The 62,064-nt window shown below is 31.8% G+C and overlaps 1 protein-coding gene, 1 long non-coding RNA gene and 1 pseudogene across 4 annotated transcripts; 2 read left to right on the forward strand and 1 right to left on the reverse strand.

The window, feature by feature from the left end:
- Positions 1 to 1,867: 1,867 nt before the first annotated feature.
- LOC146909304 (uncharacterized) lies at positions 1,868 to 4,407 on the reverse strand. Of its 2 annotated transcripts, none has more exons than XR_015017831.1 (2): positions 3,866 to 4,407; positions 1,868 to 2,407 (listed from the first exon to the last, which is right to left on the reverse strand). It is a non-coding gene; the product is annotated as an uncharacterized LOC146909304 (long non-coding RNA). The 2 variants fall into 2 exon arrangements; XR_015017832.1 differs by lacking the exon at positions 3,866 to 4,407 and adding an exon at positions 2,668 to 3,858.
- A 7,843-nt stretch (positions 4,408 to 12,250) lies between these two features.
- Positions 12,251 to 30,760, forward strand: LOC146909305 (nucleoside-triphosphatase-like; annotated as a pseudogene). Its single transcript, XR_015020231.1, has 7 exons — positions 12,251 to 12,427; positions 12,556 to 12,624; positions 27,765 to 28,009; positions 28,084 to 28,175; positions 28,281 to 28,495; positions 28,960 to 29,149; positions 30,359 to 30,760. The product of XR_015020231.1 is annotated as a nucleoside-triphosphatase-like (transcript).
- A 21,240-nt stretch (positions 30,761 to 52,000) lies between these two features.
- On the forward strand, positions 52,001 to 53,930 carry NAC047 (NAC domain containing protein 47). Its single transcript, XM_085727204.1, has 3 exons — positions 52,001 to 52,278; positions 52,433 to 52,740; positions 52,923 to 53,930. The coding sequence occupies exons 1-3, from the start codon at positions 52,116 to 52,118 to the stop codon at positions 53,472 to 53,474; spliced, it is 1,023 nt and encodes a 340-aa protein (XP_085583330.1). The 5' UTR covers positions 52,001 to 52,115; the 3' UTR covers positions 53,475 to 53,930.
- Positions 53,931 to 62,064: the final 8,134 nt, after the last annotated feature.

The following is a 62,064-nucleotide window of genomic DNA, read 5'->3' on the forward strand; positions in this document are numbered from 1 at the left end:
ATACATATACTCATATCATATTTATTACACTTTTATTTTAACAATTGAATTTACTCTTATTTATTTGTTATATGATATACCCTCATTTAGGGCTGAAAATGAGTCGAGTCGAACTCATCTGAGCTCGGCTCGACTCGATAAGAATTAGTTCGGCTCAAAACTCGACTCGAGTTCGAAACAAACTTATTTTTTTAGTTCGAGTTCAACTCGTTTAACATTCTCGAACAATTCGATTCGGCTCGTTATATTCATCTCAAATCATATAATTCAAAAAAAATGAAACCCATTAAGCTCAAAATAAATATTTGATACTGCATTGGGAAGTGGTTGTAGCCTCTTGAAAGCAATAAACCTCATGTCCCAATGGTACATACTGTTATGTTGCACGTTGAAAATTAATCAAACATCACCACATATTTATAGGCAACTTTCCTTTACATTTAGCAAACCTCCCCGATGTGGGACTTTGAGAATTAAGAACATCTTTCATTATTCCTTTTGTTTTACTACCTGTTTCATTTTTATGAGTTTTGTCTTTTAGGAACGTTGCTTTTTAAAACTGTTATTAATTGCTTCAAAAAACTTAGTTAGTCTATATTTTTTTTATAAAATACTGTAATTATAAGTTATAACTACATTTGTTTAACGATATAAGAATATTTTATAAATTACTGATAAACAATATAAAAATTTAAATGTTTAACACTCAATTGACACGAACATTGAGATTTTATTCTAACTCATATACGTGTATATATATTATCGAACCAATTCATGACCAAACGAGTCGAACTATATAGTTCAAATTCAACTCATTTAATTAACGAATTTAATTTTCGACTCAAGTGCAGCTCATTTGGTTCATGAACCAAGTTCAACGAGCTAATTGCCGAATCGAGTTCCGGTATATTTTCAAGTTGACTCGGTTCATTGTCATCCCTATCTTCGTTGATGATATTCCAGGGAAATTTGTAGCTATGATTGGTAATGAACTAGACTCTTGACCCGTGCTATCGCACGGATCTGTTATAATGTTTGACACGTAAAGTGAAATAAAAACTTCACGTTAGAATATCAACAAAGCAAGCAAATTACATTTGAAATAAAACTAAATAGTACAAAAAACACAATAATAATGTCACATGAACCAACTAAAATACATTTTAGAATATTTCTTTGTAGACCACATTTTTTATGTTACATTTAAATATATTTTCTACTAAGACATATTTATCTAATGGTAGAAATAAGTTGGTGTAGGTGCAAGACTTACCTCATTTTTCATAAATCAGACCATTTCAGTTTATTTTTCCATAGCTCAATTAAACTGAGTAATCAAACTTGTTTTTATCGTGTATTTTAATACTTGGCTTATATTTCAATGAATAATCCTTGTTTAGGCACATTATATAGTGCAATTTTTCTGCACTATAACAGTCACATGAAATTGAGTAATTCCAACACTGTTTAAATGAATGGCTAAGGTTCAAAAATAGCCGGTTACACGAAGCATACAGGTTGCTAACTATTCTATCTACTGCTTATTATTACGGTGCATTTAATGCTTCTATTCTAATAGTGGTAAATTTTTTTATTTGAGAGATAAAAGTGGTAAATTTGTAAAGTTGTTTGTAATATAAATGCAGCTGTCATCTACCAGAAGGTACTAAGATTGAAACTAATACTTATTGTTATTTGATATACTATTCTATCTAATGTTTTCAGAAGGTGCTAAGATTGAAACATGCAGACCATTGTTTACGTCTAGGCGTCTAGCAGACCGTATATAATGCTTTCAAAAAAAAAAATATATATATATATATATATATATATATATATATATATATATATATAATACGCATTAATATTTAAGCGCATGAAACAAAGTGCCTATGGATCATACTACTTTCAAAACACGTTAGATAATTCAAGTCTTCAGTTAAAGCAAAAAAGCCATTGACGCAAACCAAAAACAACATTACAGAATGTCAAACATAAAAACGAAATATGGCAACAAAATGCAACCGAAGATTTCAACGCGACAATTAAAAACCAAAACAAAACAGAATGAAAGGACAACGGACTTGGACATCAGCAACACTACTGGTAGTTGAAAATTTTGCAAAAGGCTTCACTTCTCAGCTTCGATCTTCACACGGACCAGTTTTGGCTCTCGGTGTGGATCCATCAAATTAAGCGACATCGACATCAACAACTGGAACCACACTCTCAGCTGCTCTCTTTCCCAAGGAGTTTGGAGTGTTCGGAGTCACAACAGGAGCAACTGCAGCTACCTTTGAAGCAGACACCAATTTTGGTTCTTTTGTGCTCGATGCTTCACATCCACCCACATCAATGTCATCCAAAGACTTGCTAATCGGTGTTACATCTGAATCGGCTGCACCAACTTTATTGGAATCAACTCCTTCAATAGTTAGAACAAACTTTGAACGATATAAATGGTTAGAACAAACTGATTTGAATAAACTATAGTTAACACAAATAAATAGCATGATACTACCTCCGGTCCTTATTATAAGAAACAATTGACTTTTTTGGTTCATTGTATAAGTAATGTATCTAGTCTATACTTACAATAAGATACATTAATTATTCTATGAACCTAAAAAGTCAACTTTTTCTTATAAAAGGGACCGGAGGGAGTACCTCTCAAGTAATGCCATGCCAACAAATAACATCAAGTCCAGCCATCAGTTCAAAATTTGAACGAATGGATGATTGCTGCAGTGATAAAAACGCATGGGCAGACCACTATTTATACATGTAGTTGATGCAGAAGGAATTTGAACCATTTTGACAATTGTCCACAATGAGATTAGGGAGTTGAAGAGTCTTTTGGGGGAATGGAAATTCAACTGCCCATGCGTGATAGATCTTATATGCATACATGTAACCAATCTCATGTATAAAATGGTTCAAATTCCCCCAAAAAGAATACAATCAAACAAAGAATTCAAATTAGTAGTTGCAATTCTGATGTGCTATGGAACCATCAGTTAATGCTTACATCAGTTGGTTTATGCTCATTCATGGTGGCTTTATGTATTTTTTGGCTAAGTGCATTGAGCAGTACAAATGTGCTTAGAGTCTGATAATGAAATTAATTACACGTATCATTGTAACAACTGCCAAAAAAATGATGTCCCAAAAAATAGATCTTATATGCATACAAATGGAACAAAATGGGCATATATTTATGTTAATATAAAAATGGCAGTTCAGAAAACAACAACCCCATATTTTTTAAGTTGAATACAAACAAAACTTATTTAATTTTTTAAATAGAAACAAACGTCATTAAGGTACATATAGAGGCATGAGTTGCAATATTTTTTTCTGAAACTGATTTGAATGTCAATAAAACTAATTCTATACTCGAATATGAATTAAATACTAACTCAAACAACAATAATCAATTTAGTTTTACAACTATTATCCTCTAGCAAAAATCCCATCATTTCAATTGATAATCTTGTTGCTTTTACAAACCTTGCACAACATCACATGTAACATGTTCGACATAAAATCTGAATCAACAGAAAACACATCTTGCGTCAAACAAAACACAAAAAGATAGGTACACCAGTTAAGCCTTAAGAGCTACATATAAGCAGGATCTGTTATGACATGTTCCCATATGCAACATATGTGAAAGCGTGATTCAAACGAAATACATTATAAACAAATAGCAAACCCATGTGTGATAGATACACGAACCAGCAAAAAGAATAAATGATTAGATTCGGATCCAATGGAACCGTGCAAAAAGAATTAACAAAATCCATTACAACAAAATTTGTATAAACAAGAATTGAATATAATAGAAACAGACCCAAAAATGTACCTTTCAAGCAATTCAACACAAATAGAGCTTCAACGTCACATTCCACTATTAGATGATAATTTATGAGTGAGCCAAAATTTAAAAATTTGCATCAGAATTGCAAACATATGGAAAACCTCACGAACTTATCCAAATCAGTGATTGGATAAGTATTGTTGTTCTCTTTCACAACTTCTGCCGTTCATTCTGTTTGAGGACTTCTGATGTTCTCAACAGTTTATTCTTTGATCTGCTCCATCACTCGGTTACCAATAAAAAGGGCACGTTTTTAGCAGTAAGTTAATTGGTCATTGTACATTTATTGGGCTGTGAGGAAGAAGTGGGAAAGAAAAGGATTTGATTGGTTGAAAGATGTACATGAAAGGTCACGATAAATGAGCCCAAGAGGAAGTGGGTGGTTGGGAGATAAGCCTTGCAATTAATGACGGTTTAGGAGGGAAAAACTTGATTGATTAGGGCTAATGTGCCAGCACATCAAGTTAGGCTTTTATAATAAAGGATAGTATGAAACTTGTTGATGAAGAACAAATCATGGTGGAAGTCAATAAGTGGGCATAGGGTCGTTTGTCTGCCGGATGGGATAATTTTCTATATGGATGGTACTAATCAATCTGACTTATCACGGGATTTGACGGCAATTTCCCAATAATTATTTTATCATTGAGTAATGATATTTTGACATCCATTTAATGACAACTTTGTTGATAACCTTGGTTTTCTCACTTCTTATTGGTCAAAAACAATGGAGAGAGAAAAAGGAAGAGAGCGGATAACAACATCATGTGAGTATGAGAGAGAAAGTTGTCCAAAAGTTATCAAAAAGTGGTTGTCAAAATATCATTTCTCTTTATCATTACTTGCCTCTTCTTCGTTTGAAATTTATTATATTGATTGTTATTCTGGTTTCCCTTTTGAGGGATTAGCCATTCTATTGTTGCTTAATACTCCCTCCGTTTTAAAATGAGTGTCGTTTTAATCAATCGCACACAGATTAAGGAATGTAATGAAATAATCATTAGACACAACACTTTTACTAAATTGCCCTTACTTTATAAGAAAAAGACAAACTTAAATTTGCAATGAAAATTGTGTGAGAGAGAAAAGTTTGAGTATTTATTTCGGGTAAAGTTGGAAGAAGTTGTATTGAAAATGTAAAGTGACATTCATTTTGAAACAAATTTTTCTGGCTAAAGTGGCACTCATTTTGAAACGGGGTGAGTAGTATAAACTATAGAAACATGACAAAAACAATCTCAAATTTAGTCCCAATGAGCATGCTAATATGTTGAGAACAAATTTTATCACTCCAATAAATGAATTCGAAGATCAATCTAAAATTCTACTTAGATTATTAAGGGGTTTTAAGTTGTCGTGTTTATTGGTACAAGTTCAAGTTCCAAGAGCACGAACGTATAAACATTATTGAACGTATGAACAAAAACTAAATGCAAAATTACGTAAAAATAAAACAAAAAACAAAACGTGTAAATGGTTCCAACCAAACAATAAAACGTATAGAGCACGAAATGTATAAACATTACTCCCTCCGTCCCGGAATAACTGACCCATTTTCTAAAAAAAAGTGTCCCAAAAAAACTGACCCATTTCAATTTTCAATACAACTTTCATCATTTCCAATACAATATTGTTATACCCTAATTTTGGACCTAAAAATACTTGTTCAAAATTTTCTTTGATATATGTCTATTATTCTTGAAGAATTGTCAATTTGCTATTGCTTACACTGACATTTTACTCTCCTTTATCTCTCAACTTGACTTTGCAAATCTTTTCAATTGTGTATTTGTCCATGTTTTCTTGCATTTCAAGTCATCCAAAACTTTTTCTTGCATTTCAAGTCATTTGAATTTGTCTCTGATCAATTGCATAATTCTCTGCATTTTATTTCAATGTTATTTGCAAAAATTCATGAAAAAGGGTATTTTGGTCATTTCCTGCATTCAAACTCATTTAGTCTTTGAAAATTGTTTAAGTCCTTTCAATTGGTTTGTATAAGTACTTGCTTCAATCTCATGTCAAAATCCACTTCAAAAAATTTGCATTTGAAGTCATTTTGAGTCAGTTTAGCCCCTAGGGGTATTTTAGTCTTTTCATGTGTTAAAACTCTGTTTAATTTCTAAAAATTGTCTCTGAGTCTTTTAATCTTGCTTGTATAAACTCTTGCTTTAATTCCCTGTTAAAAAAACCATTTTAAAATTGCATCTGAGTCATTTTAGTCCCTAGGGGCATTTTGGTCATTTCACATAATATTTTGGCATAAAAGTCTTTTAAAATACTTCATTTTGTAATTGTTTCATTTTAGTCCTTTGGTTGATTTTATTTTAGTTTCATTCTATGGCATTTTCAATTTACACTTTTTTACTCAATTTTAGTTTAATTACGTTTTAGTCCTTTTATTTTAGTTCTTTAGTCATTTTGGTCCATTTTTTAGTCCAACTAACTTTTCAGGTGCCACATGTCCTACTCCCATTGGTTCAAAGCCATTGAGCTAGCCTATAAATAGGTCCCATTGGTCAAGGTCAATGGAACTAATCATTTTTTCCCTCACTAATCATTTTACACAAAAATCATAAAAAAAAAAAAATCAATTTCTTTTTTTCCCTCTTCTCTCTAACCGTATCACTCTCTTCTCCTTCCACCCCAACAAACTTTCTCCACCACTTCCTCCACCATAACAAACTCCCTCTCTTCTTCCACCACCCTAACAAACTTCTCCAACCACCTCCATCACCACCCTAACAAACTCTAACCACCTCCATCTTCATCTTCAACCACCACAACGACCTTCAACCACCATCAAACTTCATCTTCAACCTCCATAAACTAACCTTCACCTTCAACAATCATCATCACCAATCTTCAATCAATTCACAACCGTTTCATCTACCTTCGATTCTCAAGTGTGGAAAGACTCCTTCTAAGCATTTTCTTCATCTTCTCATACACCAAACTCGACGAACAAGTCGAATGCTACAAAGGAGTGGTTGATGCGATGCAGAATTTTGCGAAGCTCACTATGGGATTAACGAATGAAGAAGAGGAATCTGCCATCAGCTGCTTACCAGAACATTGTTGGAACATGTATGGCTCCTTGGAAGACTCCTTCATCAATTGAGTAGTGAGAAGAAGCAAACAAGAAGCATTCTCCAATTTGTGTAAGAGGTAACCATGCTAATCTTTTCTTTGGTGTGATTTTCGTTCAAGAATTTGTCTTCAAAAACGTTGAATTTGAATGTTTGGATCTATGTATTGTGGGAATTTTAAGCATGAATACGTTTTGGGAAAAAGGGAATGAATGAAAGAAGAAAGAAAGAGCAGCTGCGCTGCTGGTGTTATGCTACCCTTGTTGGACCGGTTCGGTTGAACCGACCCGTTCCTGAACCGGTCCAACTTTCCTTGGTCCCATCCTGCAGCCCAAATGCTTTCTTTTTTTCAGTATGCTGTTTACACCCCCCTTTTCTGTACGTTTTATTTAATTTCTTGCTCACTGCACCCCTGCTTGATTGAAAACCTTTGATAAAAATTCTGAAAAAATTCCTATAATTTTCTTTGTACTTTTTGATCAATTTTGACATATTGCATGTCAAGATTGATCAAGAAATACTGGAAAATTATTTTTGCCTTGGTTTAATGTTTTTCTTCTAATTTTTGTTGAAAATCTTGATAAAAACTTGTAAAAATTTGGTGAGTTCTTGTTGCAATTGTGTTGATGGATTTAGGATTTTTGCATGTGAATTTTGTATGCCGAAAATTGTTAGAGAAAATACTTGTAGAATTTGGTTGTGATTTTGCGTTGTTTTGTCCAATTTATGAAGTTTTTTTTTGCATATTTCGATTCCAATCTTTTGGCTCATGATAATTGTGGTGTGTTGAATCATTTTGGAGTTTTGTTTGAAGCTTGATTTGGTGTTTTGGTGCTGTTTTAGATATGTGATAATTGGTTGCTTAGTTAGCAAGTTACTTGTTATTTTTAACATGTGAATTAGTGCAAAATTGGTTTAGTAGTATACTACGATTCCTTGGCTCATGATTTCCTTGTAACACTCACATTGGGGCTGAACCTAAAAATACTTGAAAAGTGTCAAAATGTGAGAGTTATAGGTCTTGCATTTGCCTTGGAATTTTGGTGTTTTATTAAGTGCATTTTTGCCACTTTTTGTTGCTTTTTTACCATGTTGATATGCTTTATTTTCTTGCCAATTTGTTCTACTATTCAATGCCTATTATTATTAACCCTTTGTTCATTGTTTCATAAGCATTATCCATCACTTTCATCTTCATCTCCTCCTTCACTTTATTTCTTGCACTTTAATTTTACACAAAGGCTTAGAATGTAATGATCTAGGGATTTTTGTAATTTTTCTTTTATGCAATTTTAATTCCTTGCAAGATCATAGAATGTATCTAGGCCAATGATGTAAAGGACAATGGACTCTAATGATGTACACCGACACAAGCACCGACACATGCACACACATCACATAGATATTTCTTAGATGTATGGCTAGGATATGCATGTTTAGATGTATGTTTAGGATTGCATGTTTAGATGAATGCTTAGGATTTACACTTAGAAAAAAATCATTTTCCAAATAAATATGAACAATATCATTCAAACCATTTTCTAAATAAACCTTGGGATCAAAATCCCATTGTATTTTCCTTTTTATTTTCTTAATCAAATTTCAATGAAAATTAATCATACTTGACTTCTTTCCAAAAATCACTAATCAAACCCCACTTTTCCACAATCTTATGCCCTTGAGGCCTCTCAATCTCATTCTTCAAACTCCAATTTTCAAACTTAAAATCAACTAACAAAAAACAAAAACATTTTTTGGAAGAGAACTACGGTGGATTTGATCCCTTAATCGGGTATGTAGGCAAGGAATCAAAATTCCTTCAATTCAAAAATAAAATAAAAATTCAAACGCTTTCTTCTCCCTCCAATTCTTCACTTAGAAAACTCTTAGGTTTAAATAAACACTTTCAAAATAGCATTTAAAAATAAAGCGCGCGCGTTGAAAGTAAAGACGGTTCCTATAGGATACTATAGTCGTTATGGGTGCCTAACACCTTCCCGTAGCGAAAACAACTCCCGGACCTCGATTCTCAAGGGTTTTGCTTATTTTTTCCCTTCCCAAGAAAAAATGAGATATCAAAGGTTAAAAAGGTTCAAACGTAATCAAAGTTTGACACCTGAAAACCAAGATAAAACAAATATAACACTAAATAATACTACTTTTATCATTCCCAATACAATATATTCCACTTTCCCCTTTATTTATACACTTTTCTTAATCTGTGTGAAAAACCAAAGTAGGTCAATTATACCGGGACGGAGGTAGTATTGAACTTGAACAAAAACTAAATGCAAAATTACGTAAAAAAAAACAAACAAACAAACAACAAAACGTGTAAAATGGTTCCAACCAAACAACGAAATGTATGAACATTACATGCATAATTTGAATTGCTAGTAAGATTAAAAGTGGCACTCATTTTGAAACGGAGTGAGTAGTATAAACTATAGAAACATGACAAAAACAATCTCAAATTTAGTCCCAATGAGCATGCTAATATGTTGAGAACAAATTTTATCACTCCAATAAATGAATTCGAAGATCAATCTAAAATTCTACTTAGATTATTAAGGGATGTGTACTAGGGATGGGAATAGGTCAGGCCGGCCTACAGGGGCCTACGGCCTAGCCTACGACAGGCCAGACCAGGCCAGACTTTTTTCTTAAACAGAGAAGGCCTTAGGCTTTTTTAGAAGCCTATTTAGCTTAAAAGGTCAGGCCACAAGCCTTTCAAAAAGCCTCTTAGACCTATTAGGCCGGCCTATTTAAGTAAATATGAATAATATTATTTATTATTATATTATATTTTGTACTTTGAATTAAAATAAAAAAATTGTTAACTTTTTCAGTAATTTAAGCTTATTAATATACATTAATTTTTTGCATATTTAAATGTATTATTATAAACTAGAATTGAAATATGATACAATATATAGTCAAATTCTCTAAAAACTGATATTGATTATCAATAAAGAGTTTAATTTAATTGATATATTAGTTCGTTAGACTATTTAAATTTAGATCACATTGCTTATTAAAAGATGTTCGTATGAAATAGGCTTTTAAACATGCTAGCATGCCGTATCAGGCTTTTAGAAGGTCAGTCTCAAGCCTAAAAAGTAAGCCTATGACAGGCCGCAGGCCAGGCTTAGGCCTTCACAAAATTTGGCAGGCCAGGCTCAGGCCTTGCAAAGTCTAGCTCGGCCTAGCCTATTCCCACCCCTAATGTGTACATCTATTTAGGCACTTAAAGAAATGAGGGAACTCCTTAATTTCAAGATGAAACACAAGAACTATTGCATGTATGACAAGTAAATCACAAAATTGGTCATTCACTTTATAAGATACTTTTAAAGTAGTCCCTGACTTTGTTAATATTTAAAATTAGTCCGTGCCTTTGTTAAATGTTTTTCAATTAGGTCTCTCGTCATGTGACAAAAATATAAAGTCATATACTAGTTTGAAATATTAACAAAATTAGAGACTAATTTGAGAGTGGCTTACAAAGACACAAATTTAATAGTTTACTCCATGTATGACACATGTCTTGTCAAACTTATAAATTGCCTTAACAAACTTCAATCTTCCCTTATACTACCTCCGTCCCGGTATAATTGACCTACTTTGGTTTTTCACACAGATTAAGAAAAGTGTATAAATAAAGGGGAAAGTGGAATATATTGTATTGGGAATGATAAAAGTAGTATTATTTAGTGTTATATTGTATTGGGAATGATGAAAGTTGTATTGAAAATTGAAATGGGTCAGTTATTTTGGGACACTTTTTTTTAGAAAATGGGTCAGTTATTCCGGGACGGAGGGAGTACGCTTCTTAAGTAGTGATTTGAATGCAACTTTGCCTATTCTTTGAATTCCAACCCATGATGACCTTTTCGATCGTGACAGGTCTGACCTTTGAAGATTTAATCTTCGAAGGTGTATCGAAAGTTGAATTGTAGCTTTTAATCGAATAAGCCATCTCAAGAATATTTCAAACCATTTCTTTCTGCCGACTTAAATTTATTGCTCAACTCACTTTTAGATAAACATATATTAACATAAATCATTTACATTTAACTTACTTTTAAATAGAAATAATTTTCCAGAATCAATTTGTTAGAAAAAAATGTGTTTAACATTGCCACCTTAAGTTTTGATGATAACAAAGTATTAAAAGTTCAATTGAATATGTTAATATTTGTTTAAGTGTGCAGGACCATAGACTAAAATTTCTAAGTCTTAAAACAAGGTATTGGTTCTGGAAGAACAAATGAGAGCAATGGAATTTACAAAGGAAGCTTATGTTGCAAGTCTGACTCTGAAGACCATCAGAGTCTGAAGATTCATCAGAAGCTGACTGCTAGAGTCTGACATCATCAGAGTCTGAAGTTCATCAGAGTCTGAATTCAAAAAGCTGGAGTTAGTTAAAATTGGTTATTTGAAGACACAAGTTTGCAGAAGGAATAGAAGCCTGAAGCAACGACTATTTCAGAGGAATTAGAAGACATTGGATGCTTATCTAATGAAGAACGCAGGAAAAGGACAATACTACAATTGTACAACCACTACTCCACTACTTCACTCTCATGTCTGCACATAGTACTGCTACAGTTGTGTCTACGCTGGTTAATACTCTATACATGGAATGAATTTCAAATTATTTTGTCCTAGGACATTAACCAAATCAAGCAACAAATCATTGGTGATTGATCAAGCTTCAATAACAACTCTTTAATGTGCTGGCAACCTCTCAACGTCTCTTTCGCACCTCTATTTAAAGGAGTGAAGACTTAAAGATTTAGAGAGACTACAACGTTTTGATATTACCAAAACTCTATTGAAATTGTTGCACATCAAACACTTAGAATTTCTTATAAGCTTTCATATCTTAGAAATTCTAAAGTCTTAAGAGTCTGATTTTGATTTGTATTGTGAACACCATTGATATTATATCAAGTGTTCAAACCAAACATATTTCTGTGTAATTTTGTTTGTTTAGATGTTGATAGACTTTTAGCAAGTGTACTAAAACTATCGAAGTAATAAATTAAAAGTTCGTTTCCACAGGGACCGTGATAATCTCAATAAAACAATAGCGTTATTCTAAAGGATATTTTTTAAGAATTCTATTTGTCTCATTTATTTGCGTTCTCTCCCCTACCGTCGTACACTCCCGTTTCTGCGTTTCCAACCACCACGCCTCCATCAACCCAAACAGTTCAGATGTAGCCTTTTCATGCGGTGGTGCGATGAGATCATTTCTCTGCACCACCGATTCACCATGTCTGGATCGTTTTCTCCATTTTTCCTCCGGCGTTTTCGTCGCTGTTTTTTTCTGGAGCTTTTGGTTGGTGTCGGAGACTCTCTGGGTTTCGATCTAGTCCTGGGTTTGACAGCCGCCGCCTCCTTCACGGCGGTGGTTGCGGGTTGCGCTGCTGGTGGTATCCACGGCAGCGATGTAATATGATTGTTGTGGTCGTTAATACGTGGATGTGTTGTGCGATCTGATGCGAACTCGGTACATGTCGTGGCAAGTTTGGTCTGGATTCTCGTAGATCTGGGTCAACCTATTTTAATTATGTCCAGTATGTCGTTCGGCGGCTTATGTTGGAGAATTCATATGGATTTGAGCTCGAAAGGGCTGGTAAAGCTGCTGTATTTTTATTGACAGGGGCTATTGGTTCGTGAATCTTTCTGTGTTGACAGATGATTCATACACCGTTTCTTAAAAAGTTTTCTCAAAAAGTTGGGTTTGATTATAATTAGGCTTGTTTTGGTTACTTTGGTTCCTCGAAAGGGGCAATTCTAGCTTGTTGTTTTGCAGGGAGTTGATGGATCTTGAATTGTTTCTGTGTTGGCAGATGATTCATACGCCAGCTTAAGATTCACCATTCATTTTGTTTGGATTGGATTGTAATGCTCGAAAGGGTTGTGTAGCTTGCTGCCATTATTGCATGGAGTTAATGGTACATGAATTGCCTCTGTGTTGACTGAGGGTTCAATCACCGCATAGAAGACCTTTAATTAGTTTTAGGATTAATCAGAGGCTGATACACTTGTGTGTTGTTTTAATTTATGTATTACCTGTTTGGGGTCGACTGACACACTTGTGTGGTTTTATTGGGTTAGGTTTATGTCCCCCTAATTTTATTTTATTTGTAATTTTCCCCCTTTTTTTAATAATATATATGAGTAATTGATACAAGATTAGAGTAGCGTACCAACTTAGTTGGTGTTACCCTTTTCTTTTTGATGTCAATTTGCTCTTGGCTTATTAAAAAAAATTCTAAAGGATGTGTAAATGTTATTTTGTTTTGCCCTAGGCAGTAGATTTAATTTGATTGCATGAAATTTAATGACAGAAAATAAAGATTTGGTAAGAAAATATGGAGAGAGATGAGACTAGGTCTTTCGAATCCTCTGAGTTCCCCTAATTGGTACACTGCACCTATTTCTTATGAATATTTCTCTAGTTTTACGATGATTAACCTAAATAGCCATAATCAATCCCTTGACTTATGACCCTCTTCTCATATTATGGTCCCTAATTCCTTAGGTGATCTAATATTCTTTGAAGGTTTTAAGAACATTAACCTATTATCACAAATAAACACGATTATCCATTCCTAGACTAACCCTGTTTATTTGAACAATTCAATTAGGTCTAAGTTGAAAGATATGGTCAGTAGTCATTCATTCTCACGAAATCATGTTTATATTTGACCAGGATATAAAAATCATTAAGAACAATTAAAATGAATAAAACTAGATTGATATTCACAATAGATAGAGTTTCACAGCAACATGTTTCAATTAGGGTTACACAGAATCATCTCAGACCTAATCTCTAAGAGATTTAGCTACTCATGATCGAGTTTACAGATACCATAATCAATATAGGAATCAAAACGTACATGAACTGGTAAAAGGATGAATAAATCGCCCTCCTTGCAGTCTTTAAGTCTCAAAATCGCACTTTGCTCTCTCCAAATCGTCACCCTTGTTTTCTGCATTGAAATCAGCTTAAATAGGCACAACACGCACTAAATCGTAACACGATTCAAGTAAATTGTGTCCCGATTTCTTCCTTCAAAGCCCATGGGTGACATATATATGGCCTAAATCGTGACACGAAAATCCTGTCGTGTCCTGATTCCACCAATGTCGAATGTAGGTTTCTTTGAGCTCCAAATCGTGACACGTTTTTAAGCAACCGTGTCACGATTTCACTTTCTTCGGGTTTTCCTTCTTTTCTTGCTGCTTAAGCTTGCTTGTGAACTCAAAATATCATGAATTTACATTAAAAATTACGTAATGACAAGATGTCATCAGAAGTCTTTTGCTTTTGTGCTTGAGCATAGGAAATCTTTTGCTTGTGTGCTTGAACATTTGTAATCAGATTCTGATTTTAGTGAACTCTCCTTGGAAGTGCAAAAGGGACAAGACTACTTTCGGATTGTGGAAGGAACATGTATAATTGCTTCTCTCTCTCTCTCTCTCTCTATATATATATATATATATCTCCATCTTTACTTTATCCGCTGCATTAGACTCTAAACATTGTTCTAGAATCTGAACTCTATCAGACTCTAGACTTTGAACTTAGTTTAAAAAGAATAAAAAGAAAATATAATTCAACCCCACCCCCCCCCCCCCCCCCCCCCACACACACACACACACACACACACACACACACACACTTGTATTTTTCCCACCTTCGCAATTCTTATCATCTTAAAACCAAACATACATTAAGTCGTCACCACATTTTTTTTACAAAAAGTTTTTACCACATAACAAACACTTTGTTATATGCAAAATTCAAAGAGATTTGTTGTTGACACATTTGATTTGGCTGAGAAACACATGTAAATTACCCAAATACCCCCTAGGCAGTTAACTGTCGAAGTTTACTGGATCCGGCTGCAGTTAACTACCGAGGAAAACCTCGGTAGTTAACTGCCGAGGAAATCATACCCTTCTCTTTTCTTCTTCTTCTTCCACTTCAATCCCTTTTTTTTGTTTTTTTTTCTTTCACAACTGGTGAATCTCTACAGTTTGTTGAGGGGTCTTGGCAAGCTCATAAACAATGGTGAATGGGATTTACTTTCTGCAAGAATTCACACAGTATCATTAAAGTGGTTGTTTCAACAAGAGAATATAATCAACTCTTTTTATTCCTTCAATTATCATTATTCTTTTAAATCAACGCCACACCCTTTTATTTCCTTCATTTTTCTGATGGTTCTCCCATCAGCAATTAACTTGTGTCAATTTTCTGAACAGTTTTCTTCAATTCATTTTCCAATTTATTTGTTTCAATGAATCTAATAGAATTTACAATCTTTAATTTGTGTTTGGAGGTGGATTTTGTTGCTCTTCTTCTGTTACCTGTAGCACAATGTTTGATTTGGAAGAAGAAGAAAAGTGAAGTTTGTGGTTGTGAAAAAAAGAAAACAAAAGAAGCAATTGAAGTGGAAGAAGAAGAAGAACACGTTTTTTTTCCCTTTTTTTTTTATTCCTTCGGCAGTTAACTGCCGAGGTTTTCCTCGGTAGTTAACTGCAGCCGGTTCCACACAAATTCGACAATTAACTGCCGAGGGGGTATTTAGGTAATTTACATATGTTTCTCAGCTAAATCATGTAACACCCACGTCGTGGCTTTCGATATCCCGCTAGGTGGATACGAAAGGTTCCCGAACTAAGGGGAACGGTTTAAGCCGCAAGGGACCCCCACGACAATAGTAGGAACCGAAACACATCGGAATGAGAGGGATCCGGAGGCCGTGTAGGTATGGGACTACATGGTTGAAGGAAGGCTTATAAGAATTGTTAGGTACTACCCATATCAACAAGATGCATCTTCTTTTCGGGAGCTCAATCCATAGGAACTCCACAGTTAAGCGTGCTTGGCTTGGAGTAGTACTAGGATGGGTGACCTACCGGGAAGTTTCCCGGTAAGCATGTGAGTGAGGACAAAGCATGCTGAAAAGACTCGTGTTGGTTTGTGGGGTTAGTCGGCAATCCTGTAAGCAGTCTGGGATGTTACACTTGGTATCAGAGCAGACCTCTCCAAGTACGGTGTGGTTCGGGGACGAACCAGGCGGAAGCTGGTGGGCATGTAACACCCACGTCGTGGCTTTCGATATCCCGCTAGGTGGATACGAAAGGTTCCCGGCCTAAGGGGAACGGTTTAAGCCGCAAGGGACCCCCACGACAATAGTAGGAACCGAAACACATCGGAATGAGAGGGATCCGGAGGCCGTGTAGGTATGGGACTACATGGTTGAAGGAAGGCTTATAAGAATTGTTAGGTACTACCCATATCAACAAGATGCATCTTCTTTTCGGGAGCTCAATCCATAGGAACTCCACAGTTAAGCGTGCTTGGCTTGGAGTAGTACTAGGATGGGTGACCTACCGGGAAGTTTCCCGGTAAGCATGTGAGTGAGGACAAAGCATGCTGAAAAGACTCGTGTTGGTTTGTGGGGTTAGTCGGCAATCCTGTAAGCAGTCTGGGATGTTACAAATCAAATGTGTCAACAGCAAAACTTAAATTCAAATTTTAGTTTTGAAACCAATGATGTAAAACGCATGAATAAGACGGAAATGTCACTTACACGATGTCAATATCAAGCCCCCATATATAACATATGCACCAATTAACAAGGACAATATACTGCTTTTTCTTTTAGGGAAGGACAAAATACTTCTTATCAACTTACGCTAGAAGCAAAACCTATGGTCAATATGCAACTTTGAAAAAATACCACAAATATATAAAACTCCAAAGAGCTTTGTAAAAAAAATAAAAAAATTCATCATTCGGTCATTATTATAAGCAAAACATTCATATTTTAGGTCCATTCGATAAATGATAAATATATATTTTTGCTTACAATAATAACCGAAGGAAGTATACTATATCCAAAGAGCCGATACGTCACATGAATCACACCTACAAAAACAGTAGTGTTCCAAACATAGGTGCATTTCCTCATGTATTTTTTTTGTGATTATTTAATTTTTTTTATAAAGGTGTATGATTATTAGCTTAAATACTCGTAATTTCTTCAAATTTATAATTTTTTCAAAAAATTGTTATAACCATTAAAAATACCTTTTAAAATAAGAATCATATGAATATGTGCATAACTTTTTTTTAAACAATGAATATGTGCATAACTATTGTGCTTCTTTTTGTACAAACAAGACAATAGTTAATATCAATGACATGTTAGTTTGTCAGTTTATTTAAAAATATGTTAGATTCATCTCTGGTTGTTCTTGCATCCAAATCTGCTTCCCTTATTCCTTGGATTCTAAAAAATAGATGGAACAATTGTAAATTGTTGTTAGCTGGTATGTAACTACTTAGTCACTCACATCTATAGAGAAGGGAATCTTTGTGTTGATTTGTTAGCAAATGTTGGTCTTTCCTTAGACCACTTACAATGGCTTGTTTAATGTAGCTTTCAACATAAAATGTCATTCCAATGGTTTGTTTAATGCCTGTTGAAAACTGACATGGATGATAGAGAAGATGAATCGGTTCAACACAATTGAAAGCAGAAGAAATGCCACGCGTCGCGTTTTAATTGGCCCGTTTTTGGAGCGTGTAGCACACTCTCCGACAGGGCGCGTGAAAAGCAGAGGACGGAGAGAGAAGAAGAATTCTGGAATGATGGAGGGACACGTGGTGCTACTTTATTGGTTGCCCGGTTTTTAATAATTTTAATAAAAAAACCTCAATTATTTCGTTTTAAAATATTAAAAAAAACAAAAAAAATATACCAAAATTCATGAATTTTTTTCACTATAAATAGAGACTTGGTTCATTTGATTTGGATACAGAAAAAAAACCAAATTTTTCACTATCTTCTTCTTATGATTATCTTTCTATTAGCAAACTAAGTGAAGTTTTAATCTTCCTTCCAGTGAAATGGATCCCAATCTTCCTTCTCGTACTAAATAAATTACTTGTGTGTTGTGTGCTTGTTTGTTGTCTTGCATTTTGAGCTATTTGTGTGTCGCGTGCTTAGTTTGTTGTATTGCATTTTAAGTTAAGAAAATAAAAATAAATTATTTAAATAAATTTTGTTTTTGCAAAAATAAAAAAAAAATTGTTAAGTGTTTCTTTATTTTAATTTAATTATAATCGATAATTGTAATTTTATGTAATTATAAAAACAAAAATATAAAATTAATTAAGAATAAGAAAGAAAAGGTGATGGGGTAGAGTGTTGAATGAAAAAAATTATTGGAGGGGTAAAAATTGAATGGGTGTTGAATTAAGAGAGAGAAAATGATGTGGAGTGTTGGGAATTGAAAAAGTGGGTGTTGAAGGTTGTTGAATGTTATTTTCCATTGTACATGGTCTTAGATGGTCTTACAATTTGGTGTGACATTTCCCTTTTTATCAGGGAACATTATGTTAAAAATAGATTAGGAATGCCTAACTATAGATTTCCCTACCCTTAAAAAGGTTTTGGTTTTCTGTCCCAATCCTTTTTTTTTATCTCTCTTTTTATGGACTATATTTTGAGGTAGTAGAACCTTAGTTGCTCCTCCTTTTTTGGTTAAAAAAACTGTTAGATTCATTTTTTCAAAAATTTGATTAAATTTTAAGTTGACCAACATATAGGATCCTACAAATTGGATGACATGTCACTTTATTAAATGACGCGGACCTTTCTGTCATGATGATGTGACAACCATGTTATATTGTTTTCTTTTCTATTTTTCAAATCTGATTTTTTATTTTCTCAAATTCAAACTAAATTGCTTCAAAAAAAAAAATCAAACTAAATTAGTTAAAGATGAAAGATAGGGAAACTGAATAAAAGACCATTCATTTGTCTTCTCCATCGTTTTGTGTTATCTCTTCATAAGATCATCGTTGTTTATAAAATTAATCATAGTTCTATTCTACAACGACGCGTACATATTATAAAATTAATCATAGTTCTATTCTACAACGACACGTATATAAGATGAATATTAAAATTACATTCCACTCATAAAAAATAACGGGACCGAATTTACAGATTTAGTAAAATAAGAAAACCAAAATTGTATTTAAGTCTCTTTCAACAAAAAAAAAACAGTATTTAAGTCTATATAATATGACATGCCCAAATTGTACAATCGGTAATTAAAAAAAAATATTTGGTGACATATACCTTTGTGATGGTATTATATCATTTATAATGATATAATATTTCAACAAAAAGTACAAAAGTATTTTAAATTAATATATTTCAACTAATCATATATATATATATATATATATATATATATATATATATATATATTTATATCCTCGTGAGTTTAGCTCAGTTGACATGGACAATGCATAAAATATGCAAGGTCTAGGGTTCAAACCCCGGCCACCACCAACTAATTTTAAATTAATATATTTCAACTAATCATATATATATATATATGTCCTCGTGAGTTTAGCTCAGTTGGTATGGACAATGCATAAAATATGCAAGGTCTGGGGTTCTCTAGGGTTCAAACCCCGGCCACCACCAACTAATTTTAAATTAATATATTTCAACTAATCATATATATATATATATATATATATATATATATATATATATATATAGACCACACACACACACACACACACACACACACACACATATATATATATATATGTCCTCGTGAGCTTAGCTCAGTTGGTATGGACAATGCATAAAATATGCAAGGTCTGGGGTTCAAACCCCAGCCACCACCAAATATATATATATATATATATATATATATATATTTATTTAAGCAAGATATATCTATCTATCCATAGATAGATAGATAGATAGATAGATATATCTTGCTTAATTTTAAATATAATATCAATATTTGTAAAATGAAAATAAAGTACTAAGTTAATGAGATAGTAAATAAAATTTGATATATATATATATATATATATATATATATAATTTAATATATATAATTTAAGCAAGATATATCTATCTATCTATAGATAGATAGATAGATATATCTTGCTTAATTTTAAATATAATATCAATATTTGTAAAATGAAAATAAAGTACTAAGTTAATTAGATAGTAAATAAAATTTGACTTATAAGTGTATTAATCTTTGTGGTAGTTTCTTGTAAATACTCCCTCCGTCCCTATATATATATATATATATATATATATATATATATATATATATATATATATATATATATATATATAGTAAAATTAAGCAAGATATATCTATCTATCTATAGATAGATAGATAGATATATCGTAAATACTCCCTCCGTCCCTATATATATATAGTAAAATTAAGCAAGATATATCTATCTATCTATAGATAGATAGATAGATATATCTTGCTTAATTTTAAATATAATATCATCAATATTTGTAAAATGAAAATAAAGTACTAAGTTAATAAGATAGTAAATAAAATTTGACTTATGAGTGTATTAATCTTTGTGGTAGTTTCTTGTAAATACTCCATCCGTCCCTATATGTAAGCATCATTTGTCTCTAATAAAAGGGTGCTTAGATATAGGGACGGAGGGAGTATTATTTTGTAAAAGTGAGGAAGCATCGAAAGAAGAAAATGAAACACCGACAAATTATGTAGAAGTGAGTAGGATCACTTTCTAACCAAACTTTAGTTTGTTTTTTTAGGAAATATTTTAATTAGAAAGTGATCTTACTAACTAAAAATTCACAACCAACACCCAATGTTTTTTTCTTAAGGAAAATTTCTAAAATAAAATAAAATATGGGAGCCATATCTAAATATAGGTATCAAACTTAGAAATAGAAAAACAAAAAATACATGATATTGAGATAAAAGATTGCAAACATATAATTTTCAATTGCAATGGCATGCGGAATTGTGTGTAAATGATCCCTATTTATAATAAGAGAATGAAGATTGAAATTTGCAATATATATATATATATATATATATATATATATATATATATATATATATATATATATGGGGTTTGCTAGGATACACCCAGTAGTTTTTATTAAGATGTGTTTTAGCAAATATATAACTAAAAAGTTGTTAAATACACCTTAAGGTGAATGTTGCTAAAACACACCTTCTTAAAAAATAAGTGGGTGTACAAACGTGAAACTTAAAGGACCTATCTGAAACCTTAGAAACTTAAAGGACCTATATGTAACCTTTGAAACTTAAAGGACCTATCTGTTACAAACGTGAAACTTAAAGGACTCAGGGAGGTATTTGGCCTAAAATAATTCAGGTGCAGTTTTTGCGGTGGACACATTCTGTTGTTTTTTGGATTTCCAAACTATTGTATTTGGATTTCCAAATTCTATTATCTACCGAAGTTGTTACTAGGTTGAGTCACGATTAGGTCGCTCTCTTTAAGACGTTTCGTGGAACTACCCAAAGTTGTGCAAGGTAGACTATCAACCACGCCGCCTCCGGGATAAAACAAGCCTAGCTACAACTGTTCGATTAACTACTGCACTGTAGAAAATCGTTCGAGAATTACACCCTCAAATATGGTACTAAGACCACTCTTTAATACTGAAACCACTTTAATATGGTATTATTACCATTCTATATGGTGCTAAGACCACTCAAATATGGTGTTTCCACCATTCTAACTTTTAAGTTCTCCAAACTTTCAATATGGTACTACGACCACTCAAATATGGTGATACCACCATTTCTCCTCAAATAGAAAAATATTTAAATAATTTATATACTGTTAAGATCATTCATAATTCCGACGGGACATTATTATTACGAAAGGGACTATGATCTTAATAGTACTCTTTATTCCGAAGGGACATATATTATCGAAAGGGACTATGAACTTAAGACCATTATTAATTCCGAAGGGACATTAAATCGAAAAGGGACTATGGTCTTAAGAACACTCTTAAAAATATGGTTCAATCGATTGATCGTAGCCACTCGATACGGTACGTAACCGCTCTATTTGAAACCGAAAGGGACAGAAAGGAGTAGAAGCAGAAGAAACTTGTTAACACAAGTCGGAGGGAGAAGAGAAGAAAAGAATTCCCGACAACTCAATGAAATTCTTTTCGGTGTGTGGAATGCACTATGTGAGTTCTCTATTTATAGGGAAAACTCACAACTAATAAGTGAGAAACTTTGGGAACAAGTAATATGAGAAACTTTGGGAACAAGTAACATATTACTTTGTGATTAAGTAATTCACATATTAGATCTAGTACAAAATTATCTTAATTGAGTACTAAAATATATTAAATTTAGTACAAAAATATATTATATTATGTACCAAAATATTTTAGTAAAACTTGGGGACTAAGAAAGCACTTTCTAATAATGATTAAATTAATTATTTAATTTATCATTTCCAAATAATAAAAATATATATCAATATATATTTTTCCTCTAGTGCTTATGTACCCCCATTAATTAGAGGTACACCCCCACTATATAAACACTACTAATGTGTGTGTTCCATCCGATGTGGGACTTTCACTTTTTTCAATTCACACAACACTAGTTCTACCCAACATGGGAATTTGTGTTTAGTCTTTTTTTACTCAATTTCGACACACGTTCCAACAATCCCCCACTTGAATTTAAAAAATGGTTTCATAAATAACGTCAAAAACGTCTCCATAAGATTTGCTAGTAAACAAAGGTGTCGCCTACAACTTGAACCTTTGCATAGCTAGTAAAATTCTGATTAACAAGAGTTGCTTACAGCATTGAACTCTATCTCAGACATAGAACCCACACACAAACCTTTTCATAAGGTGTATTCTAAAAGCCCGTGCGTTTATGGCCTTGCACGTGTATCCCAGTTTTAACGAACGCTCTAGGTATTCTGCCCCGAATCCCATAGGAACCGGCCCTTAGTTCCACATTCATATAGGTGAGTCTATCAAGAGTACTCCTGTAGCTATGTACTCCACTCCAAATAGAGTATAGATCTCATTAAGAGTTTCTATTATCTCATCCTTCTCTCGCTGCAGGAATCATGCTTTCTTACTTTTATCATAGCATGTTCTATCACTTGTGACTTGTTATTACCCATTGAACCTATTTCTTGGGATCTCCAGTCATGTAGGTCGGGTTACCATCACTTGTGACCTTTGGGCATTAGTCCCATCCTATTGGATGTGTTTAGGACTTTCTTTCTAGTAATTCCTTTCGTCAAAGGATTAACTAATTCTTTATCAGTAGGTACATGATCTACTTTAACCATTCCTTTTGAGAGTAGCTAGCTCTCTAATCCTTTATGTGTTCATGCCTTAATTATCGTCTCTAACGATTCTCAATTTTTGTAATAGCTGCAGACTATCACAATAAATTAACACTTCTGGAAACAGTTTTACCCACTAAGGGTTCTCAGCTAGCAAGTATCTTATCAACTTGCTTCTTCACTAGTTTTCTCTAGTGTTCTCATCCCAGATTAATTCCATAGTGGACTGAGTCAATATCATTTGTTTTAACAAACAACTCCTCTAGTGATGCTCAATGTGCAAACACTAGTCGCTAAATATTCATCTGAAAGATGTTCTATTTTATATCTTGTACCATTTAATATGATACTTATCATTTGTATCTTGTACTATTCAAGTACAATAGGATACTTCTCATAATGTAATCCTCGAGTCATAGTCTTCTTAAGGCACCTCATGACTCTTTCTATAGCATGGCAATGCTTCTCATCCGTCTACTAGTAAACTTGCACAAGAGTTTTACGACATCGGCAATGTCAGGTCTAATACATTCAGTGGCTTACCTAAGGACTGCCAATGATGCTCGCATATTTTATTTGTTTAACTCCATCTCAAGTGTTCTTACACTTGGATCATAATATATGATTGCAAGTTTACGGTGAAATAATAATATTTCCTTAAGAACTTCTCAACTTTGTGAGATTTATCAAAAAAGTTCTCTTTTCTGATCTAGTAATCTTGAAACCAAGAATTACTTCAACTTTGTCTAGGTCTTTCTTATCAATGTTGTTGATAAACAATGATTTCACATAATTCATAACATGAATCTTTAAACCAAATATGAGCAGGTTGTCTTCATAGAGACATATGATCGTGCAAATATTATTTGTCACTTTCATTCACTTTATACTCATTCGATAGCATTAGAATGTCAAAAATTTTATGTCATTCCTTTTTAGACCTCACAAAGAATTATCTAACTTACAGACCTTGTTTTCTTGTGTATGAATCGCAAAACTTTCAGGTTGTTTCATATAGATTTCTTCTTCTAGTTCACCATAAAAAGAGGCAACTTTCACATCCATTTGGAGTACTATCGAGTTATGAACGGCGGCTAAAGGGACTAGTACTCTTATGGATATGATTTTCGTGACTGGTGAATGAATGTTGAAGAAGTCTATATTTTTCTCTGTCTAAAACCTTTGACTACAAGGAGAGCCTTGTATTCATCAACCGTACCATCAGGTTTTAGTTCCTTTTTCCAAAATCCAAATACAACCGATTGATTTTGCAACTATGAGACAAGTCAACCAAGTGTCATGTTTTGTTAGACTCTAGAAGATTCATTTCATCGTTTATTGCTTTTTGCCATAATTCAGCATCCAATGATGATATAACTTCTTTAAGGCTTAATGAATCTTCTTCCAATGTATAAACCAAGTTCATACTCTTTAGCATTTTTAGCTTTCTTACCTCCTTGAGGTTCTATAACATCTCGTATGATGTTTTCATAACTATTTCTAATTACATGAATGTGATTAGATATAGTGCCCCCACTAGTTCTTAATTTTTAGAAGGGAATTTAGTTTACCCCCACTAGTGCCCCCACTATTCTTTAATTTACAGGGGTACTTACTTCATAGAAATCAACATCTTTTAATTCTATGATCACTTTAACATTTAGGTCCTAAAACCTATATGCTTCGTTATTTATAACATACCTAATGAATACACATTCTCTTGGGGTCCTGAAGCCAAATATAGTCCGAACAATCCCAAGTTCAAAAATAAGACAAGTTGGATTGTCTTTTCTTCAAAAATTTCTTAATTAGAATTTTTGTCCTTAGACTTGGGTACTCTATAACTTTCAATTTTCGTTATAAAAATTGAACATTCAAGCATGTCAATTTTATTTTCCAAAATTCACAGTCATCAATAAATATGATAAAAACATCATTTTATCATTTCTAATTTATGTGTCATCAAATTCACACATATCATAATTTATTATGTTTAGAGATTCATATTCTCTAAATTCTGATTTATATGAACTTTTGGTTCATATGTCTTGACTGCAATAAATAAAATTGTCTAATTATAACGTTGGAATTAAATCCAAGTTACTCAAATTTAAAATTAAAAGCTTGTTCGTGATCAATTTGACATGTCAAATATTAAAATCACACAAAGGAGACAGTCTTTTCCCACAAGAATGCATGATACACAAGTCTCTCTTTAAGTCTGAGTCAACTCAGTCTTATTCAATAGAAATCTGAAATTCAGATTCTTTCTAATATTTTTAGAGTAGCTAACTTATCAGATTTAGCACTCCATACCGAACTAATATCATGTTAGTTCCTTTAACCGATGAACCAAGGATATAAATTTAAGAATATTAAATTTTCACATTTTTTCCAGATGGTTATTCCAGGATTGTACAGAACAATTCACTAATGCAATTAGCAACCGAATCCATCAATTGAATTCCAAGAAATTAATTATTAGCACATAACCATCCATCCTTTAATAGTCACCAATGATGTCATATCAAACGTAGGGTTCAGACTTGCCTAAAAATTCTTTAGCAACCAAAGTCCAATTCGTACTTGAATGTAAGGGAACCAAGCCAAGCGGCACGAAATGGTTCGAATGTGGCTTCTAAGATCAGTATTGTCTTCTGATTGATTTTAGTGTTGTTGTATAAAAACAACTACTTCATTGTTTCAATGTAATTCTTATAGCTTGATTTATCCATAATTTATTTAGGGACAATTTAATCTCAATAAGTAACTTCTTCGGTAGACATAGCATATAGAAACGTCTTAAAATTGTTGTTTTTTGGATTTCCAAACTATTGTATTTGGATTTCCAAATTCTATTATCTACCGAAGTTGTTACTAGGTTGAGTCACGATTAGGTCGCTCTCTTTAAGACGTTTCATGGCACTACCCAAAGTTGTGCAAGGTAGACTATCAACCACGCCGCCTCCAGGATAAAACAAGCCCAGCTACAACTGTTCGATTAACTACTGCACTGTAGAAAATCGTTCGAGAATTACACCCTCAAATATGGTACTAAGACCACTCTTTAATACTGAAACCACTTTAATATGGTATTATTACCATTCTATATGGTGCTAAGACCACTCAAATATGGTGTTTCCACCATTCTAACTTTTAAGTTCTCCACACTTTCAATATGGTACTACGACCACTCAAATATGGTGATACCACCATTTCTCCTCAAATAGAAAAATATTTAAATAATTTATATACTGTTAAGATCATTCATAATTCCGACGGGACATTATTATTACGAAAGGGACTATGATCTTAATAGTACTCTTTATTCCGAAGGGACATATATTATCGAAAGGGACTATGAACTTAAGACCATTCTTAATTCCGAAGGGACATTAAACCGAAAAGGGACTATGGTCTTAAGAACACTCTTAAAAATATGGTTCAATCGATTGATCGTAGCCACTCGATACGGTACGTAACCGCTCTATTTGAAAGCGAAAGGGACAGAAAGGAGTAGAAGCAGAAGAAACTTGTTAACACAAGTCGGAGGGAGAAGAGAAGAAAAGAATTCCCAACAACTCAATGAAATTCTTTTCGGTGTGTGAAATGCACTATGTGAGTTCTCTATTTATAGGGAAAACTCACAACTAATAAGTGAGAAACTTTGGGAACAAGTAATATGAGAAACTTTGGGAACAAGTAACATATTACTTTGTGATTAAGTAATTCACATATTAGATCTAGTACAAAATTATCTTAATTGAGTACTAAAATATATTAAATTTAGTACAAAAATATATTATATTATGTACCAAAATATTTTAGTAAAACTTGGGACTAAGAAAGCACTTTCTAATAATGATTAAATTAATTATTTAATTTATCATTTCCAAATAATAAAAATATATATCAATATATATTTTTCCTCTAGTGCTTATGTACCCCCATTAATTAGAGGTACACCCCCACTATATAAACACTACTAATGTGTGTGTTCCATCCGATGTGGGACTTCCACTTTTTTCAATTCACACAACACTAGTTCTACCCAACATGGGAATTTGTGTTTAGTCTTTTTTTACTCAATTTCGACACGTTCCAACACATTCTGATGTCCATGTGCTTTGCAGGATTTTGGTGAAAGTTATCTTGAAGAGTTGTCATGATGGCCTCTTAGCATTTCTTATGCTTGGGGTGATTTCTATTAATATATAATCTATTATGCCTCTTAAAGAAAAAATATAGACAAATTAATCCTTAAATTTTTAAGCATCGATTAAAATAGATTTTTGTGAATTAATAAATATATCTCTTACATGATAAAATAATCCTGACTGCAGTTTTTGATATAGAACAGATACTCATATGTGTGTGGATGTGGTTAACATGATTGGTGAAATCATTATCTTTAGAAACAGGGTGAAATCAATCAAATCACACCGTGAAAACCCCCCTTAGGCCTTATGTACCATAAAGTAGTTGCAACGGAACGAAATTATTATTATTTTTGGATAGAAAGTAGCGAAACCAATTTGAAGAGTGCTTTCCTAACCTTGCAACATATGTGTAGGCGACAATTAACTATGCTGCTGTGAGCTTAAGAGCCCCAACTTTGGGTGAGGCCTTGGGAAATGCTATTGGACAGCTGGGAGGAACTTTGGGTGACGCATTAGGTGATGTTGGAGGGGGAGTTTCGATTGACCATGTACATTCAAGAGAGCAAGCAAAAAGAGCTCCACAAGTACCTGAGGGAGAGGATCCATACATAAAAAAGATTGTACTTAAAGGAAAGAAATATTACCTCTATGTTCACAGGTTTTATTCTTAATATTCTTGGATATAAATTACATGTTTTATATATATGTCTTGCTAATGTTTATTTCTTTCAGTTATTTGCGCTTTGGTAAAGAAGCATCTCGTGCTGAAATTTTGAAAGTCGCTAATGGTGCTCCTAATCCTTGCATTTTAGCTGGCTATCATGGTAAACACACACAACTTCATTGCTTTACACTGTTGATAAAATTAATTGTAGGGTTGTGCACTTTTGTCCTTAAATTGATGATAAGCCATTTTTTATTCTTCAAAGGCACATATACATATTCAGGAGAGGAGTATAAGGCATTTTCCCCTGCTTCTGGCCCCAACTTTGATGAATGCAAAGTGATAATTCTTTAGGCACTTAAAGTGAATTACTCATGTCCTTGTGAGAAATGTACTTTTGGTGGGATATGGAACGGTGGAGGAGGAAGTGGGCAGAAAACTCTTTATGCTACATCATCATTTTATTACGTGCTTACAAGGGTATGTATCTACTATCTCTTTTAGAATTCAAATTCTCATCTAGATTTCCAACATTCACGTATTGGGTGGCCATTTTTCAAATTATAAAACAAAGATTAAAATAGACATTTTTTTTTTTTTAACTAGATCTTGATCGGACATCTACTAATATGTTCCAAATGCGTAGTGAGGGAACCGTTGACAGTATGAAATCTGATTTCATCTAGTCTTTTAATCATTGAATGCATAAAATTTGCATTTCATTTTAAAAAAATAAAATATATTTGCATTTTATCAACTATCTTAAATTAAATATTTATAATTTAATCATCTTTTATCAGTTTTTTTAAGAACAAATTAAAGTTAAAGTATTATCCTAGAAAAAGTACATTTATCTTTCTGGTCAGAAACATAAAAAACTAATTCCTCGCAAAAATCTAAAATCATTATATTCTAGGCTTAATATGTTATTTCTACATGTGTAGGTTGGTATTGCTGATCCAAGCAAGCCCAAGTCCAAAATTCGTATCGTAGATCTGAAAACTGGAGCTGAGCAAGTTTGTAAAACAAAATACAAGGATGCCAAAGCCACATATCCACTTATTTATGAGGATAATCTTCCATATGCATGCTTGGATCTTATTTACCAGTATACATTGTTTGTTGATGGATTTGGTAAGTTTGTACTATTTGAAGTTTTTTTTTACATGTTTTCTTACTTAGCAATAATATATTATTGACTTCAATATCTTTTTCTTCTTCCCAAATATAAACGCTTTCAATTTAGTTCTTATGTTAACCTAAACGATGATGTGGCAGAAGGACTAAATTGAAAACGTTTACAAACTTAAAGAACTTATATGTGACCAAAATAACTTAAAGGACCAATCTGTTACAAACTTCAAACTTAAATGACTTATGTATGACCAAAATAATTTAAAGGATCAATTTGTTACAAACCTCAAACGTAAAGGAAACCTGATGTAATTTAACCTAAAATATACTCCCTCCGTTTCAAAATGAGTGTCGCTTTAGCCAAAAAAAATTGTTTCAAAATGAGTGTCGCTTTCAGTTTCCAATGCAATAATAACTTTTTCTTTTCAATTGTACCCTCCAATTAATACTCTGCACACTACTTCCAAAGTATTACTTTTAAAACAAACCAATAGTTAATAAGGATAATTTGGTAAAATAATCATTCTCTTTCTTTTAATCATTGCATTTCTTAATATGTGTGTAAACACCTAAAACGACACTCATTTTGAAACGGATGGAGTATTATTTACTTTTGATCCTTCTTATATGCTTTTTACTTGTAGTCTTTGTTATTCTGTTTTAGCCATGAAAATAAATAACCACACATATTTTAGAAATCAAGCCCAACATAATTTTTTTTTACATATGCTAATTACAAGAAATGGTGTATTTGTTGGATGAAAAATATATTTAAACCTTAAAAATTCTTCTTTTTAGGAGAAATTATTTCATTTCATGAGCAATCAGAAGTGAAATACGAGGATGAATATAATAGAAATTACAAGGACTATGCTTCAAAAAAATTATTGCAGGGGTTAAACTCTATTATAAATTGCTTTAGTTAAATTATGAGCAACCGAATTTCAACACTCTTAATGAAAGCTAACTTAAAGTTTGGATATCAACAATGACTAAGAACTTAGAAGGATTCCTAACTTGTTACAATATGATTTTGAACTTTTTTTTAGTAATATGATTTTGAACATGAAATTGCATTCACTATTATTTTACTGTCATTCAAATTAAGATGACATACTCAAAAATACGAGCATACCTCTAGTATTCTTAGGCAACCTAAGTTAATGTCTTTTAAATTAACAAAAAAAAAGCATGTATTTGTTGACGCAGGCCTAGACCCATTGCAAGAGATTACCGTGGCAAATCAAATTGAATATCAAGATGCAGTTGTGGATGCAGCATGGCCTCTAGGCAATGCAACAGAAGCTATATCACCATTGCCCAAATTTGATCGTTTCATGTACTACTTTAATTAAGCGTCAAGAATTAAACTTAGGATACTTTAGTGCTAAAGACTACTTTAGCCAATAAAATAAAAGCACGGCACAAACACACAACTTATTAAATAAATGGATGGCACACACAACATAGGAGAAAGAATAAAAGCAGCGCTGTGTATAATATGTATCCAATGGTTGTAATATGTTGTGCCCTATTAGTGCTTGTAATATGCCGTGCCAACAAGCAATATCCTAAGATAAAATAAAATGAAAACATCTCATTTTTCATTGATTTCGTTGCATATATGGCTCGCTTTGAAGTTTACTTCTACTTATTAAGTTGATCTCTTTAAATTACATACAAGCCACATGAGCACGAACCTAAGAAATTTTGTGGAAATTCTCACTTCATTTTTTTAGTGGGGTTAATTTTCTACACAAGTATTACTAGACATATGTGCAGTTTACAAGCATATGCGTCGTTACCACCAAGAAGAATGATTCAATTGAAACCATGTAGCTTATGTTATGGTAAATAGTAAAGCAGTGTAGTTGCAACATCAATCAAATTTTGCTTTAGATTAATCAATTAATGTGTAACAGAAACGAAGATTTCAGTGGTTTTTCATGCAGAATTAGTTACAAACATATATCTAAACAATTTTTTTTGAAGAAGCTAAATTAGGCCACCCAAATTGACACCGACGAGAATTGAACCTGAGACCTCAAGGAGGAGCACACTCTCAAGTCCGAAGCCAATACCACTAGGTCAACCTTAGTGGGTTATATATCTAAACAATTTAAATCACCAAACTCAACCTAATAGACCTGAAGCCGCTATTTAAACATTATTTATAGTATCTTGGTCATGTATGATTTGAAAACCAATATTTTCCTTCAACCATCACAACTCTAGTGCATCATGTTTCCTCTTTGGTTGTTTGTTTGACTCCCCTTCGTCCCATTAGAGTTGTGGGGAAATTGTCAATCTTGTAACATCTATTTCATCTCTATTTCAACCTTTGTTTTTGTTAAGATAAGTATTCTTCGTTTCTATTTTAATTTTTTTTTCTTACACTATCCATTTAATGAACCTCTCGGTCACCGTCAAACAGAAAACCACCACAGCTGACGGCGGCAATCAAACAGAAAACCACCACAGCTGACGGCGTCAAACAGAAAACAGAAAACCTTTGTGTTGTAATGCACAATCAGTGGCTATGCCGGTTGTGTGTTATGAGAAAGCAAGTGCTCTAATTCTTTGTATTTGTGAAGATAAAGAGCCAGTTGAGCTTTAGGTGGCTCTCTCCAATCAACAACTATTGATGGGGAGTTCTCGCAAGGGAGACTGGTGCTGCTGGTGGAGAAAGATGATGATGAACAAATAAATATTGATGGTGATATGGGAATGAAGCACTGAAAAGAAACTATTGGTGGTTTTTTTGTTTGACGATGACCGCGTGGTCAAACTGGCCGTGAAAGAAAAAAAATTATCTGAAAACTAACAGTGTTATTAAGTAAGGGAGGTGTTTGTATATTTGATGAGAGATTAAGGGACGTTAGTGTTAGTTTTAATATTAGAAGGGATGTTTGTGTCATTTTAACGGACCTTAAGGGGGGTCAATGTAATTTTTTCCTTAAGAAAAAAATTATTTGAATGGTTATAATTAACTAAGAAAAGAAATTGATTGAATGGTTTGTGAAAATGAGGACATTTGCCATTGACTTTGATAGAAAATAGTAGAATGTCGTGTAGATTGACTATTTTAACTATGTTAAAATGTATGAATAGAAGACAGGAGATAAGAGATAGGAGATATTAATACATTTAAGGGTTAATTATGTTTCTAGTCCTTATAAAATAGCGACCTTGTGAGTTTAGTCCTTACTTAATTTTAATAGCATTTTTAGTCCCTAATTTTGTTTTTCTGCACTGAGTATTAGTCCCTACTCAATTCAAATTTGTTTAATTTATGCTTAAACTCTTAAATTTTTGAACAATTTTTTGCAGACATGTTTAGAACATTACTAAAAGTTCCTCCGCAAAAAATTATCGCAAAATTTGATTTCTACATCCAGATTTTATTACTTTTTATCTTTAACTTTTGTCGTTTTAAAAAATTCATATTTAATTCATTTCATTTCAGAAAATTCGAAATTTTAGTAAACGAACCTTTCATAGTGTTCTAATCTTGTCTTAAAAAATCGTTCAAAAATTTAAGAGTTTAATGATAATTAATCAAACTTTGTTTTAGCAGGGACTAAAATTATAAGTAAATTTTTTTTATAGGGACTAAAAATGCTATTAAAATTAAGTAAGGACTAAATTTACAAGGTCGCTATTTTATAGGGACTAGAAACATAATTAACCCTACATTTAAATATACAAAAATCAAATATAGACTAATATGCTTAAATTAATGATAAAGTTACAAATTCATAATTTATCACAAAATGCAAAATCTAGTAGATCCATCCGATAAATTTAAAATATATATTTTTTTATGGCCTTTAGTTTGACCTTTTACCTAAATAGTCATATAAAAAGTCTTAAGATTGTCAATTTAAAAAGTATGGCCTAGTAACCGTAAAAAAAAAATGAATAAATAGGCAAATAATTTCCAAAATTGTAAAATCTTTCGATTATCCTCCAAAATTTGAGAAAAAGCAAAACCCCCTGAAATCGTTAAAAGTTAGTTAATTTGCCTCCTCCGTTGGTTTTCTTCGTCAATCAACGTGACATGGTCGTTAACTGTCTACGTGACACTACCATGTGGTCTGACATGCCATGCCACATCATAGGGGTAATTGCTTTTTGTTCCAATTTTTTTTATTGTTTGAAAAAAAAATATGGATTTTTTCCCACAATGAGCCAATGCCCCGGAAATTGACAAAAATCAAACAAATTGATCCTGCTGACAAACAATATTTATTGTGCTTTAATAGATTTAGTGTAATGGTTTGATCCATATGAGTAGCAACAAATTAGAGAAGAATGTTATGGATTGTATTGAATGTGCTTAGAGGAATTACAATTGAAAGGAAAATGTTGTGTGTCACATGTCATGGTTAGTAGCATGATCCAACAATAAGCATTACTTTCTTAAGTTTTCCATGTTGGATTAATTATTTAATTAATCAATTATGGATTGACAATAATCAATTATTATAAGTTGATGTCATAATATAAATTATGGTCTATTGTGTTAAGCACTAATTATATGATGAATTTGAGTGATTGGGCTTTTGTTACTAAATGGACCGTGATGGGTTGGACCATTTAGATAAGCCCAATGAGAGGTCCCTGCCCTCAGCCGTTTAGCTATTTAAACGTCATCCCATTAGACGGTTAATTATTCTGAAGATTGGTGAGAAAACCTAGAGCTAGACGGAATGAGGGTAGTTACCCCTCTCATAGTTGTCGGCGTTGTCTACGGTTATCCTTCATCAACCTAATTCAAAGGTACACAATCTCTTGTTCTTTTTTTTTGTTATTGATGATATGCTATAATTTGTATCAGTAATTCATGGCTAAACCCTAAAATTTTCATCAATTGGTATCAGAGCCAACTAGATACAATTTATGGCTATTGTTATTTGAATCGTAACTTTGATCAAGAAATTCTTGTGATTGTTTAGCCGTACAGTATAATCATGTTATTGTTAAATTAAGTAATCATAGCATGAATCTATACACTGATCGTCTATTATTTTTTATCATATGCATAAATTGATTCATAAATTGATGGTAATTATTTTTTATCATATGCATAAATTGATTCATAAATTGATGGTAAATATAATCTTGCTTTGTTGTTGTTTACATTGTAATATTCATATCCTACAACAAAGTTGATGAATGATCTCAATTGATTTATTTTGCCGTAAACAATTTTGTTTTGTGAAATTATGTGAAAAGCGTATCCTTCATTCTATACAGCATACGAAACTGTTTTCCAAAATTAAGATTTGCCAAGAACCTTAATTTCTCAGCCTCTGGTTGGATCAATAATTCTCAAAATTGATGTGTTCTCCCTTTTGTCTCTCAATCGCGATCAAAACGCCTTTTGAATCGTCGATTTCCGCTGCATAAATCACCAGATCGTATCGGGTTAAACACGGGTCGAAAACGACCCGTTTTCTTTGCTCTCCGGGTGTAGAAGAACCGGATTTTTTCTCATTAAAAAAAAAAAAAAAAACTCTCTCTTAAAACCCACACGCGTTAGGTGCTTTCTACTCTCTAAAATTCCAATTTTTGTTTTATGCCAAATAATAATAATTATTAGTATTATTATATTTGATTATTTTGGCATAAATTTTGGTATTATTTTGACAATTATAAATATTTTATATATTATTATTTGGGGAATAAATTGTTTCCTAAAATATTATATTCTCTTATAGTAAAATTTCTTACTTTTATTTGACACTCTGATAAATCTCACTCTCTCGTTTGAGATTAATGTGTCATTGAGAAATTTTTCATCCCCAATTAATTTGTAAATATTATACTATTTTGGGATATAAATATAATTTATCTTGTACCCAAAATATTCGGAAGATTTGATTTATTTTATACCCTTAAAATTTGGGATTTAAATTACTTTTGAAATCTCTAAATATTTGATTCAAATTGATATGAGTATCATATACTCTTTTAAGTCATATATTCATTAGATTTGAGTCTATAATATCCTATGAGAAAATATTCTTTTATGGTAATAACACTTATGTGAATTAGTTTTAAAGTGTTATGATTGTGAAAATTCTTAGACTCAGACTTATATTCTTGCATCAAATATTCTATATTAATATATATTTTGAGATTTGTTGATACCCTCAAAATTATTTGTCTTGTCAAGAATAACTTGACTATTATACTATATATATTCTTGATTTGTGGGTTTCAAAATTTTGTCAAATCTTGAAAAGATCATATATCAATTAAATTGAGAATAATTTATTTCAAATCATGTATTCTCAATATTTGAGCTTAAACTGTTTTGAAAATTCTCTCTTATATTTACTATTGTGAATTTATAGAAGGCTCAATTTTGTTAATTTTAATGCCAAGTATAATTAATTTATATTTTACGATTTTAAATATTCTTGGCATTATAAATATTCTAATGTAAGATATTCTTGAATTCATATTGTCTTAGCATAAAGATACAAAGTTCACTAATTGATCATTCTTTTGGCAACATATTTAAACTAAGACACTTGTCTTTGATTTTTGTCACAAATTGTTTTGAAGGGTCCTCATAATATTTTGTTTTCAAAATGAGTATAGTGAGTTGTATATATATGTCATTTATATTAATTGAATATAATATTGACATATTTCTCTTTAATATACATTATGCTTTCTGCTATACTCTCTAATCTAGACCCGTAATTTATTACTCTAAATTTTGTGATAAATACTATTAGTGTGTCTTGTCGCAATTAAATATTTGGATCACAATTATGTTGAACTATGAATGAGGCGTGGTTGCATTTTTTTTATGCTAAAATTCTAATGATGAATTAAAATTTGTAAGCCTCTTTGTTGTTTATCTGTTAACTATTATCAGAACAACTTATTAAGAATTGAGGCAATTTTGAAAATATTTATCATCCTTACATCTGAATTCTTATATAAATCATATTCATTTATAATTAGAGTCTCACATATGTTTATTTACAATTGCTTATTCTCCATTGATGAATATTTTGAGATGACTATATTATAAGATATTCTCGTTAAGTCATCAACAGTCATTGGCTCTAAGTATAAGGATGAATGTCACACTCTTCGAGGTATGTTGTGATTTAATTATTTTATCCTCTTGTGACTTATTGCTTATTATTGCATATATGAAGAAATTTAATCTTTCTTCTCTTTTGTTGAGCAATTATGATATTCTATATAGAAGTGAAATCCTTTTTCAGAATATTCTAAACAGAACTCTGTTGTTATATACTATTTTCTTACTATAATGCTCCATTTTGTATTTATGTTCTTTCTAATTTATAGTGGGAGTATTGAAAATTTTATTCTAAGAGTTCTATTCTGGATAAATTAGAAAACCATTTGACACACTTCTATTCCAAATAATAACTTTTGTTATTATACTACTTCATATAAAAGAAATTCTAAAGTCATATTTATGATGTGCTAATTTAAAATATTGTTAAGCACATTTTTTCTATCATTTGAATATGACCGAAGTTGAGTAAATTTAAGTATAATTGTTTATGCATGATATTATTGTATCATATTCTCTTAAGCATAAACATTATTTATTTGTATAATTGTAATCTCACCCATCGTGGGTACAATTATGCGAATTTTGTTAAATAGATTAGCATTATATTGGTAACAGTCATACCCTATCGGTGTGTTGTTATTAATATAATTGTTATTATTCAATGTACCTAAAATGTTTATACTTATGTCAATTATAATACTCTATCAATGTTTAAATTTTGAGACATAAGAATTGTACATTGTGATGATATAGTTCTTACTTATTATTATCCTTAAGGTTCTTGAATGAGATTACAATAAGTAAGTTACCCTATTAAAGACATGTAGAAAATTGTATAAATTTTTGCAATCCAATATTATTACATTTTGAATTAAATTTCTACCTAAATGTGATTTTTTTTTTATATATATAAATATTTTGGATTGCTACTATCCCTTTGTTATGTGAGTGACGGACATACCCTATCGGTGTGGCGTTACTTAACATATCATTTTGTGATAGAGAAATAGTTGAATATTTTATTTAAAATATCTTTGAGACCTTTTAATTCAACTATCATTGTCTATTCTCTATCAAGTGGGATAATCATTGCTATGTATTGTGTAACGTGATGGACATACCCTATCGGTATGACATTACTTAACATAATCATCCTTTTGTGGGTAAGATAGTTTAACTATCATTCTCCACCAAGTGGAGAAAATATCATTCTTCAACAAGTGAGAAAAATTCTACATGTCAACTAACTATATCTCATAAACAAATATATTTATTTGTTTTTCATATTTTAGATATGAAATTTTTGTTGAGACTTATATTGAGGATATTAGTTATGCTATTGCTATTCTTTAATACTTATGGAAGCTTATGACTATTTTCTCTTATATCCTCAATAATAATAAAATATAAGTTTTGTGTATTTCCGCTGCTTGTAACCTAATTGTTTCTCAAATTTGTGTAAGTATAAATTGTAGCATTTGAGTTTTGAGTGAGTTATTAAAATTGTGAACAGAGTCTTATATCCTATTTTTAGAGACTCATCTCACTCATATGATGATAAATTTTTTATATAATCATCATACTCTGTCATATAACGGTTACTATGTTTATAAAATTCTGTGGAATTTTAATTGTGAAAAGGAGATCTTATGTTATAAAATTCTTAAATGAAAATTTACGTTCTCCTTAATTCTAAATGCAGAATATGTGGTTAACTACGAAACCCAATTCTTGATAATATCTGCCATTGATAAAATATGTATTTATGGGGGTTTCATATTATTCTTGAGTTACCACTTGTGTTAATAATTCTGCTATGCTCATGTGCAAAATATGTGGTTGAGTTCATAAAACTCTATTGGCTAAAATTATATAACCACTTATGTTGATAATCTTGCACTAGTAATTGAGTATCCCACTGTTGAATATTACATTATTATAATATTTTGTATCAGTGATCACTAATGAGAATCCCACTTACTCTTGTTTATATATATATGTGGGATCAGTGGGAGTGTGTACACAATATTATATATTATGAGCTCAAATGAGAAATCTCACTCTTGTTTATATATATATATATATGTGAGATCAAGAGAAATGTGTACACAATATTATTGTTGTTATCGCCATATACTCTTGTGCACACTATAAAATATGGCATAGCTTAAGAGACTTTAAACTTTAGTCTCATTCTATTATATTGAGATATATGTTAAAATTCTATCGATCTCAATGAGCATCATAATTGGATGCTTAAGTCAATTTTGTTGGAATATGCACAATAACCTCGTAGCATGCAAATATATATTGTGCTTCTGTTTTACCAACATTCCACATTTTATGAGGTCATAAATAGTAAGTACAATGTATAATATCAATACTCCTATCGAGTATGATATTGTGTTCTTGTGGTACTTATAATTTGAGATAATCATAAATGTTCTTTTGTTATTGACATTCTAGTGGCCACATTAATCCACATATTTTTCTTTAAACTACGTGTCTATGTTAATCCAATTTGGGGATTATTGAATTTCCTATTTTGCTTTTATGGATTTTCATAGTCACATTTTTTTTGTAAAACTTGGATTAATTGAATGTCGTAGAACATTTATTGATTTTGACTATATGTAATTACACTCTTAATAGGCTATCCCTATAAGTAATTACTATTCGTGTACCTAGGTGGATATAGGACTTCTGTAATATTGAAAACTCATTGGCAGAACCACTAACCACAGACTTATATATATGAGTATTGTAACTCATAATGATTTGATCAAGTCTATGTTATTTTGGGTTAGTGGGAGTTTGTTATAGCATTTTTTAAAATGCTTGGGCTATTCTTTAGTGACATATTCTTTTTAATTCAAACGTGTCACTATAGATTCATCATTTGTTAGAAAAGTGAGTCTTTGATCTGTATGATTTGTTTTCCCTATCGGATTCAATTTCTGCAGCATTAAAGCTTACTTCTCTTTTGAATGATTAGTGCTTTGACCATACATGTAATTTTAAATTTTTAAATTCTTTATGACAAGTGAATTTTTTTATTTTTTCAGTAATTGAGTATTGTCATCCAAGTGGGAGATTGTTGGATTAATTATTTAATTAATCAATTATGGATTGACAATAATCAATTATTATAAGTTGATGTCATAATATAAATTATGGTCTATTGTGTTAAGCACTAATTATATGATGAATTTGAGTGATTGGGCTTTTGTTACTAAATGGACCGTGATGGGTTGGACCATTTAGATAAGCCCAATGAGAGGTCCCTGCCCTCAGCCGTTTAGCTATTTAAACGTCATCCCATTAGACGGTTAATTATTCTGAAGATTGGTGAGAAAACCTAGAGCTAGACGGAATGAGGGTAGTTACCCCTCTCATAGTTGTCGGCGTTGTCTACGGTTATCCTTCATCAACCTAATTCAAAGGTACACAATCTCTTGTTCTTTTTTTTTGTTATTGATGATATGCTATAATTTGTATCAGTAATTCATGGCTAAACCCTAAAATTTTCATCATTCCATTATCTGCACCAGCAAGCACTCCTTTTTAATAGCTATGATTCAACAATATGTAAGTAGTAGCCTAAAATAAGTAGTAGTTTGGTAAGCTACATAAAATATTCGAGTCTCCGTAATCTCTTCCTTATTGGAATTCATTAAGAAAGCTATATGCAAGTTCATATATGATTCTTAGACATAAGCAACATCCAATAGTTTTGAATCCAATTGCAACTAAATGTCCAAAATACATCAAGATTTACTCATCCGCCCATCATAATTAAAAAGGGTATCAATCTCTTAACACCTAACTTTTCAATCATGATAATTATAAAAAATCACCCATGAATTCCAAGGACATGCTCCACCATATCAGCACGCCATGCAAAGCTTCGTCTTGTTCGATCTCAACTTCGTCTAGTTCTACTATATCCACAAAGATACTAAGAAACAAACCTCATATAGTTAACATACAACCCTATGTATAACTAAATAAATAAAATGTAGCAACTGATGCACCGCCAACACAAAAAACATATGATAATCCCTAACATGTGACACACAACATTTTCCTTTCAATTATAATTCCTCTAAGTACATTCATTACATATCACTCTTCTCCAATTTGTTGCTACTCATAAGGATCAAACTCTTACACCAAATCCATTACAATATAAGAAAATTTGTTTGTCATAGGGACCAACTTGATTTTTGTCAATTTCATGGTTATTTTGCACATAAGTGTGAAATTTAAAGGGGGTATTTGCTCATATGTGATAAAAAAAATCTAGATTTTTTTAAAAAAAATGGAATAAAAAAAACAATTACCCCCTATGACTTAATATGACATGTCAGACCACGTGGCAGTGTCATATAGACATTCGACAGTCACATCATGTTAGTTGACGAAAAAAATTAACAGATGGGACAAATTGACTAACATTTAACAATTTCAAAGAGATTTTTATTTTTCTCAAATTTCAGAAGATAGTTGTAAGATTTTACAATTTTGGAGTATTTGCCTATTTACTCTGAAATAAATAGAAAAGTATGGCCTAGTCTAATTCTGACATTAACTATATTATATACCCCACAATTTTTTTAAATGAGAGAATTTATTAAAAAAAACATAAAATAAATTAACTCTTTGATTTATAGTAAAAAAAGAACCCTAATATTCTGGTCTTATCATAATAACAAATTTCTCTCTTTTCCCTATCTTTCTTGTGAGCTGTCATCCAACCCTAGTTTCTTCTCCTTCATTCATCAAAGATGGGTGATTTATGGTCAATTTTTTTACCCAAAATCATCCATCTAACTCGTTTTTCTCTTTCTCTTTTATTGAAATAAGTGATTTTCACATCTATTTCATTTTTTATTTTGTGATCTCGTCGTCTTAGTGCGACGTTGGTTTGTTCGTTGTCTTTGTGCGACTTTGTTTGTCTTTCTTTTTTCGTTCAGGTATTTGTTCGATTCAGATTGTCAGATCAGCTTTGATCCAGTACAGATCCAACCAATGACTTTGGTATCGTCCACGTTGCAGATTCGGAGACATAGGTATTCCGGAGACTTGAATATAGTCATATGTGTAGACTTTTGTACTTTTTCGCTTTATGCTATTAACATGGATGATGTGATTTTGTTCGTAGATTCATCTTTTTTGTTTTTAGCGAATTTGCATTGTATCGATGTACTCTATCAATATGAATATCATTTATTTTTGTCAAAAAAAAAATCTGATCTTATCATTTTTTTTTGTTACACTATTCTGGTTTTATCTAAAGAGTACAGTTATGATTCAAATTTGAATTTTCCCTTACTATTAATATTAACTAAATCTAAAAAATAATCAAGCTCAAATACCCGATTTAGGAATACTCCATAAACATGGAAGGTTCGTTATTTTTTTGTGGCCAAATACCTCCCTGGGTCCTTTAAGTTTCACGTTTGTAACAGATAGGTCCTTTAAGTTTCAAAGGTTACAGATAGGTCCTTTAAGTTTCTAAGGTTTCAGATAGGTCCTTAACGGATGTTGATAGAAAGGACCTATCTGAAACAAACTCGAAACTTAAAGGACCTATCTGAAACCTTAAAAACTTAAAGGACCTATCTGTAACCTTTGAAACTTAAAGGACATATCTGTTACAAACGTGAAACTTAAAGGACCCAGGGAGGTATTTGGCCTTTTTTTTTTAAAAAACTTGCCACGTTATTGTTCTTTAATTTTTCATCACATCATAGCTGACATCATACCCAATAACGAGGCAATTGATGTCCATTAAATCATAAGTTTAATAAAGAGAAATGACGTAAATACTACTACTTTCTCTTTCATAATTTTATTGTGTTTTTACTGTCTCTTTATTTTATTTTTATCCCAAAAAATAAAAGTAAAGAAAAAAATTATTTTAAAAGTTATCACACAAGTGTTATCGGTATTCTTTGATAAAACACAAAATAGTATGTAGGGAACCTTCTTTGATGGGTGTCTTAATCGAATAAAAGCATCTTTGAAGCATAATTATTGAAGTCAAAGACTTGTAGATAATCATAACCATTTTTTTGTCTATTATAAAGTGGCTCACTCCAGCTTTTGGTATTCGTGGACATGGTAACTTCTTTTTGTAGTATAAGCTATAGTAACTTCTCTAATCTCTTGAATGCCTCCAAAGAAAAACTCCTATAAAATTATCACGTTTCACATGGTTTAGGTCTTTTGTGGTGTTTGTAATTCGGTTTGCATCGGTTTGAATAATAAAAAGTCATCTAACATAAACATTTTTTTTTGGTTACAATCTAACATAAACATTAAAATAAGACAAGCTTTCTATATAAAAAAAATAAAAATGAAATAACACTAGTTTACTGTGAAGCATGTCTCCTAAAATCATCTTGAACGTACTCTTGTAGATAACATACATCTGGTTCATGAACAATCTGGGGCTGGTTGATTGGAATCATGTTCTAAGAGAAGCAAATCAAGTGGCATACCTATTTGCGAAACATGGGTTATCTTTGAATGTTGATTTAAAGATTTTTAATTTTGTTCCTAGTTTTATTTCTTTGCCTTTGTTGACAATGGATTTTTAAATACTACTCTTACTGGATTTGTTTTCTCTAGTCATATGTTGAACATAAATAAAGAATTTTCAATTTTCAATTTTTTTAGACTGACCGATCATTCTAGAAAAGATTCTTCTATTACTCAGATAGATCGGAAAGCTAATCTTTGTAATTGATTTAACTGTAATAAATAAGGTGTTCCAGGCTTTCTGGGAACCTTCTTCTTGTGGTGGCATTTTTAGGATTTTAGAACCTTAACTCTGAAAGTGAGAAAAACACACGAAGACATGTTGAATTAATGGTGGCATTTAGAATACACAAATGCAACTTTTTGTGTATCATACCCAAAATTCAATATAAGCCATTGATTTATAATTTTAGATTTCAATGGTAATGATTTAGAAGAGTAATTTGTTTGGAGAAGTAGGTGATTCTTTTGTACTAAAAACGTGTGGGACCCACCGGTCTACCGACATCACCCTCTCCTCTCTCCCTCCTTCTTTGTCATCTTCCTCCTTCAAATACACTTATCTCTAGAAAATTATCCATTCTTCTCTACTGGTATTTTCCTTTTATATTATCCATTTCCTGCATTTCTATCCAATGAGTTGCTTCTTGCAAAACCAACGACAATAATAATAGAGAAAGAGAACATTGTGGTGTAAGTTAATAACATCTCTAGTATTATTTGTTAATTTAGGTATTGGGTTGAAAAGTTATAATTAGAGAAATAAAAAATCAAAAAGTAAATAGAAAGACTCAAGCTTTTTCGTGGGGTACATTAAGAGTAAGATGAAATTGCCAAAAAAATCGAAAAAAATCAGTTGCAATTACTTTTTCCATGAGACAAGATTTTCATTCCATGGATAGATCTTGAGTGAAATGATTTGCCAGTAAAATTGAAGGAAAAAAAGTGTGTTATGTTAACCCAAAAACATATTTAATTTATGATTTTGTTTATGTTAGTTATCAAGCATGATAAGTATTTCAGACCAAAAACAAATTAGCTTAAAAAGCACTCTCTGGTAACAACAGGAACCACCGAACCATGATCTGTCCTCAAAGATAAGAAGCACTGAAATGGTAGGTCCATAGGCTATTGTCACGTACGGTTTTTGTTAGGCAAGACAATCTTCTACTTCTCACTAGAGTTATTCTTCTAAAATACTATCATTGAAGTTTTAGATTATAAATCAATGGCTAGAATTGTATTTGGGTATGGTACACAAAAAGTTTATTTGTGTATTCTAAATGTCACCTGAATTAATTGGTCCAACTTACCTCCATTTATCATTCTTCCATTTACTCCTTTTCAATACATAGATAAGTGACATGTGGCAAAAAGAAATTGAAGGGTTGAGATTTTAAGAGTTAAAAATGTTTCCTGATACAAGACTGTTCCTTTTTCTTCCTCTAATCATCCTCATTGTTTCCTCTTCCATCGCCCGCGCCACCGTTCTTCGTCCTTATCATACTCTAAATCATAATTCACAAATCAAGGACAATATATTCTCTACCAAATGATTCATCTGAAACACATTAAAAATTCACTACTTAATCTACCCACAAAAACATTTAGGTAGAGAATATATTGGTATAATCATAAAATTGAAGCTAATTAAACCGTGATTCTTAAATCTAGTGAATTATTCTACAAAATGTTTTTCCAGAGTCCAACTTCATAAAATTGAAGCTTCAAATAAATCAGCTTTAAGCAATACACCCTCCGGTCATTGATATAAGCAAAAGTTAACATTTTAGATTCATTTGTATGTAGTCTATAATAAAGATTATATTCATCATTAATTGAATGAATGCAAAAGGTAAATTTTTGCTTATATTAGTGACCGGAGGGTGTATAGTCATTTGGGTAGATTAAATTCACCCAAACATGTATTTTCATGCTTAATTTTGGGCCAGATTTCAAAGGATTGTGTTGGTTTTTTCAAAGCAGACACAAAGCAATTATATTGGTTCCTCCTACAATACACTAGTAGTTCAGTCCCCTTGCACTTCAAAGGATTTTCACTATAATCATAATTGATTAAAAATGCTCAAGGACAGAACTAAGTGACTTCCAAATGCTCAAGCACATAAGCAATGCTCAATCACAACTGAAAAAGACTTCTAATGCTCAAACGCAAAAGCAAGAGACTTGTAATGAGTTTACAAATAAACAAGATTTAATCAGAGGTGTAAACAATATAAACCAGAACAAACTCTAAGACTTAAAATTTATAAGATACAAACATCGATAAGAAATACTTAAGTGTTCTATACACTTTTTGATTTGACAGAGTAAGCACAGAGTTAAAATAGTAGAGTCTTGTTGTTGTTCTTCAAGTCTTCAGCTCCTTATATTGACAAGGATATGAAAAACGTTGGAGAAGAGTACCAGCGCATTTAGAGTCGTTGAGAAGCTTCAAATCAAGAAAATTGTGTCATTTCCTGATATGGATAGTGTCGTTGATTAGCTATTCGAAATTTCTTTGCTGAAATTGGAACTATCAGTTCATTCTCTTTATCCTTGAAGTTCTACACGCGGTCAGAAAAACAAATTGTACTATCAGACTTTGACAGAGACAGCTACGAAAAAGGAAATATCTGACGTGGAGTCTGAGTCCCTCAAGATCTTCTGCACTTCAGAGTTTGGAGTTCTTCAGAGTCTGATGTCGATCTTCAACTTCTTAGTAGCATCTTTTCTTCTGATCCAAGGTGTTGATTTCTGGTTGACCTTTCTCAGATCTTATACCATAGTCTTTGAGCTTCTGATGCTCTTATACATGTTCGGACCTTGTTAAATTTTAATCTGTGGTCCTGCACACTTGAACATATATTAACATATTCAATTGTTATTTAATGCTTTGTTATCATCAAAACTTTAGAGGAATTGTACAAACCAATTTTGTTCCAACAAATTGTTCGTTGTTTTTCTTTTTCATTGAGAATGTGATTGCATTTGAAGATGATTTAATGACTGCTATCCCGGCTATTGAGTTTGCTTTTGATAAAGGTTGGTATCATCTTTGGTTGGGATGTTATTCCTCGCTTGTGGTGAAAACTTTTAAGAATTTTTCAGTCTATTTCCTCAAGAATAAAAAATAATATCTTTTAGGGGACGAATAGAATTTGTTACCTCTCATGTAGTACAAAAGCTGCGCTGATAAGTTTGTGATGTTTGGTTTTCATCTAGAACTCTTCGACTTAGACTTATTTGACAGAAATGTTGTTGTAATCGGCATAATCTTCACTTCTTTAGGTTTGTTTGAATTTTTTCCATGAGTTATTTGTTTATGTTTCACGATGTTTGTTTTTCTTGTTCTTAATTTTTTTTTTTAATAAATTTTCTTAGTTAGGCCTAGGATTGTTCGATTTTTTGGTGCCAATATAGTTGAAATGTAATAATATTGTTTGATGTTTGATATTTTTTTGATAATACCTGTTCTGAACTAGTCAAGGGTCCAAGATCGATGTTCGAAGAGGCTCAAATACATCTTTGACCCAACAACCCACACTGAGTGATGCTCTCATCAGGAATCCACAGGCACAACGATCCAACGGTCAAAAGCTTTGGATTCTATCAAACTTGTAATGCTTCCTACCATGAATATCATAAAACGTTCGAAGTTACAAACTCGCCGTCCATAACACCCCTTTCATCGACTATCTTCGATAGTTATATAGACGACTCTATAAGAGTTCTTAGGCCACAACTTGAGGTGCACATTATCTATTATTTCAATATCCTCCAAGTCGCATCTCGATGATTGCTGCTCCATAAAGATTAAATATCATCACTACTCGTGGTCAATGCTTAATACACATTTTATATATGTATAGCTAGAGGATATTAGTAAAAGTTCTTCTCATCCTTATCGGTTTCATATGTCTCTTTTCACCTTATTTCAACGCTGGACCTAAATAGGAATGATTAAAGGATGCCATACGATATGTGAGGAAATAAGTTGCCAAAAATAGAATGTGCAACATATATAACATTATGATTCAATGTTTCAAGATATTATCCAAAATTAATAAAATTCAGTGTTTCAAGACCTTTCTCTTTTCAATAGTTGCACTCATTTTTTAATCAAGTGTTAAATTAACCCTAGGGTACATCCGTACATTTACATTCAAATTAATTTGAAGCCCTAAATTATAATTAAACGCCTGTAATTATATATGATTGTCAACAAATCAAAACTCAATTGTTGGCTACTAAATTAGAAACCCCAATAAGTAACTCAATTAATCATGGATAGATACATTACATCCAGATGGCTCCAATCTGCATATTACTTCTTTTGGCTTTGCTTTCTATCACAAAAGAAAAAGCCAGGTGCATTAGGTACATGCCAATTTCAGAAAAAAGAGATAAAAGTTTGACTTTTCCAATTAGGAGCATTATCACACTCTAGCTCCATACGACCAGGACCACATCACAATGGGAAGAAATTTGCCATTTGGAATATTATGGGAGTGACACATAGTTGAAAACATGGCCTGATTTAATTACTCTATTAAATTGTGGTTAAGGATTAAAGGTAAGTGTATACCGTTGTTGATTTTGGTTAAATGATTCATGGAAGAGATTAGATGAAGTGGCGTGACACCATTCTTGGATGATTACATTTTATAAAGTTGTTTGGATTTGCTTGTTCGGGTTGGTTTTGTGTATAACTTATCTTAAGCTAATTGATTCGGAAACTGACCCACAAGACCACCTGTGATTAACTGATTATGATGTAATTAACTTCTAGTTTAACAATATCATAACACTTAAGAAGTTATTTTTTAAAACAAATTTTCTAATGTGTGTAACATCACCATTAATAGTCATTACTTTTTCGTTATAAATTATTCACTTCCAATATGTTGGGAAGAAAATTTAGAGAAACTTCTAAGATTACTCAAGTTAGTAGAAATCGACACATGTTTATTGCGAATTTTGGTAAATAAAATTATCTTATAAAATTAATTTGGTATAAATTATAATCCTTTAGTTCCCTCGAAAAAAAAATCCTTTTGTTAGACTTTTTTTGGGTAACAAACTCTTTTTTTTTTTAAGAATGTGCATTTTGAATTAACGAGAGAATTAAAATCATTTGGATTTAACGCGATATTTCAAGATCAATAAAGGTGTAAAGAGATGTCATTAATTAAAGAAAGAGTAAACCATGTATGTCTTTGTAAGTCATTCTCAAATTAGCCCCTGACTCTAATAGTCTTTGTCTTTGTCAAAAATTTCTCAATTAAGTCCCTCATCATGTGACAAAAACATAGAGACAAAGATCTAATTGATAAACTTTTGATAATATTTTAAAATAGTTAATGTCCTTGTCAAAAGTTTCTCAATTAAATGTCTCGTCATGTGACAAAACATGGAGAGAGAGAGAGAGAGAGAGAGAGAGAGAGAGAGAGAGAGAGAGAGAGAGAGAGAGAGAGAGAGAGAGAGAGAGAGAGAGAGAGAGAGAGAGAGAGAGAGAGAGAGAGAGAGAGAGAGCTAATTGAGAAACTTTTGACAAAGACAGAAACTATTTTTAAATATTAATATAGGCAGGGACAAATTTGAGAGTAGCTTACAAAGACAAAGACTAAATTAGTGGTTTACTCTTAAAGAAAATTACTCTAGACTACACACAGGGTGGATTATTTTGAATCACGTTTAATTTATTTATTTTTCGGTAAGTGAATCACATTTAACAAGTGAAACCTACATTACCCCTCAATGAATTGGGGTAATTTACGCAAACTCATAAACCTCCTTGTTCCACTTCAATGAATCACTTTTGAGGACTCTCGATTTTTTATGATAAATTACATCCTTAGAAAAAATCATATAAAACCTTATGGCCCATAAAAAAAAAAAAAAATTGCTTTGTAATTAAGACTGCTCTTGAGTTTCCACACACAAACTTTCCACAAAAAGAGGATGCTCTCAGTTGGTCGAATGAAACTTCACCTTTGTAGACATGATTAACACCACCCATGCAAGCCATACTTTTGAGGATATGGCTGCCAATTATTTTATTTTACAATGAGAAAAGAGGACAATAATAATGTACTCAAAAAGTTTGGATTATTACATTACTTTCCTTAGTTTCGTTATTGCCATCTGGACCACTCAGTTCTGTCCATCATTCTTTTTTTTTTTGTTACATTTGTGTCCATCATTTGAGTTATTTGTAGTTTCCGTTTGATAATAAACCAATAAGCGCAGTCAAGAAAAATATACTCCAAACTTGATTATTCAATGTACCTGGAAAGTGAAGTTTTGCTTATAATAGTGACCGGAGGGAATATATTTTATGAATCTCATGAATCTTTTAGGACAATTATTCAATGTATTCTACTTTTATTAATTTTTCGTTATTATAGTCGTAATTTTTTTAACAGATATTGCTAATTTAAGTCCTACATATATAATTATGTACTTTGAACCGATAATTTATCATTAAAAAAAAAAACTCACGCGTAACTTTTTTTGTTATAATCCTTCTGTTGTCAAGAAAATGAGGCCTGGTAGCCATTATGAGAAACAAGAATCGAAAGTCATATACATCGGTTGTTAGATGAAGTGAAGCTACATTTCTTTTGGTGGATGAAGATTATTAATATTAATATTTGTTTGAAATTTTTATGCGGTGGTCGAGCCCGTTTGTTTGTCTGGACATTGACTGATTTGTTATATTTTCGTTTTATTTGTGACTTGATCGTTTGTATACTTTTGAGGTCCTTATTGACACACCTTGTGTTATTAAGGATACTTCGTTGTTTGTAATATATCTCATTTTGACTTTTTAAAAAAGTTTAAAATGTTGTACCAAAAAAAAAAATTAAAATGGTAGTCATTAGATTATATCCACGACTCTAGTCATTCTGTATGTTTAAGATATAATTGGATGAAATAAGTTGAAAATTGAAATAAAGGGAACAAATTAGGTGCCTAGGGTTAAAATTTTTGCAGAATGTCTTGAGATTTATTAAGGTATTTTTATGATTGATGAGAGTAAATATAAATTTGAAGAGCAAATGAAAAAGAACATATTTGAGATTTCTATAAATTTGAATAACTTATAACTTATTGTAAAAATCATTAAGAAAAGTGATTTGAATCAGTCCTAATCATAGTCCACCTAGTATAATAAGACACGGGTGCTCTAGTCAAAGTGTCAAAGCCACACGCTCGATTATCCCATGTCATACCTTAATCCACGACCATGATGACAATGGCCACCAACATTAAAATTAAAATATATACATGTTCTGTTAAGAATGAGATATGGCATATGCTTATGTTTTTCTACAATCTTTCAACAAAAATTGCACTACTATTCCTATGACTACAGCTGGACCAATAACAACACAAAGACTAGCTTTGAAATTCCCAAATTACCCTCAATGATACCGTCCATCATTCAACTTGTGGCTTCACAAGACATGTGTCGACATTTAATCTTATCATCCTAAGAACGATGATGTCACAGCCGCCATTACTCAACGATAATAGAGACTCTGACCATGATTTACCATAAACGACAAAAGTGGAAGTTGCTGGGGACAAAAATTACATCAATCACACGGTAAAAAAGGTAGCATTGCTGGTGTAAAATTAGTGGAGTGTTATTTAAACGATCATTTAGTAGACAATTTATGGTATAACCATAATTTACAAAGAAAAAGTAGATATTTGTACGAAAATCAAAGCAATAGAGAGATAAAATAAAAAATAATGTGAGTATGAGAGAGAAAGTTGTCACAAAAGTTGTCATAAAATGGATGTTGAAATATCATATCTCTAAATTATATCCATGGATAGTTAGTCAAAGTATATCTGTCGATACGGGTGCGGCACGATGTGATACGTGTAAGTGGATACGTGAATTTTTTAAAAATTTAGAATACAAATACATTGACAAAATTATTATATTAAAACTAATATGTGTGTAAAGTACTTCTTTCAAATTCAAAAAAAATGTGTGTAAAGTACTTGAAGAAAATAAGCATTAATTACTCTTTATTATTATAAAAGTCATAATTTTTTTTAAAATAATACATGTGATCAAAATAAAAAAATGTAAAATTTTCTTATAAACCACAGTATAGTTTCATATGTAAGGATATCGAGAGAAATGTCATTGAACACAACACAAATTATATTTTCATATGGTGGTTCATCGAGAAACAATTTTAATGATGCATATCTAAATTTTTACAACACTGTCTCACTTTTTTACCCTTCATCTTTTCTATGATATGTATCTGTCAAATATCTTATAAGTATATTTGTGTATATGTGTAGTATCCTATATGCATCTGATAAAATATTTTTTAAAAATTAAAATAATTTATTTTGATACTTCGAGGGTACGTATCTGCGAGTATCCGTGAAGTATCGGTGTCCGATACGGATACGTCTCCGTTTTAAAGTTTCCGGACTTCATAGATGTATACTGCTCAAGTGTCTTTTCCTAACAAAAACTTGAGCGGATAAAGTCTTGTTTTCAAATTTAACTTTCAAAACAAAAACTCAAACTCACACACCTACTCCTAAATTTTCACTTAGTTTATTTATTCAATCTATTCATATATGAACCATTTAAACACTCAATTAAAGAGATCGCAATTGTAAATCGTCAAACCTCATCCCAATTTACTTAAGTGCTTGTTTGCTTCCACATTAAAACAACTCCAAACGTACCTTTTTTTAAGGAATTTGGATTTTTAGCTTTAGAAAATCACGATATATTTGTGTTGGAATGTGAGAAAAAGGTGTGGAACATGTTTCCAAACACATGCTAAAAAAACTTAATCCTAAACCTAATCTCAATTAGATAAGAAAATTGGATAATTACCGTGCCCTGCTGGCATCATTAAACAATAGTCAAATTGAAAAATATTGTGAAGCTTAAAGTATGAAACGTAAGTTAAGTCTAATTATATAATTTTTGCAAAACTAATCTAAATATCTATTTCTCACCATGGATTGGGTTTGTCATTCATCATCCGTTTTCACATTGCTTCTATCTCCTATCTTCTTTAAAATGGACCCCACTTTTGGACAAAATCATGGTTCTTGGAACTGATCTAAATTTTTTGTCATTCATACCCCCTAGCCCCCTTGGCCTAATCTCTTCCCACATGACGACAAAAATTCCACAACCATAAAATCCCTTCCTTTCTCCCAATCCCAAAAATTTCAATCCTCTCTCATTCTTTTCATTTTGTGTATGCTTCACACCAAGTTTGGTTTTTGTCTCTCTCTTAAAACACACACACACATTCACCAAACACCTCAACATTTTTCTAATACCACATGGGAACCCCACAGACCAATTTGCCACCAGGTTTTAGGTTCCACCCTACTGATGCAGAACTCATTCTTCACTACCTTAGGAAAAAAATTGCCTCCATTCCCTTGCCTGTTTCCATCATTGCTGAAGTTGATATTTATAAGTTGGATCCATGGGATTTACCAGGTTTGTATTCTATAAATTTAAATTTAAAGGTACATATATTTGATCCAAAATATATGTATGTACTTTTTTATATTACTTTTTTTAAAAAAATTTAATAATGTGTGATGTGGAAGGTTAATTTACTTTTAGTTTGTTGTGGTTTCTTTATTTTCAGCTAAAGCTTCATTTGGCGAGAAAGAATGGTACTTTTTTAGTCCTAGAGATAGAAAGTACCCAAATGGTGCAAGGCCAAACAGGGCAGCTGCTTCAGGGTATTGGAAAGCCACTGGCACTGATAAGACCATAGTGGCATCATTGCCATGTGGAGGAGGAAGATCACAAGAGAACATTATTGGTGTCAAAAAGGCTCTTGTTTTTTACAAAGGAAAACCTCCAAAGGGTATTAAGACTAATTGGATCATGCATGAATATCGTCTTGTTGACAACAATAAACCTATTAAGCTCAAAGATTCTTCCATGAGGGTGAGTTTAGATTGCGGTCGCGTCGCAATTAAATGTGACTAATGCAATATCAACCATAGTCTTGCCACAATCGAACAAAGACATCAAAAAGATAAACTTTGATGTAGTTGTTCGACTGTGGTCACGTATTTTTTTAGATGTATCTTAGACTAATGTTATTCTTGGAATTATTGTTTGTGCAGTTGGATGATTGGGTGCTATGCCGAATTTACAAGAAATCAAAATGTGCACTAACTTCAACAGAATCATCAGAAACTATGGTTGGTGAAGTGGAACATGCAGAAGAGACACAATTCCAAGAAACCCTTTTTCCAATCACCAAAAACACAACACCACCTCTTCAAAACACACTCATGTCTCAAAAATCAGTGTCCTTTTCAAACCTATTAGATGCTATGGACTACTCCATGTTGAGCAGCTTCTTATCTGAAAATTCCAACAACCCATCAGGAATTGGAACAAGTTCAGGTTTCAACACTGAAAATTTTAATCAACAACAATCTTCCCAAATCAACACTAGCAACAATTACATGTCTCAAAAGAATCCTCAATCCAACACTTTAAAGCACCAGCTTTCAAACATAGATGAGGAAATGTTATACCCATCAAAGAAATACTTGAGTTCCTCTTGCAATTTCCCTAACATCAATTCACAGTATGAAAACTACCTTATGAAGCAATCTTTGATGAATCAACAATTGCTTTTAGGTCCTCATCATCAATATCAAGGCTAATCCAAAATACCACAAAAATTAAGTGGTACCAAAAAAAAAAAGATTATGAAATAGAAATAGTTAAGTAAGATTTCTAGAAGTTGGACCCACCAAATTACACCAATGTCATCATTAAGTAAGGATTGCTAATTTAATAGTAGCACAAAATATAGTGTGTTCTATTTTGTCCATTTTAATTTTTTCTAGGAATTGAAGGAAGGGGTTAGGACCTACTATTTGGTATGGAGTCAAAAGATTCCTTAGTTGAAGACTGAATAAATTGTGAAAAGAAAATATCAAAGTTTTATGACCTATCAGAAATAGTAGTGTACAAAATGTTAATTTGTTTGTGTGTTGTTGGGGTTGGCAAGTTAGCTTTATGATATATACTCTGTAGATAAGTATTGTACTGATTGTGATGATATTTTTCATTCTTTTCATGGAAAAGGAAGCTACAAAATTTTCTTTGGATTGAAACTATTCGCCACTTCAGTATGCTTAACAGTGCATCTTTATCTTTATTGTTTTTTGATGTGATCCAACTAAGAATTCACTGTATAAGAATCTCTGACTTAGCGTAAATTTCTTAAATGATATATAAAATGAAGGAAAATTTAAGATGATAAGATTAAGATTTAATTGTGGATCCGCCACAAGAATAAAATGTTCTTGATAAGCATCTAGAATTGTTTCATCTAAAAACCTAGAGTAGCATAACTAACTCTCACATCAACCAAAGATCAAAAATCAAAACCTCATGTGTTAACCAAATGAAAAATAATTCTAACAAAATTGTTATTTATTCATACAATAATAAGCAAAAAAAGGATCAATAAGGAATTAGATAAACAATGAGCAATATGCAACTCCAAAATAAAACAATCTAAATTTTAAACTAAACATTAATACAAACAAACAAAGGAATACTAAAAGGAAATTTGACTTCAACTTTAGTGTGGATACATCATGTTGTCCCTGTTATTTTTGGCCGTTGTTGTTATTCACATGCTTTGAACCATTACATACAATATTGAAGCAATGTAAATGGAACCTATAAACAAATTTACCAATTGAATATTCAATTATAAATTTATGCCAGCTTCGTACAATTTTTTCACTATTTTATCTTATCTTCTTAATGCCAAGTCCAACTTATTTGTGTTACATTTACACTAGAGTGTATAATAGCCAAGTCGAACTTCGCTACATGTCACATAAGCTCGTATGAATGCATACACGCCGAACAAAAATGCCAACTTGACACAGAAAATAAGATTAATTCAGTTGTATGGATATATAACTAACAAGATTTCATCATTTTTATTTTTATATTAATATTGATATTTTAGCAAATAATATAATGGTATATCTAAATAGTGCGATGTGATTTTATGCACTACGTACAAGTTAAACTTTAACTGAAAAGGAAAAAAATTAGAAATTGAAAAGCTAAAATCACACTCTTAGTAAATAGGAAAATAGCTTATTTCTTTAAGAGAATGCTAGATATTCAAGAGCATAAACTCATCGATGGTACAATGAGAATACTTTTAGTTCGTATGAGATAAGATTCAAGATCATAAACTCAGAAGTTGCAACGGGGTTTCTTCTAATAATGAGATTACTTTTATAAGCTTGTGTGATTTATGCCTAGAAATAGTGGACACGTATACTATTGAGATTATAATATTTAATTACGAGCACGTACGATGAGAAAATTGTTTAATTTAATTTAACTAGGACTAGGATAACATCATCCACTCGATTTTGTATTTTGGCATCATTATAATGTTCCATGAGGTTAATCCTTATCTCTATAACTGCTTCTCACGTGCTCTTGATTAATTATTCTTAGTTGTTAGGGTGGATTTTGACTCTTTTTTATTAACAACATTGATCGAATAAGGACTAAGAACACAATGTGATTGCTACTAGCTAGCATGTGGTCACCAAACTCCAATTATTTTAATCCGATTCATCTCTTCAAGACTTCAACGCCCTTGACGCATTCAATTTTCGTTGATAAAGTAGCCTTCTAAATCCAAAAATATACTACAATTATTCTTATTGCAATTGCAAGGAAGAAATTAATAAACAAAAGGCGAAAAGTTAGCACATGATACTTAAAAAACAAAAAGTAGTTGCGAACGTAATTAACAACGTGTTTAACTCAGCAATCATGTGTGTATGAGAAGACTAGTAGATAAGGTGGTTGAAGACTTGAAGTGTCCTATGTATGGAGTGGCAGCTTCATGTGGAGGGATAGTTTATAAATTATATATATTATATAAGTTGGTGAGCAAGTATGAGACATTTGTTATGTACATAACTAATTCTTTTAGTTTCTATGTTCTTGTTGTGAGTTAGGGGAATGATGGTGTATGTAATTGGAGATTTTGATTATACTTGGGAGTATTTTTATAGTTAATTTTGGGTTTGGGAGGTGTGGCGATCTGATATATATATATATATATATATATATATATATATATATATATATATATATATATATATATATGGGATTTGCTAGAACACACCCACTAGTTTTTATGTGGGAGTGTTTTAGCAAGCTACACCTTAAGGTGTATTTAACTACTTTTTAGTTATAACTTGCTAAAACACACCTTCTAAAAAATAAGTGGGTGTATCCTAGCAAATGCCTATAGGAGTTGCTAACATACACCCACTTATTTTTTAGAAGGTGTGTTTTAGCAACATTCACCTTAAGGTGTATTTAACAACTTTTTAGTTATATCTTTGCTAAAACACACCTTAATAAAAACTAGTGGGTGTATCCTAGCAAACCCCTATATATATATATATATATATATATGTTACATGCGGAAGCAAAAGTGTGTCTTACAACGGACAACAAGAGCCCCTTATAAAGGGAAAAAAGGTTCACTATTTGAACCGGTAAAAGGCAACCTAAACAAACGGCGGCCGATTACAGACGACAAAACAACATTATTGCAGAAGCCGGGTGCTCATTGGGCCCCATCGTCACTTTCACAATAAACACAAAAATACAAACAACTTTAACAAAGTTGACAAAAGAAAAAGCAAAAGCTAAAGCTAAAGCTGATTACGACTAAAGCTAAAGCTGAAAAGGACCATTTGTCCACCAAAAGATTCTTCAGAATTATTGCCAGTTTGCAAAATAATTTTTATGGATTTTGCGTTCCTTTCTTGGCTATAATTTCAATCATTGAATCCCAAATATCTTCCACCGTTGGATCGGGTTGAGATTCACCCGCAAGAATTTCTTCATCTTCGTCTTGCTCTTTAGAACCTTTTGAAGATACAGACATACTATCTTCTGGGAAAGAACAGAAAAACTGATCTTTCATAAAATCAAGAACTCTGACCTTAATTTGATCATTAGACTCTTGAGGGTATTTCCTCTGAAAATAAGTCTTAACATCATTCATAGAAAAACTTTGAGTGTTTGTAGTTTTTACACTCTTAGCTTTCTCTGAAGCAATGGAAGTTGAAATTTTTTCAGATATAATTTTTATATCTTCTGTACTCATATTAGTCCAGAATTTGTAAAAGAAATTTCTTTGTAAAATAGGAACATTAAACCTATCTTTAGATATGGTAATATTCCATCTCCAAATCCAAGGAATTTGAAATTTACAAAAGAAAAGGCAAGGACATTGTCCTGTAATAAGCTTACTAGATGCAACCTTTTCAATTAAAGGGCTAGTATTACACCAAGAAGTATACAAATTTTGTATTTCAGAAGGTAGAATTTCTAAAGATGGACCAAATTTTTGCCACCACGAGAAAAACCAATTTGGAATAGATTTTTCTACTATGTCAGGATTAACTGAAAAGAACCAAGAATGTGTTCTTAGGATTTTGATAATAAAATGCTTGGGTAAAGGCATTAACATAATCCCAATAATTAAAATTGATAGGATTATTTTGGCTGTCTATAATAGCTTTTTCATGGTTTGGGCTGATACCCCAATCTTTAGGTAACAAAATTTTGTTAATATGACATTTTGAAAAGCTTATAAAGTCTTTAGTATTACCATTATGATGATTATGAGTAATGGTAACTGATCCGATCAAAACCATTTCAAGATGTGGTCTGGATTTTCCAGCCATACCAGGGTATCCTCTGGTGTCTAAGTATCTATCTTTAACAGACCAACCATCACTATTATTTAGTGAAAGATCTTCATCATCAATATACATGATATTTTCCACAATGGGGTTTTCAAAATACTCTTGGGAAAATTCTTCCTGAGTTGCATGTTTGTAAGATATTATCTTACCTTTAGCAGAAGAAGAAGAAGATGCTTCTTCTTTATCTTTTTTCACATTCGAAAAATTAGGTCTTCCTCTGTTGTATTGAACAACTGACCAATCCCCAATTATAGGGACATTGCTTGCTGCTTGAGCTTGGGGCAACATATTATTGCTCCCTTGGTAACCACGACCATATTGGCCACGGCCTCCTCTTCCCCTATAAGGGGTCGTCATAGCCCTGCAGAAATTCGCGAGTTAAGAAATCAGCAAGAGAGTTATTTTCTCCTTTAATATATTGAATATCAAAATCAAAGGCAGATAATTGAGCTTGCCAGTTAGCAAAGATTTGTTTTGCTACAAGATTCTTAACATCCTTTTCTATAATAGATTTAGCAGAACTACAATCAATTCTAAGCAAAAATCTTTGATTAAGTAAATCACTCTGAAATTTAGAGATACATTTAATTATAGAAAGCATTTCTTTCTTAACCGTAGAATACTTAATTTGAGTAGGATTCCACTTTCCTGAAGTAAATCTAACTAGTACTTCTTTATTTGAAGTAGGGTTAACTTGTTTAAGAATCCCTCCATAACCCAAATTGGAAGCATCAGTTTCGACAATTTTAAAATAATTAGGATTAGCTAGAGAAAGACAAGGCAAACATTTAACTTTGCTCTTAATCCTTTGAACAACTTGAGTATGTTCATCTGTCCAGGGTTTAGGTTTAGATTTTAACCTATTATACAGAATAGCTGTATCTTTAGATAAGTATTCATAGTAGTCTGCAACATAATTAAGACTACCTAAAAATCTTTGTAATTGAGTTTTATCCAGAATAATATCTGGAAATTTAGAAGCAAATTCAATACTTCTATCAATAGGAATAATGGTTCCTTTATCAATGGTAAAACCCATAAATCTAATTTTAGTCTGGAATAATTTCATTTTGGGCGCAGAAACAACAAGCCCACTGCGTTTAACAACATCTTTAAAAAAATTTAAATGTTTAACATGTTGTTCTATAGTTTTAGAAAAAACTAAAACATCATCAATGTAAACAATAACAAAATCTGAGTATTTCTCAAAAATATCATTCATAATGTTTTGGAATTCTGATGGCGCATTTTTCAAGCCGAAAGCCATCACCAGCCATTCAAACTGTCCAAACGGAACAGTAAAAGTTGTTTTATATCTATCAGATTCCTTAATTTGGATCTGCCAATAACCAGATTTCATATCAAATTTAGAAAAGATAGTAGCATTAGCTAATCTATCTAATAAATCCTTTTTGTTTGGAATAGGATACCTAATCCATTTTAAAACCTTATTAAGAGGTTTATAATTAATAACCAATCTAGGAACACCACGTTCTTTTTCTGCTGCGTTATTAACATAAAAAGCAGTACAGCTCCAAGGAGATTTAGATTTTCTAATTAATCTCTTGTCAAGAAGAGATTGAATCTCTTTTCTACACAAATCTTGATAATCATCATTCATTTGTGCAGGTCTGGCTTTAGTAGGAATTTGACTTTCATTAAAGTCATCAACATAAGGTAAAGAAACAGTATGTTTCTTTCTATCCCAAAAAGCATTAGGAAGATCATTACATACTTCATTTTTAAATTGAAGTTCTAAAGACTTAATCTGTCTTTGTATCTCAACTTTCTTAAGTTGATTATCAATATTGAGAAGATTAATTTCTTCTTTTAGAAAACAAATTTGTTTTTCCTTTTTATTAAGGATATCCTTAACTTCATTAATTATCCTAGTATGAGGATCAGTGATAAATTCAAAAGTAATTTCCAGATTATTGATATTGGTAGTAATACCTTTTTGATCAATATTAATGATAGGCATAATGTTATGCAAAAAGGGAGTTCCTAATATTATCCTATGAGTAAGGTTTTTAACCAAAATAAAATTAGTAGGTAAACAAATATTTTGATTACAAATATAAGTATTAGAAAGTTTGTAATTAACTTGAAGTTTATCTCCTCCAGCTTGGGTAAGAGATTGAGTGGTTTTTGAAAAATATTTTGTAGGAATAATTCCTTCCTGTATGCAGTTAAGATCTGCACCACTATCGACAAGGGCTATTTCATTTTTAAGAACATACTCTTTGTTAATAACAAGGGTTATTTTAACAAACCATTTTTGTGAAGTAACCTTTTGAATGGTTGTAAGAAAAGAGTTGTCAGAAGTAGAAGGTTTAGAATCTTCTATCTTATTAATAATTTCTTCAATTTTCGGCATTTCTAATTTAGAAATTCTTTGAGATAATATATTATTATCTCTTTTTATCTGAGCTATTTCGCTCTTTAAGAGATTAATTTCTCTTTTGAGATCGTTAGTAGAAACAGGAGTTTCTTTAACATTGGTTTCACTAAACCTGGCTAAAACCTCACTAATTCTGTAAGGAGTCTCAATAATTTGAGGACCTTTATCCTTATTAGTACCATCTTTAATAAGGAATTCTAACATCTTTCTTTTCAGATTAGTGTCTGAAATATTATCAATAGCTTTTAAAGCTTCATCATGTTTTGCAGTAAGAACATTGAGACCATTCATCTCTACTATTTGTTTCCAATAGTCTTTCTCATTACCACACTGACAATCTTTGTTGTCATCTGAAGAATTAGAATCGTCATTGGACGTAGATTCTTCAATTAACTCGATATCCTCATCGTTATTTTCTGATTCATTGTCAGAATATTTGAATAGAACTTTTTCAAGTTGAACGCGAAGATTATCATCTTCTATATCATTAAGCTGCCTCTTAGTCCAGCATTGGTTGGCATAATGGCCAGTTTTACCACATTTATGGCAACTGATATTTTTAGAAAACTTATCAGCTTTCCTTTTGTTTTTAGAACTTGGAAAATTTTCCCTAGACTTTCTTTTAGAGAAATTTTCTCTATGTTTCTTCTTATTAGAAGATTTATGATGCTTTTTTCTCTTAATATGAGTAGTATCATTAGAAGAACTAATTTTCTTCTTATTCTGCTTATCGATAGAGGGTTTTCCTAAGTCGAAAGCAAATTGCTCACAAAATTCACCTAATTGGTGTTTTTCAGTTAATTTTTGCTTTTTCAGCCGATTTCTTAGTTTTATGTCATTACATAAAGCTAAGCCTTCTTGAATACAGGTATTCGTTATTTGACCATACGTCAGATCAGGGTAATTAATATTTACACCATCATTTTTATTTCTCAAAGTTTGCCTAATTCTTTCGGCAAAAAGATGGGGTAACCCATCAACAAATTTAGCTTTCCAATGACTACTACTAGGATTTTCAATCATAAATAGTCTGTATAAAAAGGTATCTTTATACCATCTAAAATGTGTCAGCGAAGGACATCTTAAATTTTGTAAAAGAGTACAAATACGTTCTCCAACCGGTATTCTGGTACCAACAAAATTTTGTATAATCGAAAGGCACAAAGTGTAAACTGCGTCTTCTTCATTAGTAGCAGTACTAGTACCCGTAGATTCATTTTTAATGATTTTTTTTATGAGAAAGAATTTCTTCCTTTTGGTCATTAGTGATATAATACTCCCACCAACCACGAAGTTGGCCAACAAAACCAATAGTTATAAAAATAGCAATATTTTTTGTCAGAATTACCCTGTTGTTTACAAATAGTTGCATACATAAGCATCTTTTGAGTCAGGGTGACAATTTGTCTATCATTAAGACCATCGATATTCCATTCATAAATGGATCTACTCGAATAAGAGTTTTGAACAAAATCTTCATTTTCTTCAAAAAGTAAATCTTGCGGTGAAGGTCTATCGTAGTAGATTTTGTCTACTCCTCTTTTACTATAAACAGTATTAATATTAGCGTCAGCCTTATCATTAATACTATAATTGGCAAACATGGTAGTAAGTTGGTCAATATTATCAACATCTTCAAAATTGTCATTAGATTCTTTAGAATCATCATCCGAATCATTTTCTTTTGAAATAACATTAAGATTTAATTTCTTAAGTTTTTCATGCAGAGTGTTCATAAATTCATTAGAATTGTCATCGATTTTGAACCCTTCGATTTTAGTAGGGGGTTGAATAATAGGAGTTTCACTAATTTGTTCGCAAAATCCTTTTGAAGTTGAAGGAATTTCCTTATTATCAAAATTGTCAATAATAATCTTTTGATTGTCAATGTTCTTTTCAACCAAGAACTTTAAAAACGCAATATCTTTATCTAAAGACAAAAGTTGATCTCCTATACGAGTCAAATAAGCATTAGAAAAATTTTGAGTTTTGACAATTGAATTTAACTCTTGAAGAGTCACTTGGGTATTACCCAATCTTTGTCCCACAGTGGTGTGAGAATAAGCAATGGCT

The sequence above is a fragment of the Medicago sativa genome, chromosome 7 (genome assembly GCF_051527215.1).
Source record: "Medicago sativa cultivar Bolivia chromosome 7, Bolivia_mono, whole genome shotgun sequence".
NCBI classification, from domain to species: domain Eukaryota; kingdom Viridiplantae; phylum Streptophyta; class Magnoliopsida; order Fabales; family Fabaceae; genus Medicago; species Medicago sativa.

Bases quoted from the DNA above. Each gene is read 5' to 3' on its own strand.
- NAC047 (XM_085727204.1), top strand. From the start codon at position 52,116: ATGGGAACCCCACAGACCAATTTGCCACCAGGTTTTAGGTTCCACCCT. The intron at 52,279-52,432 runs GTTTGTATTCTA...CTTTATTTTCAG, and splicing joins GGATCCATGGGATTTACCAG to CTAAAGCTTCATTTGGCGAG. The intron at 52,741-52,922 runs GTGAGTTTAGAT...TTGTTTGTGCAG, and splicing joins TCAAAGATTCTTCCATGAGG to TTGGATGATTGGGTGCTATG.